Source organism: Adiantum capillus-veneris, chromosome 8 (genome assembly GCF_014529385.1).
Source record: "Adiantum capillus-veneris isolate H3 chromosome 8, ASM1452938v2, whole genome shotgun sequence".
In the NCBI taxonomy this organism is placed as follows: domain Eukaryota; kingdom Viridiplantae; phylum Streptophyta; class Polypodiopsida; order Polypodiales; family Pteridaceae; genus Adiantum; species Adiantum capillus-veneris.
Window position 1 is genome coordinate 80466721 of NC_140938.1, and position 72089 is coordinate 80538809.

Consider the following 72089-nt stretch of genomic DNA (forward strand, 5'->3'; position numbering starts at 1 on the left):
GGCTAAAAAAGAGAAGTTATGTTTTCAATGCTTGGGAAGTAGTCATGGCTAAAAGGATTGTCCCAAGGGGAAATCTGCTGCTCATGGCAAGGAGAAAGCAGTGCACACGGTGCAACTGCTGCCTCTTGAGTCTTCCTCACAATTCTCTACAGTGGAAGTAACACACACCGAGGTGGTGCATGAATGTTGTCTCATAGCTTCCATGTGGCAACAGACCTTTGGACCACATGAGTTAGTACGTATGCACGGATCTCTGCAAGGGTACAAGGTGCGCATCTTGGTAGATGACGGCGCTACTCACAATTTCATTAATTATGGATTGGTGAAAAAACTCAAATTGCCTCAAACTCCGAGTTTCCACCACTACAAGGTAGCAATGATGAATGGATATGATGCCGAAATATGGGATACTCAAGTCCAAGTTGTACTGTTGGAAGTACAAGGCTAGTCCACATCCTTGGATTTTCACGTTGTGAACATGGAGAGGACAGACGTGGTCCTTGGTAGGGAATGGTTGCATAGCCTAGGACCATCACTGAAGCGTAGCTATGAGCACAACAACTTGATATTTGAATCCAATGGCGCACATGTATTGTTGTTAGGAGAGAAGAATGTGCCTTCTTCACCACTGATATGTATAGCTGAGCTTATGCAGCTCGTTTCTGATAATGAAATAGATCAAGTTTTCTTGAGTTACTCATTGTCTCATTTTCTCTCTAACATTAAATGTGTTGAACATTTCTCAACGCCGCATGCTTCTCTCTCATCTCTTCCACCAACGGCTACTTCTCAACAAGCAAAGGTTTCTAGTGATTTAAAAAATTTATTAAATAAATTTCATGATGTTTTTCCTAATGATTTTCCATCAAGATTACCACCGACACGATCGGTGTAGCATAACATCGATGTGGTTGCAGGCAGTAAACCAATCAGTAAACCACCCTACCGCATGAGTTACTCTGAAGCTACTGAGGTGGAACGTCAGCTTGTTGACTATCTTAGCAGAGGGTTTATCCAACCCAGTTCTTCACCATGGGCTTCTCCTATCCTATTAGTGAAGAAAAAAGATGGTAGTATGTGCATGTGCATAGACTATCGTGGCTTAAATGCGATTACCATTAAGAACAAGTACCCATTGCCATGCATGGATGAGTTGTTCGACAAGCTCACTCATGCTCGTATTTTTACGAAAATAGACTTGCGGTCCGGTTATCACCAAGTACGTATTCGACTTGCTGATATACCCAAAACTGCGTTCCGAATAAGGTTTGGACACTACGAATTTTTGGGTATGCCTTTTGGGTTAACCAATGTGTCCACAACATTCATGACACTTATGGATAGTGTCTTGAAGCCGTAGTTGGGCAAATTTGTCATCGTTTTTCTCGATGACATTCTAGTATACAATGCTTCTAAGGAAGAACACTTACAACATCTAAGGCAGGTGTTCGAATTGTTACGAAGAAATCAATTATATGCCAAGGAATCTAAGTGTGATTTTTTGAAGGAGGAAATTCACTATCTTGGACATGTTATTTCTGCTATTGGGCTACACATGGATCAATCCAAAGTAGATACCATTTGGCAGTGGCCTTCTCCTAAAAAATCTAGAAGAGTTACGTATTTTTTTAGGATTTGTAGGTTTTTATCAAAGGTTCGTTAAAAACAATGCTAATATTGTTGTTCCCATGACGGACCAACTGAAAGGCAAAGGCAAAGCTTTTCAGTGGGGACCCGCTCAATAGCATAGTTTTGATACTCTCAAGGATGCATTAGCTACAGCTCCATTGTAGATCCTTTGAAACCATTCGTTTTAGAAACGGATGCCAGTGACCGTGCTATTGGAGCAATCCTGCTACAAGAAGGGCGGCCAATTGCATTTGAAAGCAAGAAGCTTGATTCAGCACAGCAGGATTATTTTGCTTATGAACGCGAACTCTATGCAATAGTGTCTGCCTTGAAAACATGGAGACATTATTTGTATGGCGCTCAGTTTCAGATTGTGTTTGACCATGAAAGAATTAAATGGTTTACACAACCAACCGATTTGAAGGGTCAAAAAGCTAGGTGTCCTGAGATTCTTTAGGAATATGACGCAAAGCTCCGGTATCATAAAGGAAGATACAATGTGGTGGCTAACGCTCTTAGTCGTATGCCAGAGATCAATTCTCTCTTGTTCACATAACTTCATAGTGAATTTTTGGATTCTCTAAAGGGCAAATATGAGCAGGATGATGCATATTCCAAAGTGTGGAGCCATGTATAAATGAGGGATCCTTCTTGCTCTAATGATGGTAGTGTATAGTTAACCTCCACACATAGTTCTCCTCTGTCGAGTGATAAACTACAGTGGTGGAAGAATTTTACCATCGACAATGGGTACCTACTCCATAAGGGGAGAGTTTGTGTACCGACGAACACAGACATTTGGCACCAAATTCTTTATGAATGTCATGATAGTCCAAGTGCATGGCACCAGGGTATTAGAAAGACTTATGCTCTCGAACGACAATAGTTTTACTGGTCAGTTTTACATGGCTTTGTTCAACATCATGTCTTGCATTGCCAAAAATGTCGAGTCAACAAAGCAGAGCGCCTGAAAGCAGGAGGACTCTTACATCCTTTGGAGATTCCCAATGGTAAATGGGAAACTATCTATATGTGAGATCCCCAACCCGCCAATACCAAGATTGGGATGGGATCCTTGACAGGTCTTTAGGTCTGATCAAAATCAAAGTCTGTGAACAAAAAAAATCCAAGGAATAGACCTTCACCATTGACAATGTCTTGGGTCTATAGCCTTAGAAGAAGACCTAGTCCTGTCTCGCAGCGGAAACGGAACAACGTATTAAAAGTCCAAAAAACCTTTTCGGCCCTATAACTTCCACAAGTTGAGCTAAGGTATACTCAACCAACGATTTTTCCCCCCTAACAGATGTGAGGGCACAGCCGCTGGTGGGCTCCTCTTCCAAGTGAAGAAGTTTTCTAAATGTTTTTAGCGTGCAAGGATGGATAGATACCTGACTAATCAGGTCCACCCGTCCGTGATTGACAACCTTAATCAATCCCCACTTACCACCCCACACTCACACATGATTCTTTTGTTTTCTAATTACTATCACATTGTTTTAACACTTAAAATAATAGTTTCTTTTAACATTCCGTCACAGTAATTCCTTCAATCAATTATTAAAGACAACATTGAAAGCATTCTTTTAGAAAACAGACATCTTTAAACTTAAGACAGGGTACTGTCAATCAAAACATTGTCCATAATAACCATGACCAGTACTCTTCTTGTCTCAAGATCACCTAAGGGTGAAAAACGGCACCCATTCCTTATTCACAATCCGGAGTGGATAAACCCCCATCCAAGGTTCCGGGTGCCCATACACCAAACCAGTTGCCCATACAATCGAGCGGCTCCCCTATGATAAAAACGGTATCCTAACTTATGTAGAAACATCAAGACATGACACGGAGTAGAAACTCATCGTTCATGGGGGTAACCGACTTATCTGTGGCTGGAAAACCATCATTATCATCAATTTATACCAAGGAGTCGGAGGTGTCTTGAGACAAGCTGTTTTAAGGATGATCAATCATATCTTTCCTATTTCAACCAGTTTTAACCCAAACAATTCTTTCCTACTCTATAAACAAATGCACGTTGATTTCTTGGAAGCTACCTTTTGTTGTTTACCAACTATTCATTTTTTGATCTCACTTCTTACATATGCAATGTTAACTTATAAAAGAACTTAAACTATTTAAAGACTTAATAGAATAATGGGAAACCCACCTGTGACTAATCGGCCATCTGCTACTACACTAGCATCTAAAGACTCTCCTTTGTAGGCCTACTACGAGGCGCAACTTCATCGTCATGTGACACTCGAGTTTTTTTTAGAGCTCTGCCCTCATCATCAGATGTAGAATTGGCTCGGGTCCTTTTAGGTGCCATAACTTCTTATCCTTATAAAAGGACGTCTAATCATTAGGTAAATAATCCAAAAGCTAGACTTAACCTTTGTATCCAATTTTATCCATATCTAGGTTACATTTATAGTCTTAATTGATAAATTCTTGACCTAGTAATTTATTATTTTCCTATATAGGCATGATAACTTTTTCCACAGCTTTCCTAAGGGTTTTTCCTAATGCGCGCTCGGTGTGTTCTTGCCATTCTGAGCAATCTAGGTTCGGCACAAGCTTCCACCATTGCACCAGAGGTACCCTCTATGTGCTTTAACTTGGTTGACCAACATTATGTAAAGGGTTTTAAGAAGTATCATACCAAGCGTTCTTTTATTCTCTATGTCATTTTTCAAGAAAGGCTATTTTGTGCACAAGGAATGTGAGTTGGTTTTTGGATAACTACCTCATTTCTAAGATTTGAATTTTGCCTTCCTAAAGAGAACCTCTTTCTCATTTGCTAGATCTACCATTAATTTCTTGATTAAATACTAACTTAACTTTAGATTCATTTTGGAAAAAAAATCATGTATACCATTATAATATATAAGTAACTCAAAGTTTTACATTATTGATTTATAGTGGTATACAAAGCTCTAGGATTGCTAACTATGGCCAAGCGAGTGGCTCTTTTATCTTCCTCATTCATAAGGTTGATTCTGCCATGATTGCATAAGCTCTGGCTCCTCTTGCTCTTCCTCTACCTTGTTCTCCATTTCTACCCCCTCTTAGATTATCTCCTTGATTTTGAGGAATGGCTCTAGCAGTAGTTCAAGGGCATCATGTATTGATGTAGGCCTCATGGCTTCGAGACGTGTACTCAGGGGTTTGTTGAGGCCTTGACAGAAACGAGCAATTTGTTGCTCCATGGTCATCTAAGGAGCATGGCGTCGTAAAGACACAAACTTGGTGTAGTACTCCTCTAATGAAATTCCTAGCTGGCATAGACCAAAGAATTCGTTCATCTTGATAGCCTGATGTGCAGGAGGAAGATAGAGTTCTTTGACTGCCTGCTTCATTTTCTCCCAAGACGGACTACTCGTGGGATTATCTCTGCAATGTTGCTTCCACCAAAGTTTGGCATCTCCGCTAAGACGGAACATACCCAACATTGTTTGGTTTTATTGAGCAGTTCCTGCAGTTTTAAAATAGTCGTCCATAGCATCTAACCATGCTTCGGCATCTCACTCTAAATTGGGTCCCTCTCCCTTGAAAGTAGGGAGTTGAACTTGCTTTAGTAGTAATTTTTTCTCTTGAGCAACAATGTAAAGGCTGTTTACACGAGTATTTCCCTGAGATTAAATTAGTGGAATTTAGTACCAAATGAAATCTCTCTTATTTATGCTTTTAACTTATTTGCACACAAGATGAAGACAATTGCCAAGCCATAAACAAAACTGCTTATAGCATACTCATGAGAACCATAGTATGTACAAGAGTTAATACAATCCATGAAGGTCCTACTATGTACAAGGGTGACAACATTCCTATACTATTATCTTGTGGACTTTGGGTGGATCAGATATAGGATCAAAATATACAACATCTTTTGGTCCATTGAAACTAGGGCCTACACCTATGGGCCTCAAACACCCACTGATTTTGTGATACTTGGACATCATCTGTTACAAGGGTTTCCTCTGGATTCTCCATTCGAATGAAAAAGGATACTTCAATCACTCGAAGATCTTCGGCCCATTTGAGTCTCTTCATATTTAGTTCTAAACCTTCTAACTCTCCCGCATCAATGAAGAAAATTCCACCAGATCCTGATCAGCTGATCCTCCAAGTGGAAGGAGAAAATCTCTTATCTAGCATTTCATTATGCTTTTTTTCATTGAATAGTGTCGGGATAGGCAAGCTCTCATAAACCTAATGTTGAAATCCATCGATTTGCGGTAGGCCTGATGGAAATCTACCTGAAAAGATGGGGATAATTCTCTCTCTTTCTTTCTCTCTCTCCTTTCAATTAATTACCTCTTTGATTGAATTTGTCAAAGATCTCTTATTTCAACCTAACATCTTGAACTTTTCGTCCAAGACTTTAATTAACACCCGCTCTGATACCACTTGTGAGATCCCCAACCTGCCAATACCAAGATCGGGATGGGATCCTTGACAGGTCTCTAGGTCTGATAAAAATCAGAGTCTCTTAATAAGAAAAATCCAACGAATAGACCTTTACCATTGACAATGGCTTGGGTCTATAACCTTAGAAGAAGACCTAGTCCTATCTCGCAGCGGAAATGGGACAACGTATTAAAAGTCCAAAAAAACTATTCCAGCCGTATAACTCCCACAAGTTGAGCTAAGGTATCCTCAACCAATGCTTTTTTCCCTCTAACAGATGTGAGGACATAGCCGTTGGTGGACTCCTCTTCCTTGAAGAAGTTTTCTAACGTTTTTAGCGCGCAGGGATAGATAGTTACCTGACTAATCAGATCCACCTGTCCGTGATTGACAACCTTAGTCAATCCCCACTTACCACCCCGCACTCACACATGATTCTTTTGTTTTCTAATTACTATTATATTGTTTTAACACTTAAAATAATAGTTTCTTTTAACGTTCCGTCACAGTAATTCCTTCAATCAATTATTAAAGACAACATTAAAAGCATTCTTTTAGAAAACAAACATCTTTAAACTTAAGACAGGGTACTATCAATCCAAACATTGTCCATAATAACCATGATCAGTACTCTTCTTGTCTCAAGAGCACCTAAGGGTGAAAAAACGGCACCCATTCCTTATTCACAATCTGGAGTGGATAAACCCCCACCCAAGGTTCCGGGTGCCCATACACCAAACCAGTTGCCCATACAACCGAGCACCTCCCCTAGGATAAAAACGGTCTCCTAACTTATGTAGAAACACCAAGACATGACACGGAGTGGAAACTCATCGTTCATGGGGGTAACCGACTTATCTGTGGCTGAAAAGCCATCATTATCATCAATTTATACGAAGGAGTCGGAGGTGTCTTGAGACAAGCTGTTTTAAGGATGATCAATCATATCTTTACTAATTCAACCAGTTTTAACCCAAACAATTCTTTCCTACTCTATAAAAAAATGCAGATTTGTTTCTTGGAAGTTACCTTCCGTTTTTGACCAACTATTCCTTTTCTGATTCTTACTCACTCCTTACGTATGCAATGTTAATTTATACAAGAACTTAAACTATTTAAAGACTTAATTGAATAATGGAAAACCCACCTGGAATTGATCGGTCATCTACGCTGCACTGGCGCCTGAAGACTCTCCTTCGTAGGCCTACTACGAGGCGCAACTTCATCGTCGTGTGACGCTCTAGTTCTTTTTAGAGCTCTGCCCTCATCATCAGATGTAGGATTGGCTCTGGTCCTTTTAGGTGCCATAACTTCTTATCCTTATAAAAAGGACGTCTAATCATTAGGTAAATAATCCAAAAGCTAAACTTAACCTTTGTATTCAATTTTACCCAAATCTAGGTTAAATTTATAGTCTTAATTGGTAAATTCTTGACCTAGTAATTTCTTATTTTCTTATATAGGCATGATAACTTTCTCCACAGCTTCCCTAAGGGTTTTCTAAACTATCCTAATTTTCTTATAATTTTGTATATCTTTTTCCTAATTTTTCCATCGAATTTTAAGCTGGGAATCTGCTTATTTTGAGCTTAATATTTCTTCTTTTTTTTTCTCAAAGATTTCATTTTTTCAACTTTATATCATAGTTTTACACTTACTATAATTTTCCTAAAAACTTTTGATCGCAAAGCCTATTTATTTTAATTAATCTTTTGCTAAAAATAGGACTTTTGGTCTCTTATAATTTCCTAAACTCACTAATTAACTATGGTATAATTATCACAAGTAGATAAGAATGTTTGTGACCTCTAGTAATTATCTTCTAAGTTTTCAACTTAATTATTTAATTTACATATTTAATTTTCAGCTAAAATTAGTATAATTTGACTTAGATAAATATCTATACTAGTTTTCTAACCTTGACATAATTATCACGTCCTTTACATCATGTAATATATCTCTGATAAATAGCATGTAATCATATCACATGATTTACTAATTTCTCGCTTTAGTTTTCAGCCAGAATTACTATACTTTGACTTAGATAAATATATATACTACTTTTCTAACCTTGACATAATTATCACAGCCTCTTTATTGTGTAATCTAACTCCGATAAATAGCATGTAATCATATCACATGCTTGACTAATTTTCCCCTTTAATTTACCCTTAGAAATAGTGTTTTTCTATTGAGATAATTAGCTAAACTAATTATCTGTGGTTAAGATAATTATCACGGATTTTTTAAGATGTATTTTACCTCTGTTAATTATATCAAATCTTTTTGGATTAATTTGATAATTTCTCCCTTTAGTTTTCTCTTAAAAACAGTGTAATTCTTCTTATATAATTACAAGAATTACTCAAAAAGTTAAAAGATAATTTTTTTAGCATATTGAAAATCTAATTTAGCTTTGATAATTATCTTATCTTAATCTAAATTTAATTAGTATAATTATCATTAATTTATTATTAAAATGAGTAATTTCAACCCTTATATAATATAATAATTGATTAGATTAGTATTCCTAAGCTTAATCTCAATAATCAGCAGAGAATTTAGAATTAGGAGAGAATTTTAGAGTATAAATAGGTTCAATCTTCAATTAATTAGGAAAATATAAATAGGTTAACATAGTTCTACTAATTAAAAAGGCTTAGTGCTAATTACCGTTGATTAACCAACTAGATCTTTTCTCTCTAGTGATTTCTGCGTAGAGGTCCCTCTAGATGAGAGAGAAATTTCCAAGGCTCCGAGTCTGTTCAAAATGTGAAGCAAGGGGTCTTATTTATAGGTTTCTAGGCACTCACAGGCTGGAAATAGCAGTAACTTGCATCCCAAGGCATCCCTACAGCTCCACAAGCGCCCCCTACTGCCTAATCTAGTCTGGGAAAGTTCATCATTACCCCACACAACCCCCCAGATACACAAAATCGATTTTTTGCTAGTTTGTTGACTTTTAATGATTAAATTTTAGAAATATGTGCAATTTCTAGAACCTTAGGATAAAAAGTCTTTAGCATTAATAATTACTGAAACCATTCAGTTTTACTTAACTAATTAAATTCATAGTATATTCTTTCAGAGCCCGTAACTTTTCCAGATTTTATCGGAATTCAGTTCTGAAAAATTCTAACCATAGTAAAGCTCTGGTTACGGTTCCAAAAATACCAATACTTGCCATAGTTGGATCATTCTACTGTATTTTCTTAACAACCAAGTTAATTTGATCAGGCTTTGTACAATTTCTAAGGTTTCAGAAACTAGAAACCTTACACTCTATGGAGTTTATTGTGGGTTTACCAACCACTGTACGAGGTCATGACTTAGTATGGGTGGTCGTAGACCGGTTAATTAAACTAGGGAAGTTTATTCCAACCAAATCGATGATTAAGACTCCAGAATTAGCCAAGTTATTTGTGGACAACCTATACAAATTGTATGGCTTTCCAAGTAACATTGTCAGTGATCGTGATCCCAAGTTTAACAGTCATTTTTGGAGGGATGTGTTTAAATGATTGGGTACACAACTAAGCCTCAGTACAGCCAATCGTCCAGAAACGGATGGTCAACATGAATGAGTTAACCAAGTGCTAGAGGATATGCTACGTGCATACGTTAGCAACAAACAAACAGACTGAGAAGAATATCTACTTCTTCTTGAGTTTGCTTACAATAGTGCTAAGCATGTCACGACTGGATTTAGTCCTTTCATGCTCATGTATGGTTTTCAACCTAGGTCACGTGTTACGGTGGGGTTGGCAACCGAAAAACTCCAACAGGTTAAGGATTTTCTCCACGACCATATGGATATGCTGAAAATCGCTCGTCAGAACGTCCGACAAGCGCAGGATCAATATAAGAAGTATGCTGATGAGAAACGTCAGCAAGTTACCTTCACGAAAGGGGAAGATGTCTTTTTGCGTGTGCCAGAGTATTCAGAAAGTCTAAAGACTGGGCCTACACCCAAATTATCTCCACGTTATTGTGGGCCATTCAAGATACTCAAGCGAGTTGGTGATAGGGCCTACAAACTTGAGTGAGTTACCTACGCACTCTCGTATCTATCCGGTATTTCATGTAAGTCATTACGTAAACGTTTACATGGGGATGACAATGTTATCGACCATCAGATATTGGTTGATTTCACTGAACCTCCCACTCAACCGCATGAACCTGAACGCATTTTAGATTTTCGTGACCTCTGTACTCGTCATCATGTACGTAGTCAAGCTTTAGTCAAGTGGAAAGATCAACCATAGGAAGGTGCCACTTGGGAAAACATTAGTGTTCTTAAGAAGAAATTCCCCACTTTTGTTTTTGAGGACGAAAAGGCTTCTCCAAGGGGGGAGTAATGTCAGGCCAAGGGCCAAACCGCGGGGTCACGGACTCGACCAAGGGCCGGCTGCCAATGGGAAGGGGTTCAAAAGAGGCAAGAGCCTATAAAATGGGAGGTTGGGCGGATGAACCGTCATGTGGCAGTCTCGTGGTTTGAGACTCGCCTAGTGGGAGACAAGGAGAGGGAGGGAGAGAGAGAGAGAGAGAGAGAGAGAGAGAGAGAGAGAGAGTATTTAGTAGTGTAGTTGAGCATAGAGAAGATGCAATCAAAATGTAAACAAAATAGTTAACTCCGTGCAACCAAATGGGAATGAACAAAAAAACCATGAAGTTTTGCATATGAAAAAAGTGCCATTGCCTTGAGTGTGATTTATGGTACATTTCTTCTATATTTGGTCACCTGACAAAAGAAAGATTTTGGTAAATCGAGACATGCATTATTATTACGATTTTTAAGCAGTTAAATTCCAGGTTTTAAAATTGCAAAAATTTGAGATAGAAATAAGAAAAACCGAAGCTACCGCTAGGGTAGCCCACCATCCATAGGTTAGACAACATTCCCTCTTTAGCGCTAAAAAGACCAAATATGAATTTAAACTTTTCCTAATGATTCACAAACACTGACGTTATGCTCAATCGGTGTGCATTCCAATTAGAGTATATTCCAACCACTATGAGTTGTTAACGTACAAATTTTGTCAATGGTAGTCATACAACAAGTGGAAGAAAAAGTCTTAACAAATTAATGCCTCTCTCTTCAACATAGCATTTTGCCATAAGCGTAGATTTATAATGATCAATGCTACCACCTACCTTATATTTCAACTCAAACCCCACTTAGTACCAATGAGACCCTTTGCCAAGAGCCTACTCTTAATAAGGATCAATGACATTCTTCATAATAACATTGTACTTAGTTGGCACAGTAACTAACTGATGTTTTAATGTTGTGCCTTATCAAACAAAACAAGCTCCTCCTCATCACGCATACCCAAAACAACCAAACATATCAATCTATTCCAAAAAAGGCATGCTAAAACTCAAAAGAGCATGACTTGGACATACTTCCAACTTGCTTCGCTTCAACCCTTTCCTCATCAAGTAACTACTTCACCTAAATCTGTTTGAGTAATAGGATGATCGATGACACCATTTGAAACCTAAAAAGGTGGATTTTTTGGCTCCTAATTCTCTACTTGTGATTGTTTTCCAGCATGTAAAAGACACAATATTATTTCATACATATCCACTGGCTAACACTTGTGTCATTGATGCATAACAACAATGGTCACACAACATCTACCACAACACTATATCTCCAAAAATAAGATTCCTTTCTTTGGTATATTGAGAAAACATGTAACATTTTCTCTCATCACCATAACCAATCAAAAGCATTTGAATCTTTAGCATGCAATTTTCTATATTGTTGCTTATGCACTAAAGCTTATGCTAAACTATCAATCTCGTGCAAATGATAATAGAAGGCTTCTTGCCATACCAAGGTCTATACGAAGTGATAGATTGCAAGGCTTTAGACACATGTTAAGTATATATGAAACACAGATGGCGACATCAAGCAAAAACACATGTAGCAAAGCTAGTCTCTTTTTTACCAAATATAATGCCATCTCCATAAGTGACTTATATTTCCTCTTTGCAACACCATTTTGTTAAGGGGTATAGAGCCCATACATTGGTTCTTTATTTTTAAAGTGCATTCAAATGTTTAGCCATACTCTCTCCCTCTCTAAGCCTAAATGAACTGTGCCCATAGTACAATTTTCATATATATTATCAACCATTAATATTTTTTCTTGAGGCACATAAACACTTATTACTTTACCTCAAGCAAATACACCAATGCCTAATTTGAGTTTCATAAATGAAAGTCATAAAATATGCATGCTTTCCATAAAAGGGGGGTAGGTATGAGACCACCTACATCACTATGGACAATTTTTATACGTAGAGATACACAACGACAAAACTATTAGCAACAAAGAATGCATACAAAGGAGACAAGAAAGCTGATCCACATAGATTGGCTCCAATCTGCACCCATGCATGAGCGAGCTCCTTTGTTATGTATGTATTTAATTTTATTAGTGAACTCAAAAAACATGCTCAAAGAAAGGTACATTCTACTTCAAGAAGAAAGTCAACCAATTCATGTAAAGTAGAGATTCCAAAGACTAAGGGGGTTTCCTACAAACTAATAGATAAATGGGAGCTAGATAGACTAATCTGTTTAGTGTAGAAATAGAGGCCACCTAAAGTGAATTTCACACACATCAATCACTTAGTAGATCACATTTCACACCAACAACATATCCAAAATGGATTGAAAATAAAAAACATTATTTAATTCACATTTTCGTAACAAGAAGCTACAATACGTCAGTAGCTCAAGCTAAACCATCCTTTTGAAACTTAGAATGCTCCACTTTACCCAAATTGTAGCCTTCACATACTAATGTTTAGATGGTGGTCTAACATTTTTTAAGGTTGCCATAATTTGACACCTTACAGTACTTAGCTTCATCTTGCCTTTGTCATTAGACTTTTGAGACTTATTTCTCTTTGTGGAATGAGAAACATTGGGGTGGCAAGTTTATCCCTCCTCCGTTAAACAAAGTCAAAGGCTTGATCAATGGCATGCAACATAGCCATGTTTTTTTCTCAATTGATCCTTCTATAATAGCATAAAGTATAATATATCAATCTTGATAGCATCATATACATTCTTAGTCACAAGCGTGTACCCTAAGAAAAATTTTGATACACCTTTGGTAATGCATCAAAAACATTTTGCATGAGGAAGTTATTAAGATCGACCTTGCCAAAAGAATCAATCAACTAGTCCTTTTAATATTTAATAAAAAAATATCTATTTTATTCTCTCTTGCATAATCTTCAATTCTAACTACTTACGCAAATAAGCATTTTTTGTCTCATTACAACCTGCACACAAATAATTATGTTTGTTAATCAACTTGCACATTCTACCATTCCAACAAGCTTGCTTAGCAATAAGCAAAACGACATTAGAATCAGAATAGTTAGAACATGCAACCTCAATAGACCTTGTATCATCAGAAGTACATCAAGGTCATCCACAATCATCGAGATTGCATTTGCAACCAACATGTGTCGCATCTTCCATGCAACTTTTAGCCATGGCCAATGATTGCCTCCTTGTAAATAGTGTCTCCAAAAGTAAGGGTAAGTTTTCAATAACAAGGTGAGCAAAACGTGCACATAACTCAGAGAATTTGAGCGGCCAAAAGAAATGTTATTTTGAGCATGGGCATTATTTTGGATACGAAAAGACAGATGTTTTGCTTTGGTTGCTCAAAAAGGAGAATTAAGCCAAGTTAAACATGTTAAGGTAGGTTACACATCTCTCAAATGGGTGCCCGTTGAGAGCAAGACAGGTCATTTGAAAGTGTCGATGAGGGAGTAGTATGCGTTGCTATGCACAACTATGTTGAATACAATGAAAAGAGAAGGATCTATACTGGAAAGAAACCTAGGCTTAGTGTGTTTCCACCTACAAATTTTGAACTTTACCTTCAAGTTCCAAATTTGAAGGTGAAAAAAAAAAATGCAACCTTTAGAAAAGCTTAGTGTAAATGCCCTCTATAGCTTTCCGTGGGCCTTGCAAGTTATGATTGGATAAGACCAATGGCTATGATTGGATAAGACGAATGACTGGATTTGAGCAACCATTTCCCTCCATCCAAATGGTCCATGGATTTTGCACCTAGCTTGCTATGAGCTTGACTACGGTGTGCAATTGAAATTTGAGGTGTATGTAGATGAGCACCCATTCCCTACCTAAGCTATGCAATCTTGTATTGTTAATTGGAATAGCAGACGAAAGGGTGGTGTGTGACTAGTTTAACTAAAGATTGAGCTCAGATCATCTTCCCTTGGTCAAAATAAGAATTGACTGCACATTGATAAATTATAGTGTATTAAGATATCTCCTTTTATAAGGCCTGCACCACCTTTTTGTAAGATCCAACCAGCTTAATAAACTATATTTTGCATGCTTTTGGCATTTAGGGTGGATGACCTTGCCCAGAAGGACGTGTGGTTGAATCAAAGTGGCAAAGAGGACCGCAACTGTCCCTAGCACTTGTCTATGGGTCTTTCAATTTTCCGATAGTGTAGACTTATGTTTCATATTTGCAATGTCTCTATATAGACTTGCTTTTACTCCTTCCAATTTCTCTATGTCCAAGCTTCAACCATAACCGCATGCTTTTCCATTTATTATTTTGTCTCGTTTATTTCAAGATTGTAGAGATCTTATGGAGATATGATGTGGCCTTTTATGATGTGCTCATCCCTTCTCTAATAGATCTCTACCATTTAGAGGGATGAAAAGCCCATGAAATACGTAACAAATGAAAAGGCTGATGGTTTGAGCTTGAAGGTTGACCTTAGTGAAGAGGTGTTGGAAAGATCTCTTTAACTTATCTTCAAAAAGGTGGAAATGCAGAGTAGACAACTTTGAAAAATTAGGAAACCCCTGAAATACATAAATAGCAAATGGAAAAGCTTCTTAATGGTTGTACATTACGAGTCAAGAAATTGGAACAGAGATGTGAACCTTTCATCATACCTTTATTTTGAGAGAATTTTCTCTACAAGTATCTGAAGGACAGGTAGATTGACCGAAAGTACATATGGCAACATTCTCTCCTCATTCCAGTTCCCCTTGTTGTTGGTTACCCCACTGTCTTTCAAAATTTTGAGCCAAAGCTCCTCGTGATATGCTTGCAAAGCCTCGGCAAGAGTAAGCCCGCAATCACGTGCAGCCACCACATGATGCTTCCTCAAGGGGGTTGACATGCCTCACAAATTTGTAACAACGATAATAAGTAAAATAGTTATGAGTACAAGACGCCCACCCTGCTTCAAGCAGATTGCTCCCAATCATAAACCTTGCAAAAAACGACACTCTCTTGAACAACCAATCAATCAATTATCTCAGAGCCCTTGTAACCAGATAGTTAACACAACAAAGTCCTGATAAGGAGCTATTACAAAACTTTGCACAAGTGGCTTGTTTACACTGCATGTTGTACAAAGGAAGAGATTCCAAGAAAAGCAGCAAGCTTCACCCATGAGATAAAAACTCCTTATGGGCTCTTTGCCCTCCACTGCCCTTAAATCTGTATGTCCTGTCTGAATCAACTGTAGTAAGAAGGGAAATAGCATGGGCTATCCAGCTTCCCTTGTGATATGATTAGAGTATATTTAGGTTGTTTGCGTGAGACCCCAGTGAATCCAGCAAAGCTTGAGAGCGGTACAGCTAGAGGGGGAGAACCAAAAGAACAAGTAGCTTTCGACCACTTATACAAACAGCCTAGTTTCTACTATAATACATCTGCCTGTAGGACACATTGAGACACAGAGAGCAAATGGTTAGTAGTGTGTAAACGACTCCGCTTCAATTTTTGATTGGCACACAGCTATTGATACGCTGACATAGCAGAATCTTCCGAGTATCCTTGTTCTTTGTCCTCGGTGATGAGAGGCGTATCATAATTCCCTTCGAAGTGAACCTGTGCAGGAAAAACAAAACATGGTCTCAAAATAAAAAAAACATTCAGAAATGGTTCAGATGCAATGAAACTTTGTAAGGGCGGGTCATGTGGTGCATTGTTCGCCTTTGCAAAGTTTTTTTTCCATCCGACACCATCTCATCGGTCACTTCATGACTTCTTAAACAGTTTTCAGCTTGAAAAAACATTAGAAACCACAGAAAGGACTTTCAACAAAGGAACTCTAAAGGACTTGCATGAAAAATACAGATTGATAAATGGCATCCATGTGAATGCTCAAATATGGCGCAAACAGGAAAATCACACAGCCATCAATTATGGGGTCAAATCATTAGAAACTACAGAAAGGACTTTCAACAAAGGAACTCTAAAGGACTTGCATGAAAAATGCAGATGATCCATGGCATCCATGTGAATGCTCAAATATGGCACAAACAGGAAAATCACACAATGGTACTCAAGTGCAGAATTTGCTCCAAATTTGATCCCATACTCGATGGCTGTGTGATTTCCCTGTTTGCGCCATATTTGAGCATTCACGAGGATGCCATGGATCATTCTGCAGTTTTCATGCAAGTCCTTTAGAGTTTCTTTGTTGAAAGTCCTTTCTTTGGTTTCTAATGATTTGACCCCATACTTGATGACAATGTCAAGAAATCACCTTTGCCTTCTGGTAGCCGTCAAGTAACCTGCGGTACTGCTCTTGGGCCTCAGGAGATCTGACCATAGACTGAACTCTTGCAAGGGCCTTCTCCAATCCTGCCTCGATTTGTTTTCTTCCCGCCTTCAAAAAGTCATCGTCTGCAACGCTTTCACCTTGCACATTGACAGTCAACGCGACTGATTCGAAACCACGTAAACCTCTGCGTTTTCTCCTCCACCTTAAGATTGCCTTCTCGACAATACTGACTGACCAAATGATTTTCTTGTACTGCTTCCGGACTTGATGTCCTCTAAAATGAGCCTGGTAATAACAAGTATCAACATCATTTAACTGTCCATTCTCCTTCCATACTTGTGAGCCTAAAGCACAGAACTACATGTTATATCAAGCTAGAGAAAAGGGCAGGCATGCATGCTTTCTTTTTTGGGTGGCATGCATGCTGAGATGTCTGTTGCTTGGGTATGCATATGCATGCAGTTCGGTCGCCTTTCTTCGTGATTATAAAGAACAATTACAAGATTGAGTCCAGAGTTGAAGCACACAATGTACATCAGAATACAAAGGAAAAATCCACATTCATGGTGCATGTACACCTGACCTAAACAATTATCACTACATTTTTTACCTGAATCTTAACAACATTCTGACGAAATAGTAGGAAGTTCCGTCGCCCTTTCCATCCACGAAAGTTCTGCTGTATGCGGACAGCAGCAGCAACATGAGCAAGCTCATCTTCATAAATTGAAGGACCCCTCTTTAACTTTTGAGCAGCCACGATGTACTGAGCCTCTTCATTAGAGATGCCATATTCATCCTCTTCAAGTTGATATGACCCCTGCTTCTTTCGGAATGATTCCACACGGAACTCTGACTGGATACGAGCGGCTGCTTGAGTAGCATTTCGCACGGCCGCAAGTGTATCCTGCACAATGCTTCTTTTTGATGGAGATTCTACTGCCTCAGTACTAGCCGTTAAACTTTCCGTAACTTTCGATTTCAGAGTTAGTGAGAAGAGGTGGCTTGTAAGCGATGACTCTGCGAGGTAGCCAGCAATCCCTTTGTGCTGCTCAGCAGAGGCCAAATCGGCTGGTGTTTGTCCTCCAGGAAATGCACTGGTAGGATCAGTCTTTGCTCCTGGAGCCGCGCCTTTAGCCATAAGTGCTACAACCATTGCTTCCCTGCAGGACCAAAACAAAGGAGCATTCAAACCGTCGATAAACGCGCACACACGCACACATGCCCCACACGCTACACATATTCTGGAGGCATGCACGCGTACCGTAAATATATATGCATGCATACAGGCCAAAAAACGATAAAGAGCATTCTGTGGGGCATCTGCAGAAATGTACCTGCCACAATGAGCAGCCCAATGAAGAGCAGTCCACCCACGGGAGTCCCGGAAATTAATGTTCACACCAGCAGCTATTGTTGGAGTAATAATCCAAGTATAACCAAGTGCAGCCCCCATGTGCAGAACTCCTAAACCATTATCGTCCCAAACAGCCGCACCTTTACCTCCATCTAGAATCTTCTGTAAAAGCCAAATTTGCAGCTTCTCTTTCAGCAGTTTTTGAACAAAATGCTCTTTGAGACTTGTCCCAAGACATCCTGATTCAGTGAGCTGGTCTTCCATCTCTTCCCATTCGTCAAACAACCCCAAAGAGCTCAATTCAGACGATACGTCTCTATTCAGTCGATCTAGAAGTAAGCTCTTTGATGTTGACAGTACTGATACATTAGATAGCATTTTTGCAAGGCGAATCTGAAAGAGCATATCTTTCTTGCTGGAAGGAGCAACTTCAAGTGCCTGAGCAAAAGAGGGCTTGCACTCTGCATGGAACTCAAATTCTTTGATTTCACTACAGGCAATCTTATTGCCTCGAGTAACACAAAAGGGCGTCTTTCCTGGTGGATGAGTAGGTGCATTGCACCTCAAAACCCCAGGCTGTACAAGCTCTGCTGGAACCTCAACATCCCCAAACATACAACCCCATTTGATTTGAGTAGGGTCTTCCACCATGTCTCCAAACTTTCCGCTCACAAGAACCTGCAGAAACAAGGCTGCTATTTGACATGTCTTATACTAAGGAGAAAGGGAAGCAGCAATCCCTAGTATGTTTCTAGAAGGCCTAATCACAAACACCCCACAGTTAAGACATCAAAACTGCTCAAGTAATCATTGGTCGCAAAACAGTCAAACACCATGCAATGAGAGAAAAACTTGATTTGTTTCCATCACAAGCTTACAAAATTTGGTAGTAATCATCCTCTTCCCAACTACTGACAGTTACCCATAAACTCCAAGTCGTTATAAAGATTGCAATGCTCAAAGAAAAAAGTTGTCAAACAAATACAGTCGACTTACGGTGTAACACAAAGGTTTGATTGCCCCATAACAAACTAGATTACATTACATAAGACTTACAAAAACTTGTGCACTATAGGCCATATTATGCAAGTAACTAAGCACATGGGACCAAGGGATTCATTTGCATTAGTTTTCACATGGATCATGGTTGGCTTTAAATCCTTAAGAGTGTCTACAAAATTTGGCTAAGATATCTTTCTGCTACAAGAGGAAATGACTCTCTGACTACTCCCTCAGGCAAAGATATTCAGGGAAAGTGACAAACAACAAAAGAAAGCATCAAAAAGGTAACCAAGAATCCAATGTTACACATTTAAAAACTGTCAAAAGAAAAGTAAGTCTAATAGGTGCATTTCCAGAAAAAATAGAGCGACTACCTTGGTATTGGTACTAGAAAGTGTATTGTTAGGTGAGAAATCTGTAATGGAAAAGCCGATTTCATGCGGAACAGAGGAAATTGCTCCAACATCCAGTTGCATCTGCTGTGTCAGACCAGGGGCTTCTTCTGCAAGTGCACTAGCCCAATAAGTCGAGTCAGATGACAAGGGCAATATTACATCCCCTCCAATGTCTTGGCCCATCCACCTTCCAAAACTTTCAAACTTTTTAAAAGCATCTTGATCTTCATGCTGTGTTGGAATATCTGCTTGAAAGTCTCTAAAGACGCTTGAATAAGTATGGATTAGAGGGGAATCCTTGATATCCGCACCACCTCCTGCTGTATCAAACCTGCCAGCATTATTCTCTGTGATCAAGTTGTCATTGAATGTCTGAGGAAAGACTTGCTGGGATCGTTGGGAATCATTCATCAAACTGTTATCAAATCCATCAAGAAGATCACCCTGAACAGACCCATTACCAGCTAGCTGGTCCAAAACTACACTCCAAGGTGTGGCATTGACCACCTGAAAAAATAGACGAAAAATGTGTGAGCACAGAACTCCATACAAAGAGCCCTTTTCCTCCTGCTTCCTCTCACTCGCATGCTTTCTGTTCTTTCAACTTAAGAGTCACTGTTCCTCCTACCCGTTAAGCACTGTTCCTACTGCTCCCTCTTACCCTATAGTCACTGTTCCTACTGCTCCCTCTTACCCTATAGTCACTGTTTGCCGTTTCCCCGCTGCCCCCCACACACACACACACAGCTGCAGCCTCAACACATACACACACATGCACACAAACACATCCTACGCACACACAAGCACTTTCTTTTCTTTTCTTTTTTTGCCAGGAAAAGTGGCTGTCTACTGTGTACAACAGAGACCTCTAGAGATGCTCAATGAATGGCCTCTCACCCAGAGGGTATACAAAAGAGGGATAACAATGTGAGGGATATGTAGATATCAAGCTGGCCTGTATGAGAAATGCAAAATGAACCACTAGGGAGCTGAAGTATCCCACTGGCTGCGAAGAGTATGTAGCAGCTCAGTCCAAATGACTGTCAAAGTGGTGGATGTAGGAGAAGACTTTGAGCCCAGAATGTGAGCACAACGAGCCTTCCACATGGTCCATAGAGTGATGTTGCAGATCATAGTAAAAACTGTAATCTTCTGTAGCATGGCCGGCCGCCGGTCAATATCCTTATGAAGTAAGCATGAAGACTGACTCGTTATTTATGATGGGATGGCCAAGTGGCCAGATTTGAGAGGTCTCACATATATCCCACCATCAATCTCAGAGGGAGGCAGCAAAATGGACTTGTCACAGATTGCTGACGTGTCAAGCACTGAAGAATGGAGCCAACTTGCAGATCAGGCTGAAGGACCTAAACCCTAAGAAGAACAAGCAACAACAGAAGAAGGCGTCCTACCAACTTATGGGACCCCGTCCGATGGGGCCCAAGTGACATAAAGGATTAAAATAAAGCAGGACCCACACACACACAAAGAAGGATTTGCGTAGCCGCTGATGACGTGGCAGTTTTGCGGATTTTCCATTGACAGTGCTGACGTGGCAGATTTTCGCAAAACGCATTGACAATGCTGACATGGCAGTTGTACGGATTTCCGCAAATCGCGCTGGCAGATTTTGGCACTTTTTGGACTAGTTGCTGAGTCTAAAGCTTTTCACTGTAACTGCTTTTCAGGCCAAGGGCCTTTAAATATGAGGTTAGTGCTCATTCTCTGGCATGCTTCTTGGAGAAGGTGCAGAGTCTGGAGTACTGGCTTGTACTGTGTTGATGCAATATAAAGAAATACGAAAAGGGGCGCCAAGGTTTGGGGCCAATACTCTCTAGGGTGGAATCCCGCCACTCCGTGTCGCGTGTCGTCTCTCTCTCTCTCTCAGTTCAGTTGTATTGAAGTGCTAAAAGTCTGTTCAGTATGTTCTTTTCTATAGGCACGTGGTGCCCATCTTGTGACAGGACTACATTCTTGGATCTAGGGAGGTGGCACCTCTGATCACATCACTCATTATTCCTCCCTACCCATCAGTGCTTATCACACTTACCTCTCACTTTCAGTTGAAAAACACACCCCCACCATGCATACCACCCCCGTGTATATTTCTCACAAGATATGTCTGATATCCATGCTCGGCAGATGCAGGCTACGCAACAGCATTTTGACACTCGGAACTTCCAACTTCATGGTGGACACAGATTGAGAGACCACAATTTGTGATGACCCCTCGCGTCATTTGCACCAAACCCTCCATCCACACGACATTATCAGCAGAGCTGACCACATCTCTATCAAGCAATATATATCATCCAGAGATTGAGGGAGCTACAGAACGGGGGGATTTTCCAAATTTGGTTCAGTAGGCCACTTGTGGCCCTTTTGGTGGGGACCCTATTTTTTTTAAGAGTTCTCCCACATTTATAGGTTGTCAGATTTTTAGATCTAGGTTGAGCAACTTTTGGTGGTGGTGGTGGTTTTTTTTTTTTTTTTTTTTTTTGGGGGGGGGGGGGGGGGGGTCCCTAGTGCAAAGCCTTGTATTCTCTTGTTTGTTGTCCCACAGGGCATGTCCACACTCTCTCCATCTTCTCTCTCTATCGTTTTTCTCTCTCCTTATCTCCTCTCCCTCTCTCCCGCATGTTCCCTTGTCACCACACATTTCACTACACTTTCACATGGTATCAGAGACTAGGCCTGACGCCGCCTAGTGGATCCGGAGCACGAGAAAGAGCACATGTGGGCTACGTTTGTCAGCCAACAATAGGGAGCTCCTGTGCATTTTCGTTGCAAGGGCTCCCTTGGACCAACGTTTTTGCATGAAGAGGGGCCTACGTTTTTGTCGCGGAGGGAGCATTTTTGCATCGAGGGGAAGCTTGAGACCACAAAGGAGGGATGGATGGAAGTATTAAGGAAGAATATCAAGAAAAAGGCCAAGTAGAAGCCCACAAGAAGAGAGTTTACTAGTGCAAACCACCATAGAAGAGGAGAACATCCGAATTGAGCACCAGCACCAATGAGGGAAAAGACTCCACCCCCAAAGGAGATGGGAAAGAATTATGCACCAAACTAGGAAACTAAGAAGGAGAGCCCCTCCCCTTTGCCAAAGCTTGGAGAGTCGGCAAAGACCTCACCAAACAAAGAGCCCTCAGCTTACAATTTGCTACCAACGAAGCTAGAGCCACTTTCATTCGCGAGGGGGTGATCCAATGTGGGCTCATGCGCCCCCCAATCTACCTAGATGACGACCTCATGGAGATGCAAATTGAGCATACGCGTGCATGCATGCCTAAAGTACGCCAAGCACACAAAGAGGGGAAGAGGGCAACTATCGAGACAGTCATGTCATCATCGATGGGGACGATGTTGCTAAATTGGCTTTATTTGACATAAAAATAATTCTAAATGAATTATTGAATTTATAAGTGAGAGGGTTTTCTCGCTTGGAACACCAGGAAAAATAATTCTAAATGAATTATTGGAATTTTAAGTGAGGGTTTTTCTCACTGGAGACATCCGAGTACAGAGTATTCCTAGTGCGTCATTGAAAGTAACGATGGGAGCACTGAGAACGGGAATATCTATAAGGCCACCAGGAACGGGTACTTCTGATGCGTCACATCGGATGGGTGACAGCGAGCATCGGAAAGAAGTATTCGACCATCCGTGAACGGTAATCTCTGATGCGTCATACGATGGGTGACATAGAGCATCGTGAAGGGGATTGTACCGTAAGTTCGATAGGAAAGGACTAGGTGATGGGTATTCCTGATGCGTCACAAGGTGGGTGATGGGTGCATCGGAAAGAGGATATCCATAGTCGAGAGGAAATCCGAACTGGAAAGAGGAATACGCATAAAGACGCAAGCACAAGAATAAAGATGGGTTCTGAGAAGCTTTCCTTAAAAAGCGGAAAATTTGAACGAGTTTTCCGGAAAGAGCAAACGCTTTCCCGCGAGGAATCTATGTCTACATTGCATTTGTGCATGTGGTTGCATCCAGAGACGCCTGGGAAGTGTTGTGAAAGGCATTGTTTTTTAACTTATAAGGTTTTATTGAGTTTTTTGGCAGGTTCGGACCAATTTTAAAATATGCCGGCCGTCCACTTAATAAGTGGGCAACCACTTAGAAAGTAAAGCAACAAAACCAGCCAGCGAATTCTCTCTCTCTATTTCGGGTAGAACAGCAAGAAAAAAAAAAAACGGCCACGATCTCTATGAGAGCAGCTATTCGTGCCGTGGCCAAGGAGCTATAAAAGCACCACATGCCCTCACTGAAGGAGGGTTACCAACGTCAGCAAGAGAAGACTCTGCCGCCAGATAACGCAAGAGATCGCGAGACTACGAAGCACGGAAGTCGCTTTTCCCGCAAAAGAGCAACAGGTATCTATTGTGGATTCGCCATACGAATTGTTGTCGCGTGTTTGCGTGTGTTTTCAAGTACTTTATCCGAAGGAGAAGTGAGAAGGTTTCGGCCTACGCTTGGGAGTTCCGGGAACGGAATTCGGAAATTGTCTGCGGAGTCTCGACTCCGAGTACAGACGGAAAAAGGATTGAGAGCTCGTCTCTCGGATTTCCCTTACGAGAAGGAACGACCATCGAGTCAGAGAATTAGAATGGAGGGGTTTTCTCCGGTTGTTGTGCTTGTAAAAAGATTCTCCCTAATAAAGGATTCTCTTTAAGAGGAGGGACCAGCCCATCTTCTAGTCCCCAGTACTGTGTCAATCTTCTCACTCTCTCTCTCTCTCTATTTATTTCTCTCTATATCCTTTGGCTTCAGTATTAAGTGATAAATTCTATTTATCCGAGTATATTTTATATTGTTATGCGCTCCCGTTTGTGATAGACGAGGCCGTTGCATAGAGACTCATTGTCACAAACTGATGACGTGTCAAAGCCTTGAAGAAGGGAGCCAACTTTCGATGTGGGCCGACGGGCCTAAACCCTAAGTGAAGAGGCAAAGCAGGAGGAAATAAAGCAAGGCTCACACACACACACACACACACACACACACACACACACACACACACACACACACAAGAACTTGCGAAGCAGGTTGATGACGTGGCAGATTTTCGATAGTCACATGACATGGTAGAACTGTACGGATTTCCGCTTTTTTACGTTGGCGGTGCAGACGTGGCAGGACTGTACGGATTTTCGTAAATTAAGCTAGTAGCTTTTTGGCTTTGCTTTTGGACCAGATGCTTTTGAGTTTGAAGGCTTTTCACTATAATTGCTTTTTAGGCCAAGGGCCTTTAAATATGAGGTTAGGGCTCATTCTCTGGCATGCTTCCTGGAGAAGGTACAGAGTCTGGAGTATCGGCTTGTACTGTGTTAAGGCAATATAAAGAAATACCGAAAGGGGCGCCAAGGTTTGGGGCCAATACTCTCTGGGGTGGAATTCCGCCACTTCGTGTCGCGTGTCGTCTCTCTCTTTCAATTCAATTGTTATTGAAGTGCTAAAAGTCTGTTCAGTTTGATCTTTTCTATTGGCACGTGGTGCCCGTCTTGTGACACTCATTGCCTACGAGACACTATGAGGAGATACACCTTGCAATTTGGAACTACATTGGAGCACTATGGACATTGTCACGTGACACATCCAACCCTATGTGTCCGTGGACAAGCTACCGCACGACAAGGGTTCAGTTAGTCCAGAAGTGATCTAGCACTTTTGTGAGTCTATTCGTAGACCATGCATGCCCAATCACTTAGTGTAGATGCATATCCTCTGGTTGTACACTGCATGATCATAAGCATTCCGTGAGAATCCATCAAGGAATTTTCCAGTGCATTTAGCCTATTTTCCCTATTTTTGACATTTTTCGCTTATTATTTTTAAGTGACTTTTGTTGGAAAGTAGGTAGCGCAAATTGAGTAAGTTTGTATATAAGCAAACCTAGATTAGCACTAAATGGCAGAAGAGGCAACACGAACCAAGCTCAGCAAGCAACTTCTCAACAAGACCCCTTGGCGGTTTCCCCCTCCAAGCAAGAAGAACCATCAGCATTCCCTAGCGTTTTTGAAGGAGCATCAGCCTGGCGTTTTTGCATCCAGATACCATCGCCTGAACCCCCATCATATAGCGTTTTTGCAGAGCCTTGCCTAGCGTTTTGCATCAGCCACCATCACCAATAGAGACCCAACATACCTAGCGTTTTTGCATCTTCCAGCGTTTGTAGATTCCAACCTTCACAAGCATTTAGCCCTGGCGATTTTCAGCAGTAGAAAGACCTGCAAATTCAGCCTCAAAGAGTAGCAGATTCAGCCAGAAAGACCATCAGTTTTCAGCCCTTAAGAACCTCAGTTTTCAGCCCTAAACCTGCAGATTTTCAGCGTCAAAGACCTACAGAAACAGTCCCAGAATCAGCGTTTTTGGACTAGTCGCAGATTTCAGCCCATAGCGTTTTTGGACAGCAGATACACAGTTACAGATTTCAGCCCTTAGGTCGGTGTCGTCATCCCCGTCGTCATCGCCGACATAGCCTAGACTTGCATCAGTCACGTGCATTCAGTTTGTACCAGTTTGTGCAATTATAAGTAGGCCACTCTCGTCGACGAGAGTGGGGCCTTCGGAGAAAGGTTTGACAACGTCTTTGGTGTCGTATCTCTCTTCTCTCTCTATCTCTCAGTTTCATACACTTGCACGCACAGTGTCCATTCACTTTGTTTGTGATCATAGCACTCTCTCATTAAGAACGGAAGGCTCTCCCTTCCATAAAAACAAAAGTAACCCTTGAGCACAGTTCGGAGCACTCATCTTGAGCAAAGCGCAAACATTCATTCCGTTGCACCTAACATTGGTATCAGAGCTTTGACAGTGTTCTGTATCACTCAAGGAAAGAACCACAAGAATCACAAGGATTTTTTTTTTCTTGTTGAGGTCGCACGAACCCAAGTTCGCTTGGGCGTGTTGATTCCTAATCGTGGTTTGAAGAGTGGCAGGAATCCCAAGAAAGAAGGGCTTGTCCACCCTCCCCTTGTGTCTCTTTTCACTCATTGAGAGCGGACCGTGCACTTAGCGGACGGCCAACCGACGTGAGGTGGGAAAAAGCAACCTTGGTGTGAGCGCAAGGCTGCCAAGGGGTGCGCCCGCGAAAAGGAGTAGAACATGGGTGAAGAAAAGATCCTTCTCAAACACAGATTGCAAGCGAAAGAAAACCTCAAGAACCTCAAGACCCTCAAGAACCCAAGTTCCTCGTGAACTTAAGAACCACAAGAACCCACGACTTCAGAATGGTCATCACTCGAAGCGGAATGGATACTTCGCTTGGAGGTGGTGAGCATGAGAGAGGCGAAGAAGAATTTTCCCCACCAGGAGGTTTTTCCGACCCTCCCCCTTCCCCATCTACGTTAAGGATTGCGCTAACTCCTATGGAGGAGTTGGACCAAGAGAGAGAAGCAGAAAGAAAGGCCTACGAAGAAGAAATGGCAGCCATAGAGCGTCAGTATGACTTGGAAGAAAAAGAAAGTCAAGCAAGATTTGATCGCGAGAACAAAGCAAGAATGCAAGAGATGTTGCGACTCTTTTCTCAAGTGCAAACACAGATGCAACAGAATCAGGAAAAGAAGACTCTCTCGGTCTCTTCTTCTCCAAAGCATGACACACATGATTTGCATGATGATTTGAATGATAATGATGAGCATGATGATTTGCATGATCAAGATGTGATTTCTCACAAGCATGATGAGTTGCATGAAGATGATGTGATTGTTCACAAGGATGATGTGTTAGTAGATGCTTTTTCTAGCAAAGCTAACCTCGTTGTAGATTCAATCAATCACGAAGAATCGATCTTGGCTTTCGAGTCGAGGTCCAAAGAACCCCATAGGACAATTCGATCATTCAGGAAGAACCGATCTTGGCTCTCGAGCCTAGGAGAACCCTTACAGGAAGTATTATGTATTCGCATGATTGATACGCACGCATTGTTCGAGTGTTTCATTCGTGATCGTTTCTTGTATTTTAGTCAGCGTCTTTATGTGATCCCTTTTCCTAGGCATGACATATTGTACATTGAGCACGTTTCACTCATGAATGAGCACGAATGTATGCGGATTGTTCATGAAAAGCTGAAAAGTATGTATGTAAGGAAGTCACATTCCATGTCTCTTCCTTGGCATGACATATTCGTAGAAAGAGCACATGAAAGTATGAGCACCAAGCATGGGCATTTTCGTTGTGAATTGCCACAGTTGATTGCTCTAAATCAAAAGAGAAAGATTCGATCTCACTGTTTGCGTGTGTGTGGTGAACGGTTTGGCATTCCGTCTATTGGTTCATCTACATGGCATGCACAGTCTTTGAGGAAGACAAGATTTTTTCCATTCGCTAGGTATGTTCATGATTTTGTGTTGGAAATGGTTTCAGGAATTTTCAGCCACGGAGATTCTTGATGAAGAAAGAAGCATGACTCTAGACAAAGTTGAAGCATCGAAGGATGCCACAGGAGACTTTGTGTCGCTTTCGGCGCGGCCCAAAGAAGCAAGCGTTGCAGACCTTTATGAAGTTCAAGTATCGCACGACCCACACATTAGAGTGGGCCGGCGATGAGTCCCTTCCAGGATTCCGGATGCTATTAGTGATCTCCCTCGACGCCATACAGTTCGGTACCCGTACCTCACTTTGAAAAGGAGGGGATGTTACGTGACACATCCAACCCTATGTGTCCGTGGACAAGCTATAGCACGACAAGGGTTCAGTCAGTCCAATCAGTCTAGATTTAGAAGTGATCTGGCACTTTTGTGAGTCTATTCGTAGACTGTGCATGCCCAATCACGTAGTGTAGATGTATATCCTCTGGTTGCACACAGCATGATCATAAGCATTCCCATCAGAATCCATCAGAATCCTTCAGGGGAATTTTTCAATGCATTTAGCCTATTTTTGACATTTTTCACTTATTATTTTTAAGTGACTTTGGCAACAGGAGCCAAGCTCAGCAAGCAACTTCTCAACAAGACCCCTTGGCGGTTTCCCCCTCCAAGTAAGAAGAACCATCAACATTCCCTAGCGTTTTCTTCAACAACCTAAGCCTAGCGTTTTTGAAGGAGAATCAGCCTAGCGTTTTTGCATCCAGATACCATCGCCAAAACCCCCATCAGATAGCGTTTTTGAAGGAGAATCAGCCTAGCGTTTTGCATCAACCACCATCGCCGGCAGAGACCCAGCATACCTAGCGTTTTTGCATCTTCCAGCGTTTGCAGATTCCAGCCTTCACAAGCATTCAGCCCTGGCGATTTTCAGCAGTAGAAAGACCTGCAAATTCAGCCTCAAAGAGTTGCAGATTCAGCCGGAAAGACCATCAGTTTTCAGCCCTTAAGAACCTCAGTTTTCAGCCCTAAACCTGCAGATTTTCAGCGTCAAAGACCTACAGAAACAGTCCCAGAATCAGCATTTTTGGACTAGTCGCAGATTTCAGCCCATAGCGTTTTTGGATAGCAGATACACAGTTGCAGATTTCAGCCCTTAGGTCGGTGGCGTCATCCCCGTCGTCATCGCCGACATAGCCTAGACTTGCATCAGTCACGTGCATTCAGTTTGTACCAATTTTGTGCAATTATAAGTAGACCACTCTCGCCGACAAGAGTGGGGCCTTCGGAGGAGGGTTTTACGTCTTTGGTGTCGTATCTCTCTTCTCTCTCTATCTCTCAGTCTCATACACTTGCACGCACAGTGTCCATTCACTTTGTTTGTGATCATAGCACTCTCTCATTAAGAACGGAAGGCCCTTCCTTCCATAAGAACAAAAGGAACCCTTGAGCATAGTTCGGAGCACTCATCTTGAGCAAAGCGCAAACATTCATTCCGCTACACCTAACAGACACAGCCAAGGAGATTGGAGGACGTGATGAGGGGACATGACATTATTTTCCTCACAAAAACACGTGAGAGCCCAAAGCGAGGCTTACCGAGAGTACATGACTATCAATGGGAATCCTTACATAGGAAGTGTACCGGCCATAACACTCATAGAGGTTCAAGGGGTGGCTATCATGGAAAAGCCGATTTTCACATAATGAAGTTGGGCAATTGCTACGTTTTCTTGGGCATGCCTTGGCATGACAAGAATGATGCGACCCTCTAGATCTGGAACCGTACCATTACACTGTTGCGAAGGACAAACCAGATGTCCTCAAAAGTTCGACTATCCGAACAAAAAGCTGAATGAACTATCTAGTTGATTTAAATACTTTTGAGCTCTCTTGAGAAAGTACTATTTGAAATTTGTTTGAAATGGATAGTATTTGTTTTAAACTTGTCTTGGTGCTAATTTGAATTGTTTAACTCTGGTTTTAATACTAGTTTCATTGCTTGATGATTTATTCCCGGGTGTAGTAGTGAAAAACGTTGTTTTAGTATTGTCAGAACCTTGGAACGACGCAGACGGGATGTCTAGGGAGCATTTCGTTGTATGCTTGAAAACCTCGAAACGACACAAACGAGATGTCTGGAGTGCGTTTTGTTGTATGCTAGAAACCTTCGAACAACGCAGACGAGATGTCTGGGAAGCGTTTGGTTGTATGCTTGAAACCTTCAAGCGATGCAGGCTGCGGTCTAGGAACGCTTGGTTGTATCAATGCTTTGAGCTCATAGCCCTGACCTTTTTAGGTCATTTGCGGGGGGGGTGACGAGGTACTCGTTGAGTAGCTTCATACCACAGACCGTTTGTCTCGAAGGAGTGCTTAGTGGCGTTGTTCATTGTGTCTTGTAACATGCAAATGTGAGCATTCGTGTTGCATTGTGATGTACCAACCACTGAATATATTCCTAGTTGGATGAGATTGCATGGGTATGTAATTTTAGTGCATCAAGACACCCGATCAAGATTAGTGCGGTCTGGGTGTGATGGCTAATTTTGCTACACCAGAATATCAAGAGCTCCGACCTGAAATGAGGATATACTCCTTATTGGATGAGATTTTTTGGAAAGCCAACGACCTAGGATATCACCAACTTACAGATCCTCACCCAGTGGGGTAATTTTTAAAGAAGTTCCTACCAACTTATGGGACCCCGTCCAATGGGGCCCAAGTAACCTAAAGAGATTAAATAAAGCACGATCCACACACACACACACACAAAGATTTGCATGGAGCATGATAATGTGGCAACTGTACGGACGCCTCCACTGTGCTGACAGTGCCATGTGGCAGACTGTGCAGACATCCGCAATTCGCGCTGTTGACGTGGCACGTGAATGGATTTCCTACTTTTGCGCTGGCTGCTTTTGGGAGGGGCTAGATGCTTTTAGAACTTGCAGCTTTTCATGTAGCTTCTTTTGAGAGGCCAAGGGCCTTTAAATATCACCAGAGGGCGTCTTTTCTGGCATTGTCTCACGTTGTTGTACTGAGTTCAAGCAATATAAAGAAATACATAAAGGGGCGCCAGGGTTTGGGGCCAACGCTCTCTCTGGGTGGAACTCCGCCACTCCCCGTCTCATGTGTCATGTATCTCTTTCAGTTCAGTGTTATTTGAAGTGCTTAAAGTTGTTCAAACTGTTCTTTTCCGTTGGCACGTGGTGCCTGTCGAGTTACATACGAGGCTGTAACTACCCAAGCGCTTTGTGGCAATCATTCCTAGCCTTCCAAAGTACCGTACAAATCCAACCATAGGTATCTACATCATCTTTGACTTGAGGCCAATAGAAGTAAGCCACAACAGCTTTGAGCACAGCCTCAATTCCCATGCTGTACAAACGGTGGTGGATGACATCTATCAAAACCTTTTGCTAGAAAGTTGTAGTGACAAATAAATCCGCACGCTTCATGAGAGATCCATCTTTGAGAGAATATCCAGAAATTGTCTCCTCACATTGAAACCTTTCATAAATAGCAGCAATTCAGCCCACAGCTGTCGCAACTCTTCATGATATATGACTAACACTGTCAACATTTGAGGCTTGAGCTGACACTCTGACAGCTGTGTCCAAGTTAAAAAGTGCCACAAACTTTGATGAGTAGTATGGACGGTGAATTCTGCTCCCAGAAGATAATGCTTCCATGAACTTAGAGTATGCATTACTGCCAATAGCTCCTCCTCAATGTTTGCATAACCCTCTCTGCTCTGGTAAGCAGTCGACTCTCATAAGCAACAACACGCCCTTCCTGTTGCAATCCAGCTCCAAACGGCATCAGAATGAACCTTGAAAAACTTATGCCAATCTAGCAAGATCAAAACAAGTCTTGTAGTAAGCTTCTTCTTGAGCCTCTCAAAAGCTGTGATTTCTCTTGGTCCCCATTTAAAAGAGACTCCCTTTTTAATAAACTCATGCAAAGGTGATGCAATCTCTCCAAACATTTGAATGCAGCGTTCAAAATAGGAATACAATCCAAGAAAACTGTTAACACAAACATCCCTCAATGGAGACCGATCTTTGATTGCAACTACCTTAGCAAGATCATACAGACACCTTCCTTGAGATATTCATGTCCAAGAAAGTGAATCTAGCCTGTGATGTTTAAGAGCTCAAACACTTGAGGTACGTGCTCCCTATGCTTTGCTTCCGACAAACAATCCTATTGTCAAAGAAAGTGCCCGCAAATCTTCTATGACTTCCCAAAAAACATACCCATCATCCGATTGAAGGGGAAATAGGGGTGATGCTCTCCAATCCTGGCCACCAGTATAGCATGGGGCTGGAGCTTGCGCCATCATAATCATCCCGAACACGTTTTAGGAGCTCTAAAATAGGTTAACATGTAGGAGTACAAGAAATTTGCACATGCGTTTCATTTGATTTTAAGGTCACACATTGAAAAGTTTTGTAGATTGTTCTTACACTTGTTGTGTTGTGCTTCATTCTAGGTCCTAATATGTATAATTTTCATTTCATTTACTGGATTACTAGTACATAACTAACAGATACGCACATGTCAGAATGCATAGCATGAAGCGTGAACGGAATGGCAGCTCAGAGAACCGGCCTACAAGTGTGGCAGCCATACATAAGCCCCTACTTTAGCCTAGATCAGAAAGAAACCCATGCAAGAAGGTAAAAGCCCCCACATATCCAGAATACAAATAACAGTGGCCAACCCTAAATGGGCACACTTATAGCAAGGGTTCCCAAAGACCTAAACACCAATTTCTGGCAAGAAGGGAGAGATCCATACATGAGGCCCCAACCCAAATGATTCAGGACATCAACCTTAATCCCTTGCACTCATCCTTTTGAGGACAAGGTCATCAATATTAAGGTTTGTAGGCTCTAGCCAGCTCACTGCTAGGGCTGACAAAACTCTTTGTTGCAGGATGACCCTGTAATATCAAAAGAATATTGAAACAACAGAAGTGATCTTATAGCCCATTGCAAAAGAAACAGCAAATCTGTGTGGCGAGGTTAGAGAAGTTTTCCCTTCAGAAATAAACGAAAGAAAAATCAAAACAAGTTTCCACCTGTTCTGAGAAACCACTACCCCCAAGACACCTTTTAGATTACGCCAAATAGCACAGCTTGACTCACTAGTCCAGTTCTTTCATAGCGGTTTAGAGTAAATAGTAATAGTATGAACAACAAGTATAAGGTTACCTCACCTGCATTGACGCCAATCCATCCCCTGGAAAAGACTGCTGGTATTTGCTCGCTGGCATGGATGATGTCTGTGTGATGTGTATGGAAATCATTAGTTTCAACATGCATATAGACTTGTACACATATTGCTTACAACAAAACATGCACTCACATCAAGAAAGCCCTGTGAACTTGTCTGCCATGATGCTCCTACGACTGAGAGCCTGTTATCCCCTGCAGCTTGGGTTGTCCCAACCATTTCATTCAAAATCATTTCAGTTGGGTCCTTAAACCATGTAGATTGATTGCCTGCTGTCACTGCCTTGTCTTTGTATTGATCAGAATGACTTTGTAACCTCATATTGGCGAGTTCCGTGGTTTCCTTACTTCCCCAACTCTTCACTTGTTTAAGCACTTCACAGTATTCTAACAAATCAAAGCCACCTGGTGGTGTTACAGCACCATTTTCCTGCTTTAATGGCAAAGCCTGAGCTCCACCCAACCCAGTTATTGAAGTATAAGCTGCTGCAGCAGTTCCATTTGTGCCTTCATAAGACGGTGGCAGGCTTTTTTCTCCATATCGACCACCATTTTGGTTGATGAAAGGAAAAGGTGTGGAATTTAGGCGTCCAATATTTCCTACAGAAGTTGCATTACCTATAGCTACTACTGGTCCTCTGTTTGTGGCAGTATTTGCAGCCTCTAGTTCTCTCAGGCGAAACTGATCTGTATCATCGCTAGATTCAGGTTCATCACATTCTGGTGAATATGTTGGTCCACCATTCCAATCCGCACTACTTGTATTAGGACTTGAGGAGCGAGGAGAAACAAGAGGTGACGTTTGGGGTGAAGTGCCTGCAACCCCACGAGGATTGCCAAAAGTTGAGCTGCCATCAACTGAATAGCTATTTGGAGAACGCAAGCCGCTTCTAGAGCCCTGCAATAACCAGAATGAGAACAACATAAGTTTATATTATACATGCCAAGCTGTTCGCATGTAAAATGCAATCTACTACCAATTGCTCTGGGTCAGACTAGATTAGGCACAAGCTTATCCCCATATGCACATGTACCTAGATCAGACGTAGAAGTTAAAGTGTGGGCATGAACAGTAAAGAATAATGAGCAATACCTCCTTGACTTCTCGATAATGCACCAACACTATATGCTCATTGGTGCTGAAATCCAAACAGGCAGACAGATTAGATGGTAGTTCTGAAGCCATTGCAACCTTTGATAGGTTTGATAACATACTCAAGCATCCAATAGCTTCGTCGTTGAAAATTCTCATTCTCCTCTCCATGAGCATAATAGCAATGTAAAACTTCAACACTTCCTGCCTAAAACCCAGAAATATGCAATTAATACCACCATGAAAATCTTCATGATATGAAAGTGCCTGAGTGAAAAAATATATTGCACTTGAGGCTCCACAAATCAAGAGAATTCACAAATTTTGACCTTTTTGTACTTACCTTTAACCTTTCATGAGCCTCTCTAACAGTCTTTCCATCCTTTTTCTTCCGCCAATTATGGCCATCTTTCCGAAAATATCTGAGAGCCTTTCGATCAAAAAGAAACAACGACCCACCTAACAAGTCAAGACAGAAAAAACATATATGATTAGAACAGAGCATTGCACATTTTCAGAAGGCCCTCCCCTTTCTAGCAAGAGGCCTGAAATGTTTTACACCCGCTAGCACCTGGGCATAAATTGTGAGATTACAAAAACACATGAGCGAGAAGGGATTTCAACAAATAACACAATGGCCATTTACTCAGTACAAACTTAGGCAGACCAAATTGGAGATGCATAAGTCAATTGCTGTTGGCTAAGCATTAGCTTATTAAATATTTAAGTGTATCCTCCTTTACTTAAGGTCACATTTACTCTTGTATTTCCCTTTTGGAATATCCTAGGCTAATAAATCAACCCTCACATTGTAGGGCTCGCCCAAGATCAATCAGCACCCCTTCTCAAGAACGTCATTTGTATTCTCTTTTTTCAAGCGTAAGCAGAAGTTAATTTGCATCATTACACTTGTGTGTATTGTGCAAGATTATGTTAGCAAAGCAATGAATGCCCCTCTGCGATTTCCACCCTAATTCCTTCCAGTGGTATCGTAGAATGGTCCACTATATCACTTCACCTGATACATGGATCCTTCTTTTAGTTAATCACATTAAAACGTTGGGAAAATCAAACATTAAAATGCACTTGTCTCGCATTCAAACTAGTTTCAGCCCTAATCTAGGCCTCTTGAGTCCTTGATGTCAGATGCAGTTTGCTTTTTCCTAAAATATAGGATATGGAGGAACATCGCATTCCAGTTCTTCCAACGACGCGAGTAGACACGCTCTTAGTGGCATCAACTACGAAGCTTCTCAGCGTTTTTACTTTTTAGTTTTTACTTTTTTGGGCTAGAGTCGGCAAGCCGACAAGGAAAAGCGCCTTTAACTCACCTGCACGCCAGCAAGTAAAGGTCGCGTTTCCTTGCCGACAACCTTCCCGACTTGTCGGCAAGGGGAAAAGCACTTTCAACCGCTAACGTGGCACGCCAACCGGGGATGGAAGCAAGTTCCCCCCTCGGGGGAGTAAAAAGTTTTTTCATGCCATGTTAATCATTCCATGTTCCCTTGTTAGTCACGCCACCCGGAGGTGACGTCGGAAAATCACCAAACAAGTTCAGTGATGCACTTAAGGACCAAGGCCGAGAGAGAGGAACGAACCCTGACGGCTCAAAGCAGGCATGTTAAATGCTGTGGTTAATGGACCCCTTGCTCACATTGGGTCCATGTACCCTGTGCCAACAGGACCAACCAGCGGGCAGCTTTTGCGGAAATGCCTCCAGTTTGCTTCGAGGTCGCCTTGCACCAGCTTGAACAATTCTTGTCAAACCTGCGGGCAACCTACACCTTCAATCTCATGCTATTTGATGCACTAAACCAAAGCTTGGTACCCTGCAAGAGTCAGCCAACTGCAAAATGAGCAGAAAATTAAGGTTATTAAGGTGACACTATCTTCTTTAGGAGTTTAACCAAGGCACTGAATTTATGGAGCTTATCCAAGATTATCACCAGTTTCTTGGCTATTCGCCTTTGGGTGTGATCATTCATTTTGATTCGCATCATTCCCACATATGTGAAGTTATGCATCTAAACTGAAGTTAACCCATTGTATTACCCAAAATCGACCATAGATCCATATGCAAGTGATATGGGAAAAACCCTGAATAAGATATACAATGATATCATGGGGAAAAATCCCAAAACAAACCACAAGATACATCTAGGACTAAAGATACTCTAATCAGGTAGTGATAAGCCTACACAAATCAGCCCAAAGCTCTGTACACCTCATGCGATGTAGCAAAAAACACAATGTCCAATGCTATGTATGTGATTGATACAATGCATCCAGTGTAAAAACAAACGCATCCTATAGCAACTCACAAACGCCAAGTGTCACGTGCGCACTTCACTTGCGCTACGTGGACATGCTTCTGCTACAGTCTAGCATGAGTCAGGATTGAGCCTAGCACCTTTCTGAGTCTCTAGCAGGACGTGCATGTCCAGGCCGGTCACACTTGCATACCCTCTCTTGCACAAGACAGCATTTCATCATGCAGGCATTTTACCGCGTGAACCATCTCTTATAGGTCATTCATTAATAAGTGACTTTTCATTACCCTTGTTGGAATGTAGGTAGAAAAAATGGCTAAAGGAACTATAAAAGACCCATTGGGCACTCAGTAGAAGCAAAAGAAGCAGACACACAAGGAGACAAGCACCCAACAGTCAGGTAGCACCTCAAGAGCCCTAGCGTTTTCTCAGGACAAGATCAGCGTTTTCAGCCAGCATCGCCAACATTTCAAATCAGACCAGCGTTTCCTAATTCAGCCTCAGATCAGTTCAGCATGTTCAGATTTCAGATCAAATCAGATTAGATCAACGTTTTCAGATTCGGATCAGATCAGCGTTTTCAAATTCAGTCTTGACATCGTCGTCGTCGTCGTCATCAAGTACCACAACATCAGTACCCATTAGCATCAGCATCTCAGCATCTAGTCATTGTAGAGCATTTGTGCAAGAATAAAGAAAGTACTTGCTCTCGCAACAGAGCAAAGGGACCCTTGAGGGTTTGGGACCCGACATCCCTGTGTTGTCTCTTTTCTCTTTCTTGTCTCTCAGTTCAGTTCAATCTTTCAAGTGACGTAAAGTGTCCCTTGTGTTTGTGCGGAGTACTAGATTCAAGCTAAATCCATAAACTCTTCCGTTGCACATTACATTGGTATCAGAGCTCTATGTCACAAGGCGGGCACCACATGCCAATAGAAAAGAACAGACTGAACACACTTTTAGCACTTCAATAACAATTGAACTGAAAGAGAGACGACAAGCGACACGAACTCGCGGAATTCCACCCCAGAGAGTATTGGCCCCAAACCTTGGCGCCCCTTTCGGTATTTCTTTATATTGCATCATCAAAGTACAAGCCGGTACTCCAGACTCTACACCTTCTCCAGGAAGCATGCCAAAGAATGAGCCCTAGCCTCATATTTAAAGGCCCTTGGCCTAAAAAGCAATTACAGTAAAAAGATTTTAAAACTCAAAAGCTTCTGGCCCAAAAGCTGCCAACGTAAATCACGGAAATACGTACAACCTGCCACGTCATCAACCAACACAAAACGCGAAAATCTACCCTTAAGGTTAGGGTTTTTGCAATTTTAGGTTTTTTGGCAACAGAATTAGGGTTTGCAAGTTTTAGGGTTAGGGTTTCAAGAATTAGGGTTTCTGCAGTTTTAGGGTTTCTGGCAGCAAAATTAAGGTTTGCAGATTTTAGGGTTAGGGTTTCCAGATTTAGGGTTTCTGCAGTTTTAGGGTTTCTGGCAGCAGAATTAGGGTTTGCAGGTTTTAAAGTTAGGGTTTCCAAAATTAGGGTTTCAATAGTTAGGGTTTCTGGTAAAAATAAGGGTTAGGGTTTCTGCTCTTGGGCAACCACGTCATCACTTTGTGACACTTCTTCTGTTACTTGTTCTTCTTAGGGTATAGGCCCCTCGGCCGGCATCTGTAAGTTGGCTCCATTCCTTAGGCTTTGACACGTCAGCAGTTTGTTACATCTTCTCTTTTTGTCCAGATCGGAACTCTTGATATTCTGACGTAGTAAAATTAGCCATCACACCCAGACCGTACTGATCTTCCAGGGGTGTCTTGATGCACTAAACTTACATACCCAAGCAATCTCATCCAATTAGGAATATTCAGTAGTTGGCACATCACAATGCAACACAAATGCTCACATATGCATGTTACAAGACATAGAAACATAAAGCCGCCGATGAACACTCCACCGCAAATAACCATCCAGGTCCGAGCCATGAGCTGTTCAACGACTCCCTCATCACTCCTCCCGCAAATAACCTAAAAAGGTCCCGGCCATGAGATATAGAGGCCTTTTACAACCAAACCCGCCCCAAACCGCAGCCTGCGTCGTTTGGAGGTATTGAGAGTAACCACTGCTCAGACTTCTTAATACTCCTCCCGCATAACCATCCAGGTTCGGGCCATGAGTAACAACAACAATACTCCCCCCGTGAATAACCACAAGGGTCCGGGCCATAAGTAAAAACAACACTTTTCAATCATTCAATACTCCCTCCGCAAATAACCACAAGGGTCCGAGCCATGAGTATGAACAAGCATTCTCAAACATCATTTCTCACTTCTCCACCCGAGAAATCACCAACCATTGAAACCAGTATTAAACCAGAGTCAAACAAATCAAATCGGCACCAAAACAGGTTCAAAACAGATAGCATCCATTTCAAACAAATTCCAAACAAGATCACCAAACAAGTTCTCAAACAGATTTGAAACTTAAAAAAGCAATCTCGACATCAGTCAAGCTCGAAAAGTCGACTGACTTTCCATCCTGGAACCTGCACCAAAAATTAGGGTTAGGTTCATTCCGTAAGGTCGTAGCCGAGCACAGCATGGTCCATCAGCTCTTGGACAGACAGTGTTTTTGTTGGCGACGATGGTAGTCCCAAGATAGCAATCGCACTGGATCTCCAAGGTCATCTGCTCGTGAAGAGACATCTGCTGAAAGATGTCGAGAAATTTCAAGTTATAATTTGCTAGGGTTTCCATGGCAAACATTTCAGGATACCCCACTCTGCCAGAAGTTGCACTCCGAAGGAAGATGTCAGAAACCATATAACTTCGGGCAAAAAAATTTCTTGAAAGCTTGCTAAGTACTTGGAGTATACTGCTTGGTAGCTGTAGACATCAATATCTGCATGACACTGCTTCTGAGAAAAAAAAACAGTGACTTGAAACAAATCTCGATCCTTCTCTTACAAGTGATCTTAATTGGCTTATGCCCTGTAAGACACTGCGGTGAAGACGGGAGCGCGCTCGATGCGCGATGAAGTAAGGGTGGGAGTGGCTAATAAGTTCGGGTTCGAGGGCGAAGATACCTCGATTCAAATTCCAACAGCTATGTCTACTCTTTTGTAGGACCGGTATGCTTTCAGAAAAGCACACGACTGATGCTCTGATACCACTGTCACAAGGCGGACACCACATGCCAATAGAAAAGAACAGACTTTTAGCACTTCAATAACAACTTAACTGAAAGAGAGAGACGACACGCGACACGGACTGGCGGAATTCCACCCCAGAGAGTATTGGCCCCAAACCTTGGCACCCCTTTTGATATTTCTTTATATTGCATCATCAAAGTACAAGCCGGTACTCCAGACTCTGCACCTTCTCCAGGCAGCATGCCAAAGAATGAGCCCTAGCCTCATATTTAAAGGCCCTTGGCCTAAAAAGCAATTACAGTAAAAAGCTTTTAAAACTCAAAAGCTTCTAGTCCAAAAGCAAATCCAAAAGATGCCAGCGTAAATCACGGAAATGTGTACAGCCTGCCACATCATCAGCCAGCGCAAACTCGAAAATCTGCCCTTAGGGTTAGGGTTTTTACAGTTTTGGGGTTTCTGGCAGCAAAATTAGGATTTGCAGGTTTTAGGGTTAGGGTTTCAAGAATTAGGGTTTCTACACTTTTAGGGTTTTTGGCAGCAGAATTAGGGTTTGCAGGTTTTAGGATTAGGGTTTCCAAAATTAGGGTTTCTGCAGTTTTAAGGTTTCTGGCAACAAAATTAGGGTTTGCAGGTTTTAGGGTTAGGGTTTCCAAAATTAGGGTTTCAACAGTTAGGGTTTTTGGCAAATATTAGGGTTAGGGTTTCTGCTCTTGGGCAACCGCGTCATCACTTTGTGACACTTCTTCTGTTACTTGTTCTTCTTAGGGTTTAGGCCCCTCGGCCGGCATCTGTAAGTTGGCTCCATTCTTTAGGCTTTGACACGTCAGCAGTTTGTTACACTCTATGCGTGCTTCGGCTTCGCGAACTCAAGGGAAGAACCATCAAGAATCAAGAACCCAAGGAACCTCTCCCAAAAAAAATTTCCCTGAAAGAATCATTGAGTCTTCATTTTTAGCTCCCATCTTCATTGCCATGTCTTCGAAGGAAGATCGACATCGGATACACAACCACCCATATGTTGAGTACCAAGGACTACTTGCCTCTTTTGCGGATATGAAAGGAGTTGGAGACAGGATTCCCTAAACCTCTTCTGCATTCACATTCGCATTCACATTTGCATGTATCCACTTTCATCGACAAGAAACCCTTGGAATTACCTCCGAGCACAATTACCTTTCAGCTTCACCCGCAATGTTTTCACGACAAGACTATTCGAGTGGTCGTACTTGCTCGCAAGGCAGAGACAGCAGGAAAGCTGGTATTCTGCGACAGTAGTAAAGCTACCTGATAACTCGTATGGTAGGTGTTGACATCGCACCAAATCTACATCCGTAGTATCCACCCGTTTGGAGGAATCTTCATTGGTTATGCACCCAGATGCATCAAAAGCAGTCAGCATCAAAAGAACAGAAAAGAATCAAAGAATAGAAGTTCCGCAGTTGTGCCTCACCTTCAACAGGGGGGATGTCACGTGCGCACTTCACTTGCGCTACGTGGACATGCTTCTGCTACAGTCTAGCATGAGTCATTAGCTTAGAACTGAGCCTCGCAACTTTATGAGCCTCTAGCAGGACGTGCATGTCCAGACCGGTCACACTTGTATACCCTCTCTTGCACAGGACAGCATTTCATCATGCAGGCATTTTACCGCGTGAATCGCCTCTTATAAGTCATTTATTAATAAGTGACTTTTCATTTACCGTTGTTAAAATGTAGGTAGGGAAAATGGCTAAAGGAACTATAAACCCATTGGACACTCAGTAGAAGCAGAAGAAGCAGGGACACAAGGAGGCACAAACGCAACAATCAGGCAACACCTTAGGAGCCCTAGCGTTTTCTCAAGACAAGATCAGCATTTTCAGCCAGCATCGCCAGCATTTCACATTAGACCAGCGTTTTCTGATTCAGCCTCAAATCAGTTCAGCGTTTTCAGATTTCAAATCAGATTCGATCATATCAACGTCTTCAGCTTTAAATCAGATCAGCGTTTTCAGATTTCAGCTTTGACATCGTCGTCGTCGTCGTCATCAAGTACCACAGCATCAGTACCTATTAGCATCAGCATCGCAGCATCCAGTCATTGTTTGAGCATTTGTGCAAGAATAAAGAAAGTACTTGCTCTGGCAACAGAGCAAGGGGACCCTTGAGGGTTTGGGACCCGACATCCCTGTGTCATCTCTTTTCTCTCTCGTCTCTCTCTTTCTTTCAGTTCAGTTTAGTCTTTCAAGTGAAGTGAAGTGTCCCTTGTGTTTGTGCGGAGTACTAGATCCGAGCTAAATCCATAAACTCTGCCGCTGCACATTACACCAAGGGACTGAGAAACCCCCAGGTTGTGCCTCTAAAATCATATGGATTCTGCATCCACTGAGTTTGTCATTCGCACAAATCACCAAGCCCTTAGGTGGCTTCAATTTATGCCTAGTGCACATTGGAGTGATAGACAAGCACGATGGTCTCAATTTTTTGAGCAATTTGGTGGTATGATTGAGTATATCCCTGGCAAAGCTAACCCTGTTGCAAAGCATTGAGTAAGAAAGATCAAGTTCGCTCGTTAGAAACTCATTCTTTTCTCTCTATTCAAGGTGTTGGCTTTGATGATCTAAAAAATAATTATATAGGTTCTAAATTTGAAAAGCACTGGTTACAAGCACTTAATGCACAAGGTCCGTGCATTCGTGATGGTTGGCTTTTCTGTAAAACCGTTTCTATCTACTATCTTTTCACAAAGCACCAATCTGCATGACGCTCGTGATGCATTAACGAGTGATCATAGAGGTATCAATGCTACATTGAACGGTTTTTCTATTGACCAAGGATGCATAAGGATGTAGACAACTATGTTACTGCGTGTGTTGTATTGTATGTCAAACAGTTAAAAGTGCCACATGGTAAGCAACAAGGTCTACTCATGCCATTGCATATCCCTGACATACCGTTTGAGGACACCATAAGTATGGATTTTGATAGATTTAGCAAATTTTGCATGCTTCTTACTGCACAAGATGTTGCACGGTTGTTCATAAAGCATCGGTCTCCATTGTGTCGTCTACCCAAACCAATTGTGTTGGATCGTGACACAAAGTTCACATCCCATTTTTGGTGTGCTTTGTTTGAAAATTTTGGCACTAAGTTCAATTTCTCTTCTGCATTTCATTCACAATCTGATGGGCAAACTGAAATATACAACCAGTTTTCATTTGATGTTCTCAAAGTCTATGTTCATGATAAACAATCTAAGTGGGAACAATATTTGCCGTTAGTTCAGGTGATTCGTTCGCTCCTGCAATTAGTTGTACTCCATATGAGGCTGAGTTTGGCCGACCTTTTCAATCTTTGTTGATTAGGTCTATTTCCAAATTTAATGATGCCACCTGTGTTAGTCAAACATATGCAGAAGTACTCGAGAGAGTGTTAAGCTTCTACTTAGCAAGGCTCAAGAGTCCTATTCTAGGCATGCTAATAAGCATCAACAAGATGTCTCATTCAAGAAGGATGACTAGGTGTTTCTAAGGATCACGAAGCAACGTCTCAAGTAAGTTGGTAAGAGGTGTCCTATACCCTCGTTTCATATGTATGGTCCCTGAAACCAATTCCAACACAAAAACGTGAACATACCCATTCCATGTAGAGTGATTGGAAAAAGACTATTCTTCCTAAAAGATTGTGCATGCAATGTAGATGAACAAAGCGACGAAGTGCCAAACCATTTATCAAACACACGCAAAAAATGGGATCGAATCTTGACTTTCTGATCTAAATCTATCAACTGTATCACAATGAAAATGCCGATGCTTGATGGTCAATCTTTCTTGTGCTCCATCTGAGACTGTGTCATGCCAAGGAAGAGACATGGAATGTGAATTTCTTGAATGCAAACATTTCTTCTTTTCGATAGTGATCCGCATACATCCGTGCCCATTGATGAGTGAATCATGTGCATCGTACAATACGGCATGCCTCTGAAAAGGTAACACATAAAGACGGTGACGAAAATACAAGAACCGTCACGAATGAAACACTCGAACAATGCGTGTTGACGAATCATGCGAACACACAATACTTCCTGAGTGGGTTCCTTAGATCTCGACTCGAGAGCAAAGATCGGTTCTTCATGATTAATCGTATCTGCAATGAGGTTAGCTTCACTAGAAAAAGTATCAACTAAAACATCATCCTTGTGAACAATCACATCTTTATCATGCAAATCATCATCCTTGTGAATAAACACATCTTTATCATGGAAAACATGTGTCTCATGCTTTGGAGAAGAAAAGACTGAGAGAGTCTCCTTCTCCTGTTTCTTTTCAAGCTTCGCCCGTACATTAGTAATGAGAGGTGAAGAATGAATAACTTCCTCCCCACGAATGACAATGGAAGAGTCACTTTTGGCATTGAAAGTGAGAGTATTGTCCGCCCAATCAATGAGAGGGTTATGCTCACGAAACCATCGAATGCCAAGAAGCATATCACATCCTCAAAGAGGAGACACTACAAATTTTCTGCGGAAGGACATTTGTTGAACTGTGAAGAACACATCAAGGCACTCTCCAGTAATGAGAGAGTCCATATCAGGAGCGAAGCCCGACACCTTGAAAGGAGATGTCTTGCGAACCTCCAAGCGAGCTCTTTCGACAAGAGAGTCACCAATCATATCATGCATACTACCACAATCAAACAAGACCACCATGTGTTGACCATTCACATGACCATAACACTTCATGGAAGACTCATCAATGATAGGATCATGAGAAACTCGCGACACACGAGTGTTCTTATTTATGGCATTAACAAAGGATGTGGGTTCTGTGAGTTCTTTAGATTCGTTAGATTCAATCTTAGGACATGTTTTCTTTATATGACCCTTGACGTGACAGTGATAACAACGACCTTCCTTAGAATAAATGACTTGTTCTTCTGCCGTGATGTATCCTCCTATGATTCCTTGTGTAGCTTTTTCATATGGGGTGAGCTTAGGTTTAGCAAGTGTGTTAGCTTTACCCTTAGATTCATTTTGAGTGTTCTTTTCCGAGAGACTATTGGAAAATTGGCTAGAAGAGTTACCGTTCTTACCGTTCTGAGGGTTCTGAGAAGTCTGAGAGGTACTGTGAGAAGACTTGTTATCCTTAGGCTTTCCTTTATTGTGCTTCATCTCGTGTGCGAGAGGAATTGCTACCGCCTTGTTAAGATCGATTGGATAGAGTACCTCCACATCATACTTGATATACTCGTCCAATCCATAAAGGAATGCCTCCTTGCGCTCATCATCCGATTTGCGTTATTGGGTGTCGAGCTGCAAAACACGACTAGAGAAAGACATAATTGGCATACCATTTTGCTTGAGACTGCCCCAATCGTCTTTCAATCGTGCTAGGTACTGTAGTGGCATAAATCGTGCCTTGAGCTTGTCTTGGAAGTCGGCCCAATTGAAGAAAAGGGGCGCGCCTTCTTCGGCTTCCTCTAGGTGCGCAGTCAACTGTGCCTCTTGCCATACGTGGTACCAATTAATGGCATCACCGGCAAGGTACATGGCTGCCGTCAAAATCTTGCTATTTCTTGTCTTCTTAGTTGTCGCAAAGTAAGCATTAAATTGACGCAACCAAGAATGAATAATAGTAGCATCCATCTTAGCTTGAGAGCTCCCGCGAACAAACATACTGTCATACTTACTGAACGTCAACTTCTCAGTGACGGGGTTGTTGGAGTCCGAATCTTTCCTTGTGCTACTTGATGAACTACCAACATCCTTGACCGGCTCGGGCTTCGAGGTGAGTACCTGTAGGACCAACTCTAGCATGCGTTGGTCTCTCTGCGCCTCACGCTCTAACTCCAAGGCTGCTCGTCTTTCTTCGGCCGCCAAGCGCTCACGCTCCAAGGCTAACTTTCTTCAGCCACCAAGCGTGCTTGCTCACGCTCATGCTCCAAGGCTAACCGTCGTTCTTCGCGCTCGCGCTCCAAGGTAGCGCGTTGCACCTCTTGTTGTAACATCATGTCCATCATCAACTTGACCAAAGCCTCCATAGGATTTGGTGCAACCCTTGGCGTAAATAGGGAGGGGGGAGGGTCAAAAAAACCTCTTGGTGGGGAAAATTCTTCTTCTCCACCTCCATGTTCATCACCTTCACGCAAAGTATCCATTCTGCTTCGGGTGATCACCATACACTGAGATCTTGGGTACTTAAGTCCACGAGGAACTTGGGGTCTTGAGGTTCTTGGGTTCTTGGGTCCAAGTGGACTTGGGTTACGTGCGACCGCAACAAGCAAAAAAATTTATGTGGTTCTTTCCTTGAGTGATACAGAAACACTGCCAAAGCTCCGATATCAATGTAAGGTGCAACGGAAATGAATGTTGAACTTTGCTCAAGATGAGTGCTCTTAACTATGCTCAAGGGTTCCTTTTACTTACGGAAGGGAGAGCCTTCCGTTTTTCTTTAGTGAGAGAGTGCAAATGATCACAAACAAAGTGGATAAACACTATGAATGAAGGTACTGAGACAGAGATAGAGAGAGAAGAGAATACGACACCAAAATGTTATCAAACCCTCCTCCAAGGGCCCCACTCTCTATGGCGAGAGAGGTCTATGCTATTGATTGCAAAAATCTGGTACAATGGTCTAGATGCAATGGACTTGCCGACGATGTCGACGACAATGATGACGGCGATGAGACGGGCTGAAATCTGAAAAGCTAGGGGCTAAAATCTGCAAATCTGCTATCTGCTGAATTCTGACTCTATGTCGGCGAGGACGACGATGCGATGACGATGCGCTGAAAACGCAGATGCTGAAATCTACGAACAGAGGGCTGAAACTGAAAACGCTAGTTGATCTGACCACGCGGCGAGGATTTGCTGCGGGAAGGTGAGATCTGCAAGGTTTGGGACTTGATATGTGGTGTCTAACTGCTGAAAACTAAAAACAGGGCTGGTTCTATCGTCAAGAATCTGCAAAACGCTGATGTTGGTCTATCTGCTAATGCAAGGGCTGATCTGCAAATCTGCTAACGCCAGGGCTGATCTGCTCTTGCCAAAAACGCTAGGCTGTCTTGATGGCTGAAAAACACTAGGTTGCCTTGCTGGGTCTTGCTGAGAAGGTGCACTGTTAGACACTGGGTCTCTGCTACCTCTTCTGCCAGAAAGTGCTAGCGCTAGCTTTTATTTATACCTGCTTAGCCAATTTGCCCTACCCAGTTTTCCAACAAAGTCACTTATTAATAATAAGTGAAAAATGGCTAAAATAGGGAAAATGGGTTCTGTGCATTGTAAAATGCTCATGATAACCAATGACTGTAATTCTGATGATCATGTTGTGTGCAACCAGAGGATATGCAACTACTCTAAGTGCCTGGACATGCACGGCATGTGCACAGGCTCATAATGGCGCTAGAACACTTCCTAAGCTGATCTGAACCCTAGACCTAAAGTAGTTTGTCCACATGCACATAGGGTTAGATGTGCACGCGACATAAAACAAAGAAACAAGCAAGGCAATACATCTTAAACATCAAGGATGGTGGCACACATGAAGCTGGTGAACGAGGAATTTTTCATCGATTAAGGCTCATACAAGGAGGCCATGCAGCTCGGTACATGTACCTCACCTTAAGCACGAGAGGATGTCACGTGCACATGGCTCTATGTGCCATGTGGACATGCTTCATCGACTTTCATAGCCAATTTTCCACCTATCTTGTCTAGAATCCTAGGAGGGTTCGTATCGGCAGTTTTGTGAGCCTGTTCGCAATATCTGTGTGTCCGGACGAGTTCATTAGATTAGGTTTGCCAGTTTTGGAACCCTCTTGCATAAATAAATTGTACAAGCGTTTAAACAGATGTTGTTACACTATGGTGGGCATTTGGCATGATGTGCATGTAGTTTTAGGTTAGAGGAAACCAATGAGTCATTCCCCGCGTCAATCAGTTCCCGGGTGGGGAGATGTGCGACAGTCTCCCCCAAAAACTTAACCATGGTCAAACTTATAAATAAATCATTTTAATGATTTATTTTATGATAATCTGACAGAGGTTTTGCCCTACCTAAGGCTTAAGGAATTTATAACCAATAAAACTCACCTATAAAGGGAGGAGCTTGGTCCATTGATTTATAGCAGTTGCAGTAGGCTAGCAACAAACCTGTCCTAACGTTTTTGCAAAAGCCTGCAGCAACTACAGTTTTTGGCTCCAAATCAGCCTAGTGTTTTTGGCAGCAAATCAACCAACGATTTGCCATTTCAGCCCTAGCTCTAGCGAGATCTGTCACAAATTGATGACGTGTCAAACCACTAAAGACCTGAGACAACTTGCAGATCCCGGCTGAGGGGCCTAAAGCCTAGAGGCAGTAGAAGAAGCAAGAGTTACCAGCAACTTATTGATCCTCACCGAAAGCGAGTAAAACTTAGAATAAAGTGTTAACTTCTTATAGGACCCCGTCCGATGGGGCCCAAGTGACCCAAAGACAATAAAATAAGGCAACCCACACACACTAGCAATCGACGGTGGAGCTCTGCCACTCTCCGTCTCGTGTGTCGTACACTCTCTCTGTCAGTTGTTTTTGAAGCGTCTAAAGTTTGTTTAGTCTGTTCTTTTCCAGAAGGTACGCGGTGCCTTCCCATTATAGGATCTCAACAGATCAGCCAGCATTTTTAGTTTTCAACCCCTTCCTTGCAGGAGATACACGAGATCTGCTAATGCTAGCCATCCAGATGCGGTCCGGTACTTCGGTAGCCCATTGAGCCTCTCCTCGGCCATCCCCTCGCTCTTGGAGTGCTCCCATCGTTGTCCATCATTGACATCATCGAGATCTGCGTTTTCAGCCCTTCCTCTCACATCAAGAGTGCAAATCAGCCCCAAATCTACCCCTTGGTGGCCATCAGCAATCCCACATCGAGACAGTTCGGAGCTCATCGGCATCCCCGGCTACATCCGTGTGTGCAGCAAGCCTAAACAGAAAGGAATCTTAGAAGCGTGGGAAACTCAGCAAGAACGTAGCAGAATCGAGGAGATTGAAAGCATCCGCAAAAGAATCTTTGAGAGGCTTGGAGGTTCTGCAGAGTAAGTGAGCCGAAGCAAGGCTTGGGAGCAACACTTAAGAGGATACAGTGCCTTAACAAGGCATTTGCAAGGCAGAACCGAATCGAAGCAGTGTGTGGAAAAGTATCAGGCAGGAAAGCTGCAAGCAATAGACCTTGAGAAGGTTTGGGAGCTGCAAAACCAAATTGAAGTGAGCAATTGAAGGCATCCTTTCCAAAGAGGTGATTTTCGAAGCATTGAAGCAAGCCAAGCTGCAGCGAGCAGAACCGAGAGCTTGAAAGTGGGGATCTGTTGGCAGCGGCAGCAAGTTTTTTACTTGTGTATGTGATGCGCGCACACACACACACTCTCTCAGAGAAGGGGCAAGCAAAGCAGACCATTGCTCGTCAATCTGTCTGCTGCAGGTTTTCAACAGCTTTGCAGAATTTTCAAAAAAATTGACTTACACAAACTTTGTGTACAAAGCCATCGATCCCACTAAATCCCCTCGATAACCCCCCCCCCCCCCCCCCCCCCCCCCCCCCCCGTGGACAGCCTTGCTTCACGCCAATGGTGCTAGCAAGGATCTCACAAATCTCTCCCGAGCACCTTTCTTTGCCTAATACCTCCATGTCATCTCTGTCTGTATGCCAAGTGAGTGTAGGGCTTCTCTTGTGGCACCGTCTTCGATGCACCCTGATAATATTGTAGACAGCCTTGCTTCACATCAATGGTGCTAGCAAGGATCTCACATATCTCTCCCAAGCACCTTTCTTTGCCAAATACCTCCATGTCATCTCTGTCGGTATGCCAAGTGAGTGTAGGGCTTCTCTTGTGGCGCTGTCTTCGATGCACCGTGATCTTGAAGGTAGCCTGTGGCAAACTACAACCTGCAATAAAACTGCACACGGCCGGGCATCCTGCTGTGACGGAGGAGGAATGAAGCAACCACCTTGAAAACTGCAGATCTCATTAGAACACACAAGCTGACACACAAACATAGGAAAATGCATTAAAAGAAAGAAACCCACACAGAAAAACCAACCAGAAGCAATCAAAATCAAAATCTAACATCCATCTCTCTCTCTCTCTCTCTCTCTCTCTCTCTCTCTCTCTCTCTCTCTCTCTCTCTCTCTCTCTCACATATGAAAGATAATGAAACAAATGCACAAAAGTATGTAATGTTAAAACATCCATAAATGCACACATTCGTTTGTGCATCAATAAACTTGTCACCAAAAATATAGCCATGAGTATTGCATACTATTATTTCAATGAAGGCAGTGAAAACTCACTTTGTGGCTTATGAGGAGGATCCGGTGTGAGCTTGAACTTGCGATAGTTGCGTAAAATTTCGCAAACTTCTGTAGGACGTAGCCAACGATGTTGTGCTTCCTGAAGTATCTGACACAAAGCAGCTTCTGCACAACCATGAAGGCAAAACAGTGTAGCCTTAAGCGCGCACTTCATGTTGCATCATAAGAAATAGCACAATAATAGACAACCGGTAGCCTTAGTCATTTCCTAACAGCATTTATGATCCTCTGTTCATAGCAAACATCTCAGGTAGAAAGGGGAAACTCAGGCAAATATACACAATCCAATCATGGGTCATGTCTTCAGGAGGTCTTTGTCTCAAACAAAATATTCGAATAATCAAGTCAAATTGGTGGCCAAGAACAAAAATGCATTGCAAAGTAGAACATAAAGGGCGGACAATCCACATGTGCTGCCGCTCAGGAAACCACATCTGAACAACAAATTAACCGTTCCTTGGTTTTTACTCCTGAGTCACTAACGAGGGGCAAGTAATCAGCCTTTGCTCTAGAATCAGCTCACACTTATTACGGAAAACAAAGGGCACAAACAAAATGCAGTGAAGCCAAAAGTAAAAGGCACAAACCAGGCTGATTTGAGAGCACTCCGTAGCGGCGATGATCCATCTGTTAACTACACCATGTGTAGGCACGGACGAGGAGGTGCGTCGAAAAAGTTTTTCTGCTGCACGAGGGCAGATTCTTTGAAGAGCATCGAAATGGGGCCTTGTTGCCAGCAAATATGTGTGATTGCAGCTAATTTTTTCTTGAGGAAGAGGCTGATGGATGGGGAGGGACTCGGTGAGTAGATCGCCCGCCGAGCAGAGTTTGAAAAGGACACAAAGACTTGGAGGTGCGGGGGCGCAGATTTTAAGAAATGAGGAGGACGACCCACGAGCCAGAATGGCGCTCTTCTCTGGTGCAGGTACAATTAAGGTCGAGGCGCATCCAATTTGCAAAGAGTACACACCGAGAAGAAAGCAAAAGCAGCAAAATGCTTGATCATGCGATTTCTCACAAAAGCAAAATATGCCTGCAGCTAAGCTAGAGCCTAGACATGAGCAGCTTTCTTACCCCACTGTTTTGTTGGAAAGTGGGTTGGTTTTACCTTAAAGGAACGACAATGCAAAGCCCCATTCACATGCTTTGTGTGTGTGTGTGTGTGTGTGTGTGTGTGTGTGTGTGTGTGTGTGTGAGAGAGAGAGAGAGAGAGGAGAAGAAAAAAAACAGTTTTTAACATCCTAGCCACTAACCCAAGAGACCTCAAAGCTCTATCCGACAAGAGAAAGGGGTTTGAGAGTGTATCCAACCCACCATTGCCCAAAAAGAGTTTTTACGGTTGTCTGTATGATCGCTCGTAACAATGCAAAGAGGACTACAAGACTAAGTTTAATAGTGCAAAGACTTGAGCAAGTGATTTTTTGTTCACACAGTAGTAGATGACTATGTCTTTCTAGTGGATGGAGAGGAAGAGGAGTTTGAAAGGAGAACTAGTTAGTGTAGAGAGTCTATTGATGCCTTCTTACCACATGTATTTTTTGCATTACACCTATATGATGCTCTTAAGACACGAGAGAGGAAGAACTGGTCTAGATTTTGAGTCTCTCTGTCTCTCTCTCTCTCTCTCTCTCTCTCTCTCTCTCTCTCACACACACACACACACACACACACACACACACACACACACGAAGAGAGGATAAGAGAAAGAAAAATGATTCATTGTGATGGAGAGTCATGCATATAAATGTAAGATAGGTTAAAGACAACCCAAGCTTAGAGAGATTCTTGAGAGATAACATAATGTGTTTTCTTCTGGATCTCTTTTTGGCATGCTAAAACCTGCCTTAGAAGTTAGTGTTGGGGTATAAAGCCCAATGTGGTCGCCCAGGTAAGTGGGCGGGCCGCCAGGTATGTACACATATTCTTTTGTGAAAACCTAATAAGAACTCACTATGCTCTACACATTATAGTAGAGCGAGTTCACCATATCGTCGTGCTCTTCTTCTCGCACTCTCTCTCACGTTGCACTTCCGCTCGTACTCCTTCAACTAGTATCAGAGCTCAGATCGAGGCTCGGGGCAGCACTGCAGGAGGCTAGACTCACCAGCTCAGTTTGGAGTGAAATTCGACAGGCAAAAACACGGCACCAAATCCTGTGGGTAAGCCCGAAGGGCTTGGTGTTCTCAGAATTTCATTCTGAGGTCATCTCGGCCACCGTTCGGCTTCGTCAAAGTTCTGCGCATGCCATTTTTGACTACGTGGTCTCAGCGGGTGCAGATCCGACTCTCCAAATTTGGGGTTCTCGGCCTACGACTGCAGGTGCTGAGGATATCGACACTCCCAGAGTGTTGATTTGTGGCTGTCTACACATCGAAGTACGGCTCACAGTCCTTGGAGGCGTGTCACATACGACACGGGCGCATCTACACACAAACTATAGGCGACATCCACTAGTTCATTAGGTAGCTTGTGTTTGCTGCTTGATATTCCAGATTTCATTCTGACATTGCAGGTACTTCCACATGGGATGTATTGTCGGAGATGATGTATGTCTGTTGAGGGTTTGCTGGATGTGAGTCACGCAGCAAACAACCGCCGCAGCGGTTACAGCATACAGTGGGAAATTTGTGGATGTATGACTTTGTGGGAAGTCTATGTACTGTCAGATTTACTACAGCCTTTGTTGAGGGTCGAGTGAGGTTTTATTGAGCTGGGGGATTCTCGAATGTTGAGATCCTTTCGGTGATACAGGTCTTGGAGCGATCCCTCGAGCACCCTTAGATAGGCAACTAGGATGTATTGACTGTGAGTTAGACAGTTGGGATTGCATCTTTGCTTTACTGCCGTTCAGGCATTGTCGTAGTCTATGCTTACAGGACAGTGACAGGATAGTACAGGACAGTGAAAGACAATACAGGTGCATGACATGTTTACCCACAACTTACAGTGTTAGAGAGATAGTGGTTTTTTGAGCTGTTTTTGGTCTGTTTTTGAGTACACCATAGCCATTTTACAAAGGAGACTCTACCAAAATTTCTGTAGAATCTGAAGCTTTCTTGGTTCATTTGACAGGTTGATATTGGTTCAGAGGTCAGTTTACAGGGGAAACTCTGCCGAATTTTTCCCAAGAAAGTAAACTACTGTGAAGCATAGCTATGGCTGGATCACAGGACACTGCTCTTTACAATATCAAGAAGCTGGATGGAACCAATTTCCCATTGTGGAAGAAGCAGATTTGGCACGTGTTGGTACAAAAGAAGCAGATAAAACCTATAAAGCTCAAGGGGATAAAACTAGAAGATATGGACGAAGATGAATGGAGCGAAATGGATGAATTGGCACTTTCTACCATTATGCTGACTTTGGCAGAAAGCGTTTACTTCAATGTAGCAGACGAGATGTCGGCTTATCAAGCATGGTTAAAGCTGAGTGATCTTTATGAGAAGCAGAGTGCAGCTTCACAGGTATACTGGCTCAAGAAGCTTGTTGACTTGAAGATGAAAGAAGGGACACCTATGTCCAATCATCTAAATAAATTCAACACAATCTACAGTCAGTTGTCAGCTCAAGGTGTAAAGTTTGATGAACCTGTTAGAGCTATGTTCCTGTTGATCAAATTGCCGAAAAGTTGGGACACTTTTCGCACAGCTTTGAGTAATTCTGCACCTCCATATGGTTTGAACATAGCAGGTGTAGAAGGAAGTCTGCTTACTGAAGAAACCAATAGAAAGACAATGGACAAAGGCAAAGGAACAGCCTTAGTTGTCAGGGGAAGGACCAAAGAAAAGTACAAAGGTGGAAAGAGGAATCAGTCTCGTAGCAAGTCCTGCAGTGCTAAAGGCAAGAGTGACATAGAATGCTACCATTGTGGCAAGAAGGGTCACATGAAAAGAGACTGCAGAGAATGGAAAGCAGAAAAAGGCAAAGAGAAAGCTGAAGACCATGGTGAGAAGAACAAGTCCTCAGTGAAGATTCAAGAAATAAATGTGACAAACACTGTTGCAGAGGATGGCAGTCTAGTGTCAGGAGACATCTACTTTTTGAAGAATACAATGGACTCAGCTCTTCTTACAGCATCTGATGGAAATGCACTGAGTGACCGGATTATAGACTCAGGGGCATCACTTCATGTGTCTCCAAACAAGGAGTGGTTTACCTCTTATGTGACCACTAAAGATCATGTTCGGCTAGGCAATGGGCAGACATGTGAGATCTTAGGTGTTGGAGATGTTCAATTGAAGTTTCAGAATGGCTCTTCTTTCACGCAGAAGAATGTGAGACATGTTCCCGCAATTACAAAGAGCTTGATCAGCACAGGTTTACTTGATGATGCTGGCTACGTCACCACTTTTGGACAGAACATGTGGAAGATATCCAAGGGTTCTATGACAGTAGCACATGGAGTAAAATCTGGAGGACTTTACATGATTTATGTATCAAATGTCTCTAAAAATGTAATCAATGTAACCGAGCAGCCGAACCTTTCCTTGTGGCATAGCCGGTTAGGACATATGTCCAAGAAGGGAATGGAAATCTTGTCTCGTTCTGGTTATTTGCATGGCTTTTCATTTAATGATTTTCAATTCTGTGAACATTGTCTGTATGGTAAGCAAACACAGCAGCCACATAAGCATAGAAGCAGTAGAAGAGATACACATTTGGCACTTGTTCATAGTAATTTGTGTGGACCTATGCCTAACCTATCTCTAGGGGGAGCTTCTTACTTTATGACATTTATAGATGATTACTCGAGGAAAGTATGGGTTTACTTTCTCAAGCACAAGGATGAAGCGTTTAGTGTTTTCAAAACGTCTGTGACACTTGTGGAGAATCAGAGTGGCAAGAAGCTTAAATGCTTACGCACTGACAATGGTGGAGAGTATGTTTCAAAGGCCTTTCAGGACGTTTGTGAGTCAAAAGGTATAAAACGTGAACTTACTGCTCCTTACAATCCTCCTCAAAATGGTGTTGCTGAGAGGATGAATAGGACCATACAAGAGAAGGTCAGAAGTATGTTGTCTAATGCACAGCTGCCAAATGGGTTTTGGGTTGAAGCTGTATCAACAGCTGTTCATCTTATAAATAGATCTCCTAGCAAGGTTTTGCAGAAGGATTCAGTGGTAGAGATGGTATGGTCAGGCAAGGTGCCCTGATACAAGCATCTCAGAGTCTTTGGCTGTGAGGCACATACTCACGTTGCAAAGGAATTTAGGAACAAACTTGAGCCAAAGAGTAGAAAGTGCATCTTTCTAAGCTATGGTAATTATGGTGAGATGGGGTACAGACTTTGGGATCCCGAATCCAGAAAGGTTATCCGCAGCAATGATGTTCACTTTAATGAAGCCAAATATCATTCTAAACCAGAGAGGGTTGAGGAGATTAGAAGAGTTGTCTTCCAAGAAGATGGACCTGCACGTGCAAGACAAAATGTCAGGGCTCAAGAGGAGCAAGGACAGGATAGAGTGGAACCACAGGTTGTGGTTGAGCCTGAGCCACCTATTGTGCGTAGATCTGGACGTGTCACACGACCTCCTGATAGGTTTGTTCCATCTATGAACTATTTCATGTTGACTGATTGCAATGAGCCTTCATGTTACAAGGAAGCAGTGCAAATGAAGGACTCCGGGAATTGGCAATTGGCCATGCAGTCAGAGATGACAGCTCTGCATAAAAACAAGACATGGAAGCTAGTTAAATTACCACAGGGCAAAAAGGCTCTACCTTGTAAATGGGTTTACAGGTATAAGATCACCGCTCATGATAGTCAGCCAAAGTACAAAGCAAGGCTTGTTGCCAAGGGCTTTAAGCAAGAACAAGGCATTGACTTTGATGAAGTCTTCTCTCCGGTGGTCAAGATGACTACATTGAATGCTTTCTTGCATTGGTTGCCATATTAGATTTGGTGTTGCACCAAATGGATGTCAAGACAGCGTTCTTGCATGGTGATTTAGATGTGGAAATTTACATGCAGCAGCCAGAAGGGTTTGTTGAGAAAGGCAAGGAAGATTGGGTATGCCAATTGTTAAAGAGTCTTTATGGCTTAAAACAATCACTGAGGGCATGGTACCATAAATTCCACAAGTTTATGCTTTCTCAAGGCTACAAACGTAGTGAGTTCGATCACTGTCTATATACAAAGAAGGCTAAGGATGGTAGTTGGTTGATCCTTATTTTGTATGTGGATGACATGTTGATTGCATGCAAGCACTTGGAAGAAATTTCAGCTTTGAAGTCAAAGATGGCAAAATCGTTTGACATGAAAGACATGGGTGAGGCAAGTCATATACTTGGTATGCGCATTGAGAGAGACATATCAAAGAAGTTGATTTGGTTATCTCAAACAGAGTATATTGACAAGGTTTTGCAACGTTTCAATATGGAGAAGGGAAAGGCATCGAGTGTTCCATTGCCACCATATGTGAAACTTAGCAAACAAGATTGTCCTGTGTCTGAGGAATGACAGGCTGAAATGGATAAGATTCCATATGCTTCTGCAGTGGGTAGTTTAATGTATGCAATGATTGCTACTCGCCTAGACATTGCATTTACAGTGGGAGTAGTAAGTCGATACATGTCAAACCCAGGCAAGAAACATTGGGAGGCAGTGAAAGGAATATTGAGATACCTGAAAGCTACAAAGAGTATGCGTATATGCTATGGGAGTCAGGAGCTAAGTGTAAAGGGTTTTACAGACTTAGATTATGCAGGTGACTTAGACAACCGAAGGTCTACGTCAGTGTATGTCTTTACATTGGCTGGTGGAGCAGTATCATGGTGTTCTAGATTACAAGATTGTGTTACTCAATCTACTACAGAGGCTGAATATGTTGCAGCATCAGAGGCATGCAAAGAATCAATTTGGCTTAATCGACTAGTAACAGATTTGGGAATCAAAGAAGAGATGCTTGTGTTATATTGTGATAGTCAAAGTGCTATACAATTGGCTCGCAATCTAGTTTATCACTCAAAGACAAAGCATGTGGATGCGAAGTATCATTTCATCAGGGAAATGCTCGAGAATAAGCAACTTCAGCTTGTCAAAGTTCACACCACAAAAAATCCTGCTGATCTACTTACAAAAGGACTTCCCTCGGAGAGCTTTGCGCATTTTCGCAAGCAGTTAGGTGTAGGGTAGTACATCACTTCTCTACATCTCTTGTATATTAGCTTGTATAGTAGCTTCTCTCACACTTAAAGTACCACATTGGACTTTAAGTGGGAGGTTGTTGGGGTATAAAGCCCAATGTGGTCGCCCAGGTAAGTGGGCGGGCCGCCAGGTATGTACACATATTCTTTTGTGAAAACCTAATAAGAACTCACTATGCTCTACACATTACAGTAGAGCGAGTTCACCATATCGTCGTGCTCTTCTTCTCGCACTCTCTCTCGCGTCGTGCTTCCGCTCGTACTCCTTCAGCTAGGATTAAAAGCAACCCTAACTTAGAAGATACTTGAGGCTAACATATTGTGTTTTCTTCTTGATCTCTTTTTGGCATACTAAAACATGCTTTACAGAAGAGAGATAGGCGTACACACTTGTGTGTGTGTGTGTGTGTTGCAAAGAGTCCCTCTTAACATTCAACGAGTCGGGTGAGTTTCTCTTGTTCCAAATGCCCATGTTTCCTATCGTAGTTGTGTTGTCATGTTGCTACTCCCATATTTATCATGGTGCACATACAATGAGCATAAAGAGAGCCTTTTCTGCCATTAAGTGTATAATGCAAGCACACGTATGAATGTTTGTGTTTGTTCATGTACAATTGGGCAAATGTATGTCTATTATGTAAGCACATGTATGAATTTTGTGTTCATTTATGTAGACTTGGGCATATGTATGTGTAGAATGTAAGCGTGTTCATGAATTTTTGTATTTGTTCATGTAGCCTTGGTAGAAATTTTCAAATATGTTCAAACGAGACGTGTGTTGGAGTGTCTTGCTCTACTTTACTCATGTTTTGAGTTTGTGCCCATTGATCACCCATTGGAGTGGATATGAGCATCACCCAAGCCCTTTCCACCAATTTTTTTGTCTTTGTCCTTGATTCCGCTTAAATGGATATCAAGTTGCTCAAGGTGTGAAGATGGATATGCTGCAATCTCTAGTTTTAACACTTTCAATTGCCCTACAATTCGTCCCAATTTTTTTCTCTATTTGGGTAGAGCTCCTCAATGGCTCCCCTTGCAGTGTTGCAATGTCACCTCTTCATTTCTTTTAAGAGTATGAGAAGTTATTTATGAAGTGATGAAACTTCCTCAAGACTTGAGTAAGTCCTCAAGGCAATGGCGAGTCCCCACCATTTCCTGGAGGTCCTCTACCGCTCCCCTTGCACGCTTGCAATGTCACCTCTCCATCTCTTTTAAGAGTATGAGAAGTTATTTGTGAAGCGATGAAGCCTACTCAAGACTTAAGTACTCGAGGCAATAATGAGGACTCACCCATACTTTTTTGGGGGGTGGTACCCTCAAGTCTTGATAAAATTGGACCTCAACAAGCTCTAGTACATCCGCAAATTGTTGGATTCTTCTACTTCAAGCAAATATGGAAGGCCAGGAATTGTCGAGTATGTAAGAATAGTATGTCTTCTGCCAATTTTTGGAGATCGTACACGAAAGTAGGGAATTGATTGTACCCATTTGGTGAAAGAAAGGACTTGGACGAGTGGTATTGGGCCATTAACGTCGTTTTTTGATGAATTATAGCTAGCTAAATACAGGTAGGTTTTCGCCTCTTGGTGAGGCTTGATAGCTTATCAATCTAATACAAAATCCCTCGGGGCTCCACACGAGCTTGAGCTACGTTGTACTTTTATTTTGGGAATTCAATACATCCACTCACCATTGTGAGTTTGGAATGGACCTCAACAAAGAGCTCAACAAAATTATCTCCATTAAAAGAAATGATGATGTCAACAATTGAGCAAAGGACACGTTTATTTCATGGGATTGTGAGAGAAGATTTCTCAACAAAACTAGGTTCTTTTCAACCTCTAGCCAAGGCTCCATAGAAGAACTCACCAAGAGAGAAGGATAACTCTCCCATCCACTTCTTCTATCCCCTCAAAGGCTGAAAAAGGAGCAAGAAGAGCAATAACTAGACACCATTATCAATTTTGGAGGACTTGGAAGAGCTGCCATTCATCTCTTCGACGATTAATAGCTATTGGAGGATGGGATGATACTTGATTCCCAAAAATGTTACAATCGACCACCAAGAAGAATGGTGGACTACAACAGGGAGACAAGATATCAAGCGATCATGTGAAATAGGGGCTCTGCTAGTGAGGGAAGAAACAATATCAAGCAAGAAAGGCTCTCAACATCAAATTGAGGGATAATGTGATGCAATCATGGATTTCTCCCTTTATAAAGACAGGTCTCTCTTTGCTAATTTTTCCAAAAAGGCAAAACATGAAGACTTTTGAAAGAGACTCCTAGTGGGAATAGTTTCAATTATCATAAAGAAAATGCTCATTTAGAAATGGATTTTGCTTTTATGATCGCTTATGCTATTTTTTTGACGGTTAATAATATGCATAAAGTAGCTTTGAAGTAGGAACATAGGGTCTTTTTAGAGAAAGTCCCATAGGGAGCCAAAACTTTGCTATCCTTTATTAAAGTTTTGATGTTGAAACTAAAGAGATTGTGTGTGTGTGTTTTTTTTTTTGTGTTGGGGGGGGGGGTTGCCCTTGTGCACTCGTGCGTGCGTGCGTGTGTGTGTGTTGGGTCTTCTTTATCGATGACATGATAATACCCACCTCAGTCTCACACCACAGATTTTACTAAATATTTCAAGGGCTTTAGAAACCAACCAAAAAGCACCATTCAATTTAATACTACAAGGAACTAAGAAACCAAAAACGGAAAGCCTGGCAGTGGCAAGGGCTTTAAAGCCCTGGTTTTTTTTTTTATAGCATTTGAGCTAAGACAGTGATGGCTGTAAGTGGATACCTTAGATACATTGTTTTTATTTGATGCTAAATTTTAAGATTCACAAAACCTAGACACTTCTCTTTGCATTTATGTCTTTGCCCCCCCCCCCCCCCCCCCAAAAAACCAAAACGCCCCACCCCACCCAAAAAAAAAAAAAAAAAAAAAAAAAAAAAAAACCTAACACACACAAAGCACACAAAGCTGGTGTTTGGGAAAAATCTTTTTTTTAATTTATTTTTTATTTCGGCAAAATTCACAATTCTGAGTGAATTATATTTATCAACCCAAATAATTACAAGGTCTTGTCATGCTCGTGTTGAACCATGACATCATCCAAAGATCATAATTACATCGGCTATCAAGGCAGCCATCCCACCCAACCTGCCCCCTTATCTTTGATACATAGGATCCCTTGTCATGTTCTCCTGAGATCTTTGGGAAAAGTCTTTTAAAAACCTTACACAATTCAAAGGCAACCACACAACCCTGTGCACTCATACGTACAATTTGTGACACCCCAAGCGGGAACGCTACAAGAGAACCTCACAACAAGAGGCTTGCCTCTCAGGCCTCACTCTTGCATGTGAGTTGTTGTTTTCTATCTAATACAAGTATTGTTGTTGTTATTTGAAAAAAAAAAAAAACTAAAATCCCATAGATGGACATATAAGTTTGTTAACATTTGAAGAGGTAGTAGGTCTACGCAACTTGAGTAGTTAGAGAATGGAAATATGTACCTACAATCTTTTTTCCCATTTCTTTTACGGAGAATCTCCTCAGCTACTCGAGTTGGGCTTGAGGTAGAAAAGTGGGGTAATGGCACGTGCTGGGGGACAGACACACACACACACACATAACCGTCACGATAGGCAGCAAAGAAAGCGGGATAGAGAGAGAGAGAGAGAGGCCGATGCCATCTGTGAGCACGAAGGGGGGGTCATCTCTTGTTGTTTGCAGCTGCACAGGTTGAGTGACACAAGTGCAAGAACTCTCTCTCTCTCTCTCTCGTATGCAGGTGCCTGAACATGGACAGCGTTCATCACCCGCGTTCATGGTGATGGACAGGGGGAAGGGGGCGCAGAGCATGGTGCAGCCCAGCAACTCCGGCGAGGTGAGGTGGGTGTCATGTTGATGCCAGCTTGCATGGCAATTTTGGAAACAGAGCAGATCTCTCTCTCTCTCTCTCTCTCTCTCTCTCTCTCTCTCTCATCTTTAGAAAGGCAAGCCCGGATGCAGAGTTGGCGGATTGTTCTCTCTCCCTTTGTGCAGAGTAGGAAGGACTGGTGTGGTTGTCGGAATCATTGAGGGGGAGAAGCTGAAGAAATTATAGGCGCAACAATTGCAAAAGGGCCATGGCGGGCGGACGAGAGAGACAGCACAATGCAGAGGTAAAGAATTAACCACGCGAGAATGGCCTACAACTCATTTTGCTTCTAGTTCAAGATTCCTTTGGAATTGAATCATTCAAATTAATTAATGACTTTGGATATTTGGACCATTTATCAATGCTCGTTTTTGCATTTTAGTCATAAATAGGCAATGCCAATTTTGGTTTTGGGGTGATTAATAGGAATCTAAATAGATGCTCTTGAAGCTTTGAGTGAAAAGAGGGGTGGAGGGGCACGTGGTGGAGAGAGTCGATGCGTCAACTTTGTGAAGTTCAATTAATTAAGCCTCCAGATTCTCATGGAATCTAACAATTTTAAAGGAAAGTAGAAACTATTGTTGCCATCATTCGGCCTGTGCAAACCTGCCACCCCCGCCCCCCTCGCTTCCCTTTCTGCCACAACTAACTCCTTATCCCATCTCTTTGTCTCCCTCTGCGTGTGTCTGAGACATGGCATCTCTTTCTCCCTCACCTTCTCTGATGCACAACCCTCAGACATGCCAAGTCTGCTTGGTCTCTCTTGATGTTCTCCCTTATCTCCGCTTCTCACTCTTTGACACCATCCCTAGTATGGCAAGAGTACCATTAGCTCTCATAGACAACAACTCTATTAGTATGATGCACTCACAATCTGCTCCTCGTTTCAGCATTGCTTGTATGGAATTGGGCAAGGCTACTGTTCACCATGTCATCACAAACGACTTCTCTTCACCACGTTGATAGCATGCCTTCAAAGGCGAGGAGAAAGTCTCTCCTTCTCTGCCTTGGTGCTCAAAGAGGGTATTTGTCTTTCTCTCTCTGGCTAGTGGAGAGTAGCCATGTATGCAATCGCTACAACAATGCAGACAAGAAGAGTAGTAACAGAACCAAATTCGTGGAAAAAGGTAAGGATGGATAGAGGATGAGAGAGAGAGAGAGAGAGAGAGAGAGAGAGAGAGACAGTGTGTGAGCTCGAAGGCACAGGTCAGCATGGCTTATGATCCCCTTGTTTGCGCCTCGAAGGACACGATGCCTGATATGAAGCATTGGAAACAATTGTTGACCATTAAAAATACACAATACACATGAACAATCACAAAGGCATTGTAAAACAAAGAATTGAAATGTGAGATATTTAAACACACATAATATCACATTAATGATATTTTGCACTTAGAAGGAATACAAATGTAAAAGGCAGGTAGAAAGAGAGATGAAAGGTGGACACACCAAAAACGTTATCAGAAGATCATACTACAAATCTCTCTCTCTCAACTGCACATACGAAAAATCTTCTGATGTTTTTCGGCTTTCTAAAACAAGCCTTAGTGAGAAGAAGGGAACTAGTCATACATTTAGCACTCACTGATTTTTAAAAAAAATTTCACTTGATAAAAGAGTCCTTTTATTTAAGAGCCTCATGTGGTTCCGTTTCATTAAATTGTTTCAAAATTCCAACTTGACTGTTAACCTTGTTTCAAGGATCTCAAGTCCTCCCATTATCTGTCCCTTTTCCAAACTCTCTCTCTCTCTCTCTCTCTCACACACACACACACACACACACACACACACTCACTCACTCACTCACTCTGGGAGTGGACTACACATATTTTATAGATTGCTTTACCTCTTACTACTTTCAAGTAAAATACGATAAACTCACAAGATTTTCATCTACTAAAATACAATATACTCTCAAGATTTTCACCTACGACGTAGAAGAATTATTCGAACGTTAACATGTAGCACCTGGTGTTTTTTCTTTTTATATATATTTTCTAGCTTGGGAAGTTGGAGGGTTTTAAAAACCTCAAGCAAAGCAAGCAAAAACATGGGATTTTTTTAATTGTTCAAATAAGACATAAATTCACATAAATCTTTCATCATAGGGTGACTTGAATTCAAAATAGTATAAACCAATCAATTTAAAAAATTCATTCAGTGTTGCCCCTACAAATGATATGAGAACGTCACTTGTTCCTCGATGATTGGTAGTCACCATTTTGTTGCTAGACTACATGCAGTCTAGATCATGTATTCCACCGAGATAATGACAACTTTTGACATTAAGATCACCATTATAAGCAGAGGTTGCCTTCAAGGTAACTTGTAACACCCAAATAAAGCTTAAATGACAACATTGCAATTTTAAGATATGGTCCAATATTATTTATTATCCTCGAGCCAAAGCAACTTAGTCACACGGCAATTTTAAGGTACGGTCCAATAATATTTATGATCCTCAAGCCAAAGCAAAAAAGCCACACGGCTATGCATATAAAAATTTGAGATAATCTCTATCAGTGTTCACAAAAACCAAAGTTAAGTGTATTTTTAACTGATTGAAATTGCAAATTCTTGGCTATATTCGAAGCTTGCTTTGAAGAAAACCAAGAAATTTTTACAAGTTTTAGTGTGACTACCCAGAAATGCTTCAAAAAATTGACCTAGAAATAGGAAGAGTCTTAAGTGTGCCCTTATGTCTTTTGGCTAGGATAAATGTTTTTTGGAAAGCTGTGATTTGTCTCAATAACATGTATCAAGTGTTTCATTCAAATCAAAATAATAGTGGAAGAAGGCAAATCATTCACATCCTTGTCCATGCATTGTATCATATCCTTGTGTACAAAATACAAACAACTTCTTGCTTAGTCAATGGCTTTAAAGTGGACATAGTGGGTCTATCTTACATTCATTAATTAATTAGGCAGCAAGATTCTATTTGGAACGAATGGAAAAATAAGGCACCCACTGTATCACAAGGTTCACACTCGTGCATGGCGATGGAAATCTCTACACTGGAATCGCCATCAACACCCCATTAGCAAAAGCCGTGGCGCATGGTGATGGAGATCCCTGCACTCGAACCGCCATCAGCGCCCCTGCTAAGCCATAGCTCACAGATCGAGCAGCGCTAGTACTTGGCCCGCTTGCAAGAGACAGAACTGCCCCAATCGCCTCCACGCCCTCGTGTTTGCTCTTGCTGCTCACCCCATCTTGTCCTCCACCTGTCCCTCCAACACCGCCATATGGACCCTCACGCACTGTTGCCTTGCAGACCATGGGCAACCTTCTTGTCTTGCGAGTAATCAAAGACGCAAGCGATACAGAGAATGTGTGTGCACAACACCGCTCCCTATTTGCATTGGCAGCAAGAGAGAGACGCAAAGAGATATCTACCTTGCTCTACTGCTGTGCTACGAACCTGTGTGTGCACCACCCTGATGTTCGACTCTATTTCTTTGCCGCTTGCTCTCAACCGGCATTTTTGAAATCGAAAAAGAATCTCTCTCTTTCTCTCTCCTCCATGTGCCCTCCTTCCCTTGTTTTTCTCAAAAGGCTTCCTTTTCCTCCCGGCTCTTATGTTTTCCTTTAGTTGAAATGGCATCTTTTTATGATTCCTACAAAAAGAAATGAAGAAAAGATTGGGAGGACATATTGGAATCCAAAATGGTGCAAATGAGGTAACTTGTTTACCAAAATTGACGTCAGTTAAAAAAAATCTTATTTGGCATGATTTGAGAAAACAACTCAACGAACCACATGAATCACTTGTAGGATTAATAGTAATTTAGCAAGGAAAAAAAAATGATAGTTTTGATCATCAAAAGCACAATACTACTCACAAAAGACAGTACGTCACAAAATGTGGAGAAGTTTTCCACCACCTCTCGTATAATCAAGATAAGAGATTCAAGAATTTATGTTTAAACAAATCAAGACAAAGAAGACATGAATGGATTTCAACATATATACACACATATATATAAATAAATAAATAAATAAATAAATAAATAAATATATATATATATTTATATATATTATATATATATATATATAGTGAGAGAGAGAGAGATAACAAGATATTGAGTGTTTAAATAGCTAACCCCCAACCCTATCAAAACATATAAATGATGCCTTAAATGCATAGAGCTTAAAGAGAGCTTTCTATTGTGCTTGTTTGCAAGATTTTGACATTTGGAGTAGTTATGGTCATTTTGTGAAAAGTTGTCTTTGTTGGTGCAAATGTGGAAGTTATGGTCATTTTGTGAAGAGTTGTCTTTGGTGCAATTGCCTACTATTATGATGGAAAGAGCTATCCATATATAGAGAGCACCATTTTCCAACACTTTTTTAAGCGTTTGTCACCTTAAGCTAGCACCACTTTCTCTCTTTAACCAAATTCAGCATGCATGCTATAATTCGCTGAAAACCATGCAAAAATATTGAGATTTGATACTTTAACCTACTCAAATTTTACACCTAATGGATTTACATCAAAATTATAATTAAGATTTGATCCTTTAACTTACTCAAAATTTACATCTAATAGACTCTTGATTTTAGAATCATCAGCTCCGAGAAAATATCAAAAATCACATTTTTTGTTTGGAAAGCGCTTATCTTTGATGGAAAAATAATACCACTGATTAGAGTTCTTCTGTAAAATGTGTTTTAAAAAGCATATTCAAAGACATTATTTATCCCTTCAAATCATAGTCATCTTCGACTATGTCTCGCTTACCTCTTGAGTATTCTTAAGTCTCTTGGCTTGAGATGGTGGAGTATTTAAGGTCAAGTTGTTAAAGTTCAAAGTTTTTTTTTTTTTGCATCCTCCTTGTTTGCACGATTTCAACAGGCAAAGTGGAAGTTATGGCCGTTTTTGTGAAAAATGTTGTTATGTCGCCAATACCGCAACTATAGACTTGACCAAGCGTAGAGTCTACTTGTCAGAGGGAAAGGACGTGTATTCCTGAGGTTCAAGGGTGAGGGTGCCCTCGAAGTAGTGCCCAAATGATCGGGTAATATGGGCAAGCAGACCACTACATATAGCCCATCAATTAAAAGTACTCTCATCATTCTGTCTACAATTTGATGGAGAGCCCAAGCTTCATCCTTCTTACTGTTTGGGTATTTGTAGTGAAAGTAGTTTAGTCGGTGGACTAACATTGGTTTAAAAGCCAAGACAAAGTGTAAAGTAAGGTTGAATGAGACCCATTGTTTGAGAACCCCACTTGGTATACACGTGAATCAAACAAGAAACTATCTAACACAAGAAATAGAAATAAAAACTTAAATTACAAAACAACTTTAAACAAATGATTTTCCAGATGGTTTTCTTCCATCTTGCAAGTTAGACCATATCATTGAGGTGCTACTAGGATAGAAGTCGATAAGCAAGCCTGCTTATTTTTGGAGCCACTTTGAAGCATAGGAAGTGGGGCGGCGGTAGGCCAAATTCATTAAAGAAGGTGTTCATATAAACCAAAGCTTTTTCATGGTTATTGCACATTCTTATGCTAAAATAGAAAGATGGATCCATGTGGATGGGCGAGCACTTTAGGTCTCTTAGCCAAGTGACCATTCATATGAGTTGTTTGACCAAGAATGTATTTTCTACCAAAATTGATTTGAGATGTATCATCAAGTCAACATTCAAGAATAGAACGTTCTCAATGTTGGGGTAACGACGCTCCGTTTTTTTTCCGACCCGGACATCCAGTGTCCGGCCTTGCTCACATGTGTCCATACCTTTATTCTTCATATACATGAGAATAAGGAGCTCCTCACTATTACTTCCTGAGGTTGCTCCACCCACGTCTTGTGTTTCTTTCTCTCTCTCTCTCTCTCTCTCTCTCTCTCTCTCTCTCTCTCTCTCTCTCTGTGCACACGCACTGCATTTGCGCACTCACAATTGGTATCAGAGGTAGAGCATGTCTGCTCCTTAGAGACACAAACAAAGCTCTTTCATTCCCGAATTTGCTTCCACGCGCGCGCACTTTCAAGAGTGCAAACAAGGTTTTGACTTCGGCATCGACAAATTCAGCATTCCAAGAGCGTTTTTAGGAAGTGTCTTGGGGTTTTACCCCCCTTTTGGAGCCATTCGTGCCATCAGAAACCTCATTCGAGCTACGATTTAAGACCTGCATTTTTTAGGTCTTTTTTGGTAGTTTGTGCTGCAGAGCTTCCATAGCCATTACAGGTACCGTTATTGCAGTTTCTTCCATCTACGAGAGCCCATGGCTCATTCGAGAATGTGTGTAGCCTCTTTCGGAGTGGCCTCATACGCACACATAGAGTGGGAGTTTGGCGTTGCCTTCTTCGACTACAGGTACAAATACAGATATAGGTACATGTACAAGTATAATTTACATAGAGCGGCTTGGTTAGCTTCCTTTGTGCTTCTCGGCCTCTATTTTGGCTTCGGCTATGGCATCGGCATCAACTCACAGGCTACAGGTTTCAGTGCTTGCGATATTTTGGTTCCAGTGGGAGCAGTTTTTTATGCGTATTCGCAGTTTACTCCCTGATGGTTTAGTGGTCGAGTTGACCCCCACTATGGCAGTTGTCTGCAATTTCTTGGCTTGTGGTTTGCGTTGAGTTTTGGCTCATTTTACAAAGGAAACTCTGTCCATTTTTCCTTGTCTTCTTGCCATAAAAGTTTGCAGTGCTATGCCATCTTGTACAGTGGTCGATATATTCCCACTTTGATAGTGATCCAAGTACTTACTCTCACTTTGACACTTGGACATAGGTTTAGTGTTCTTGTATCCACTCTCGTAGGAGTGCATTTATGGTATGCTCGTAGTGGTTATAGGTTTCCTTTGATTTTGCTTCAATGTTCTCACATCAACACATATTCCGAGCGTGAGACTACAACATGCAGGATATAAGTTTTCACTATTGAGCTAATGGTTGGTTTATGCTTGATTAGCGTAGTGGTCGAGTAAAGACAGTTATGCTATGGTCGTGGAGAGTCATCCATTGAGGGATTTGTAGATAGTGATTATGCAGGCTATGTTGACAGTCGTAAATCAACAACAGGTTGGATTTACATATTTGTTGGTTCTGCTATTTTTTGGAGATCCGTTCTTCAAGAGTGTACATCCATTTCTACCACAGAGGCAAAGTATGTTGCATTGAGTGAGGCATGCAAAGAAGCTATTTGGCTTGCTTGCTTAGTGAAAGATCTTGGAATTGGAGCAGTGTAAACCAGTTCTTCATTGTGACAGTCATAGTGCTACTGCCTTGGCTAACAATCTAGTGTTTCATTCCAGAACGAAACACATTGATGTGCGTTATCACTTCACTCATGAATGCCTGGCAAATAAGAGCCTTGATTTAGTGAAGATTCCTACGTCAGAGAACACAACAGATACCTCATTAAAAGTCTCTTCAGCCATCAGTTTCAACATTGTCGTGAGTTGATGGGCATTGGGTGAAGTGTGGTTCTCTTCCATTGTTATGGTCTCCCACATCGGCCATCAAGTGGGAGAATGTTAGGTTTAGTGTCTATGTGGCCGACCGCCCATCACTAACTGCTAGTAACCCTAAGTGTACAACTATACACTTGTGTGAGCCACTAACACAAAGTAGAGTGTGTATTGTGCCTAAGTGCATAAAATAGAGAAGAAAGAAAGGGAGCACACAATGTGTGTTGGCTCTCCCCCTCCAAACTGTGTGTGTGGCTATGGTGGTGGTGTGTGTGTGTATTCATCTTCCTCTTTCGTTGTGCTCCCGATTCCTCTCCTTCACTCAAGACCACATTTATGACTCATTTTGGACATTATGAGTTCTTGGTTTTTCCATTTGGGTTGCTTATGCATGTGTGACATTTATGGCACTCATGGTGGATAGTGTCTTATGTACCTACCTAAAAGAATTTATAGTAGTTTTTTTTGGACAACATACTTATGTATAGTAGGTCACATCAAGAATACTTGAGACATTTACATTGAGTTGTCACGCAAACCCTCCTATTTTGCAAAGGAAAGAAAATGTAGATTTTCTGTGTAAATGACACAGTATCCGCCAAGGGAGCATGGATGGAGTGCAAGAAAGCTGACTCTATTCTTAGGTGGCTAGAGCCAAAAAAAAAATTGCTAAATTCAAGAGTTGGGTTATAGATGCAAAGGATAATGTGTAGAAAAGACAAGTATATTAAAGAACAACATGTCCTCAGGGGGTTCACCTCTTAGACATGTTATAAAATCTAATATCTAACAAACCCAAATGATTTTCTCATATTAAACTGATCATTTAATGTGGGAGAATAAACGGGAACAAGAGTTAGAGTATAGACATATGCTTTTAAATTTATCTCAGTAGGGGATCGAAGGCAATGGGTCCAAATGGGAGATGTTCTAAGCAAAGAGAAATTCCAGCTAACGGAGCTTAAAAGACCTTAGGGTTAGCTTCATCAAAGACCTCCAAAGGTTAGTGTTAAAAGCCATTAGACCTAGGACCTTAGGCAAGCTAGGGATGAGCTTGAGGTGGGAACCCGCCCCAAGCTTGAGGTGCTTGTCGTGCTTGCCGACTAAGGTGCTTGAGGTGCTTGTCATGCTTGCCGACTAAGGTGCTTAAGGTGCTTGTCATGCTTGATGACTAAGGTGCTTTAGGTGCTTGTCATGCTTAATGATTAAGGTGCTTGAGGTGCTTATCATGTTTTATGACTAAGGTGCTTGAGGGGCTTCATGACTAAGGTGCTTAAGGGGTGGGTGAGGTGTTCCAAAGTCAACATGGATCCCTACACAAGGGGGGCCGAGTTCTACAAGTAGGAGCAAGAGAGAACACACACACACACACTCAAGGCAAGCCAAGACCACACACACTCAAGGCAAGCCAAGACCAAAGAGGCAACAAGGACACATGTAAAGCTCCTCCCTAGGTTGCCCTCATAAGGTGCCTAAAGCCTATTGGTTCACCTCTAAAGGGGTCCAATGAGAATTCAGCTTATTTAATTAATTTTTCAAGAATTATTCAAGTCCTCTCTCTCAATGGGGTAAGGAGGACACTTGTCCTAATGCTACCCTTGTTGCTTGCACAAAGCTTGTGATTGGCTAGGCTTGAGGAGGTCCAATCAATTGCAAGCTAGAGCTAGAAGAGGGGGTCGACCCAAGCAAGGAGGGGGATAGCTTGACCATATACCCCCTCTCTCACACTCACACACACTCATTCTCATGGTGTGTTGTGCACTAACCCCATCTCCTTCTCCAAGATTGAAAAGTTGAGAGCCTACACCAACAACTCTTGGCTATGGGAATGCAAATCCAACCAAAAGCCATGCTTCAATGCTATGCTAACCATCTTCTTCATCTCCATTATTATGCTACTATGCAATGTTAAGCTCTAAGAGGACAATTTTTCTTTCTTGTATGTTACTTCTTCTTCCTCTTCCCTTCCCTCACTCCCTGCTATCTCTCTCACCTTTGAAGGTGTTTGAGGTCTTGGAATTGAGGCCGGGGACAAGTTAATGCTTTGGTAAGATAGTTAAGGGCATAATCTTGGTGCATGAATCTTTTCATATTCATTGCACCAATGACGTCTCAAGGAACACAAATCTTGTATTGTCTCAAGGAACACAAATCTTGTATTGTATCAAGTCTCTCTATATGGGAGAATCTATATACAAAAACCTTTTGGAGGGGGGACTGGCTCCAAGTAAATCCGGTCCTCAACTGTTGTCAATTTCTCTAACCCTTTCTCTCTCTTTAAAATCCTCTTCTTCTTCTTCTCTCTTTTACAAGTATTGTTCATGCCAAGCTAATTAGGTGTTATGTTCATTTTTCTACCTTTGATCAATTACTCTTCGCATGATCTTTAAGAATTCTCTTAAAGAAAATGCTCACTATCATACTTCCAATTTCCGCTACAGTCAATGTTATAGCCATATTCCATTACGTTGGTATTATAGCTATTGGTTTCTCTTTTCTTGCTTAAGAAGAGAGGACCTTAAGTTTTCCATGAAAGGTTGGACATGTTCATTGCAAGAGGGTAAGTGGGACAAGGATCTATTATCTTGGTTGAAAAGGGCTTATTTTGAGGTACACCGTTGGGAGCTATAGACTTAATAATGGAGTCTTTTGGGGATTGCCTTTGGCTTAACCATTATTGAGCTACTAGCAAGCTCAATAGGAACCATAATCAACCGAGCAATGTGAGACCCTCTCCACTACTCTTTGCAATCAACAATCTCTAAACCATGGGTGTGACTGCTTGAGAGCTAATTTCAAAGGTAAAAAAGAGTAGCAACTAAGGTTTTTGAGGGTACCAAAGCACAAAGTAGCATATACATAAGTTTAGTTAGCATGGATGACAATAATAAAGAGATTAGAATGAATATTGACACTTTGATTTTGCACACAAAGGTGTTACTGATGACAATAATAAAGAGATTAGAATGAATATTGACACTTTGATTTTGCACACAAAGGTGTTACTGATGATGCCCCAATGTTTGTGAACTATCTTGTTACTAGGTTGCAACAAGCTATGGGCAACCCTGCCTTGTAAGCCGAAGTTACCCAAGAACTTCGTGCTTATGGGGTTTCCCTACCTCTCCAAGAAGAGGGAGAGCTTAGGAAGCCTCTTGTTGAGACTTCCAAAAGAAGATTCTCCCTGATAAGAGAAGTGGAGGAATCCAATGAACGAGAAATAAATGAATCTTCGAACTCCTTTGAAGATGCTGCTCCATGAAGACGGTGGTCTTGATGATCCCCACCTCCTCCCAAGAGGAAAGATCATCCTATAGTCCTTCTCCTCATCACTCTAAAAGGGAAGAGAGAAAACAAAGGAAGAAAAAGGCGAGAAAGAGGCCACCCTCTTCTCCTTCTTTATCACCTTCCTCCTCTTCTGACAAAAGTAGCGGCTATTCTTTTAGAGAATACAAGAGGAGAGGACATCACAAATCTTATCCTGCTTGAAAAATGTCCCACAAGCTTAAGAAGTTCAAAGAAGGAGAAAAGAGTATATCTTTTCTCACCTATGAAAGCACCTTTGGTACTATTGACAAAGTATTGGTCTTCATCCAACAATTTGATGCGGCCTTTGGAGACGAGGGCTTCACAGAGTTCTCCAAGCTACATCATGTAGCTATGCACTTTCAAAAATCTGCTTGTCAATGGTGGGCTAGCCTTCGTGGCAATGGCAAAGCTCCAAAGACATGGAAAACTCTACGAGTTTCCATCATGAAGCAATTCCTTGCAAGCGACGCCAAAAATAAAGTGCTCACCGAATG

The 72089-nt window shown here is 41.9% G+C and overlaps 1 protein-coding gene across 1 annotated transcript; it reads right to left on the reverse strand.

Moving 5' to 3' along the window:
- Positions 1 to 15362: 15362 nt before the first annotated feature.
- SR1 (signal responsive 1) lies at positions 15363 to 50849 on the reverse strand. The gene is made up of 12 exons (XM_086518134.1): positions 50364 to 50849; positions 49756 to 49881; positions 34387 to 34502; positions 34166 to 34251; positions 34044 to 34089; positions 33084 to 33848; positions 32935 to 33000; positions 19378 to 19905; positions 17982 to 18679; positions 17255 to 17807; positions 16627 to 16929; positions 15363 to 15965 (listed from the first exon to the last, which is right to left on the reverse strand). Exons 1-12 carry the CDS (start codon positions 50401 to 50403, stop codon positions 15873 to 15875), a joined length of 3420 nt encoding a protein of 1139 aa, XP_086374260.1. The 5' UTR covers positions 50404 to 50849; the 3' UTR covers positions 15363 to 15872.
- Positions 50850 to 72089: the final 21240 nt, after the last annotated feature.

Coding starts and splice junctions, on each gene's coding strand:
- SR1 (XM_086518134.1), bottom strand. CDS start 50,403: ATGGATCATCGCCGCTACGGAGTGCTCTCAAATCAGCCTG. Junction 33,001..33,083: donor GTTCACAGGGCTTTCTTGAT/GTGAGTGCATGT, acceptor CACATCACACAG/ACATCATCCATGCCAGCGAG. Junction 15,966..16,626: donor ACGGCTACCAGAAGGCAAAG/GTGATTTCTTGA, acceptor TTTCCTGCACAG/GTTCACTTCGAAGGGAATTA.